Source organism: Trichosurus vulpecula, chromosome 6 (assembly GCF_011100635.1).
Source record: "Trichosurus vulpecula isolate mTriVul1 chromosome 6, mTriVul1.pri, whole genome shotgun sequence".
Lineage (NCBI taxonomy): Eukaryota > Metazoa > Chordata > Mammalia > Diprotodontia > Phalangeridae > Trichosurus > Trichosurus vulpecula.
The window spans coordinates 63,970,506-64,040,446 of record NC_050578.1 but is presented as its reverse complement, the minus strand read 5'-3'; the positions used below and the strand labels follow the sequence as shown (position 1 = coordinate 64,040,446).

The following is a 69,941-nucleotide window of genomic DNA, read 5'->3' as shown; positions in this document are numbered from 1 at the left end:
TTTCACTCTTCATTATCTTGTGCATATCTATTAATGTTTTTCTAAGATCATCGAGCTCATAATTTTTTATGGCGCTGTAGTATTCCATCACAATATTATACTACTACTTGTTCAGCTATTCCCCAAATGACAGGTATCCCCCATGATTTCCAGTTCTTTGTCACCAGAAAGAGAGCTGCTATAAATATTTTGGAACATAGAGGTTCCTTTTCTTTTTCTCTAATTATCTTTGGAAATAAACTTAGTAGTGGTATTGCTGGGTCAAAAGGCTATAGGCAGTTTAACAACTCTTTGGGCATAATTCCAGATTGCTCTTCAAAATGGCTCCATTATTCTTAAGGTGTCTTTGTGCATTGTCCCTACATCTCATTTCTTCCATGGTAAGTTACATAACAGGAGTTATGGCAGGAGATCTTAATCCAGATTAAAAAAGAATTTGCTAACTGTATTTCCACATAATTGGGAGTTTTTTGGAATCATGTGTTTTGTTTTATATACTTAAAAGCATCATTCTGAGGCTGTCAAAGAGGTCTAATACACAATAAAGGTTCAGAACCGCTGGACTTGGGGAACTCCTATTTCTTGAACTGGATGTATGAATTTCAGTGTCCAGTCCTGTGCTATCTTCTTCTCTTCCTGTTTTGAGACAGTCCTCTGGCTTACTGGAGAATGTAGGGTTCCAACATTGACCCTTGCTTTCTACAGCTGGCTCACAGTGCCATACTCCCCTGATGTATGGGGAAGAGCTGTCAATAGATGAAGTCCTTGTTCTGGTACCCAGTTTATACCTAAGGAAAGGCGCATAGGCCAGCCAGAGACTGGTGGAAAAACAACCCCATGATGAGTTCAGGCACTAAGAATTATATGTAAAACAATAGGAGTCCAATAAATGAAAAGCTTATTGCAAGCAATGTGGAAGATGAGGGGGAGGGAAGAGAGGACAAGGGAACCCAATATACAATTCAGGCATACACTCTAACATAGAGAATAATTTACATAAGGTCAACTGTATTGAGGAGTACAGAGACACAGGTCAATTCAGCAGAAAGAGGGAGCTCCAAAGTGCCCTTCCGAGGGTGGGGTTCTTATACTCTCATTCTAGATAATCCCCTTTTAGCTGACTGAGTTTCATATCAAGAGTTAAGACAAAATATTGGAGGAGGGGTGTTATCAGGGGAAAAAACAAACTGGCAGTAGAGAAAATGTCATTTGGGGGACTCAGCTATACTAACCTTTGAAAAATATTATCAGTATTTTCCATGAGGATATTATATAACTTTACAGCCTCCCTTAAAGGGAAACTGACATGGTGGTCTCAAGAATACCAGACCTAATCTTATAACATTTCCCCATTGCCTGGGTGGTACATCTCCCACTTGAAGCAGCACTTTCCACTGAGTCTAGAGGATTAGGAAGTCATCCCTTCTCCCTTCTGATTATTCCTCTACCTCCTGTCATCCTCCAGGGCTCTGCTCCAGGTTATTCAAATTAGCCCAGAGCTGCTTTTAGATGGGTTAATGGAATGACACCACCTCCTGCTAGTGTGAGAACTCAGATGCCAAGAACAGGAAGAAATTTTAGTCCCAACTATCTATAAAATGATGGTCTTCAACTCTATAGGGCTCTTCAAACTATATGATTCCACTAAATACTGGAGCTTCCTGAGAAACCCAAAGTCCATGCTTTTTTTTAAATTTAGAAATGAAGACTAAAGAGATTTTCCCCTTCCCCAGAAAGGAAAAATTCTAAAAAGTTCTCAGTTCTAGTTGTTATTTCTCTGACAGAGATATCAATACATTCACATTAGCCCTGACAGTAAAGCAAGGAACATAGAAACATTTCTCCATCAACCTGGTTTGGTAGAAAAGAGTCCTAGAATTGGTGCTAGATGACCTGGCTTCAAATCTTGCCTTGGCTGCTAAACATTTGAGGGCAAGCCACTTCACCATTCTGGGCCTCAGTTTCTTCATCTGTAGAATGAGAGCTTAGACAGCATGGTCCCTAAGATCCCTTCAGTGCTATATCTTTGATCCTATGACAAAGAAGTCAGCGATTTTGCTGAGAAACTTTTTACTAAGATTTCAGATCACAAACTGAGGAGAAACTGAGAGACAGCTGGAACCCTGCTTTCTCTCCTCTCACAAGCCGCACAAGATGAGCTTCAATTGCCCAATCCTTCTCACTAAACCTGTTACTACAGAATTCTCATGTTAAATTTGGCTGCTTTTACTTTGCACATCTTTTTTGATGTATTCCATAAAATATGTCACAAATATTTAGACATTGTTTCGCAGCAGTCCTAAAGACCTGGGGTTTTTATTGACTTCATGGTTAAGATGAGGGACCAAAATGTCACCCAAAAGACAAAAAGTGAATGGAGTCTTGCACTACATTAGTAAGAATTGGTTTTGTCTTTTTATCTCCAGCACATAGTAATCCAGTGTCTCGCACATAGTAGACGCTTAATAAATTGGATTGGGAGGTGAGAGTTCTGTTGCACTGGATAGCCCACACCTGGACTTTATATTCAGTTCTATGCACCACATCTTAGGAGGACCATGTAAAAGCTGGAGCACATCAGAGGAGTGTAATGACAATAGTCTTAGCACTTGAAGGTATCATATGAGACTCCATTGAAAGAAATGAGAATATTTAGCCTGGAGGAAAGAATATGGAGGACACTATATAATAGCTATGCTTATTAGTCATGTGGAAGGGAGCTTGAAACCACAAGGAAGAATAAGGAAGTTATACAGAGGCAGATTATGGATTGATATGCCAAGAATTTCCAAATGATATTCCTTGTCTAAAATGGGATGAGCTACCTCTCAAGGTAGAGTTCCTCATTATGGGAAGCGTTAAAACAGAAACCAGATGACAAAATCTCATAGAAGAATTAAAACATTGGGAAGGGGCCTTTTGGGAAGTGGTTTGGACTATATAATCTCCAATATAGGATATAGGGGATGAAATTAAATTAAGTTCCTGCCCTCAAGAAGAGTACGTTCTATCAGATCAGGCATCTCTCACAACATACTATACAGGCCACGACTTTCTATTTCCAATTCTTTAACAAATTCATTGTGTGACAAGGAACAAAACCCCTATACATCTGTGAACCTCATCTTCCACCATCTGCAAAATAAGCAGGCTAGTCTACATGATTTCTGTGGACTTATAGGATCATAGATTTGAATCTAGAAGGGACTTCAGAAGTTATCAAGTGAAATTCTCACATTTACAGATGAGGAAACTGAGTCACAGAGCCATTGAGTGACTTGCCTAATGTCACAGAACTCATAAGTTCTGAGGTAGAATTTGAATTCAAGCCTTCATCATTCCCAGTTCAGTACTCTGTCCCCCATATCACACTCTTTGTTGTGGTTATAAATCCAATGAGTTCCATTTTACTTATACCTACAGACAGCCCTTAATGGATAAATCTGAACTACACATAAGATCACATAAATTACTTCCCACAAACATAACTTTCCTTCAAACCCCATCTCAGGTTACAGCAGTATCTGCCTCCTGTGTCCCTCTGAAAAAAATTAAAGATAATTTTCACCACAATTTAACCTTCCTCAATTTGATAGTTATGGAGACTATCATGTGGAGGAACTGGAAAAAAATTTAACATGGAAGAGAAAAGACTCTGGCCAGTGGGTGGGGGGAGGGAGGGGAGAAGGGTCATGATAGCTTCACTCAAGAACTTGTGGAAGAAAGGTTAATTGTGTTCTATTTGACCCCATAGAGTTGAAATCAGAAGGCTTGATATAAGCAAAAACTGTATTAATAAATGACAGCTAACTAAAGGTGGAATGGATTGCCTCACAAATTACTGGCTCTCCTTTCTTAAAAGTCTTCAAGCAGCACTGAATGGCCATTTGTAGGACGCATTGTAGAGGCGATTCTTTTCTTTTATGAGTTGGACTAGTTGACCAGTGAGGTCTTTTCCAATACTAAATTTTAGGATTCTGCAAGCCCCGCCCCCTCTAAGCTATGCTGATTTATAAGCAAATGTCTTTGTTGAATTTTCTTCTTAAGTGGAACCAACTCAATCACTTCATGTCCCTGAGTCTGTTTCTAGGTGGCATATTGTTTATTGAGTACTCTCTGAGCCTCAGTTGTTATATCTGTAAAATGGAGATAATAATAGCACCCACTTCACAGGGTTGTTGGGAGGATCAAATTTTTATTTACACACACACACACATCATATATATGTGTGTGTACACACTCACATATATATGTATAGCTACATACAAATATATACATATATGTTAATATGTGTGTGTGTGTGTGTGTGGCTTTGCAAACCTCAAATATCTATGCTATAAGTAGCTATGATCAATATCAATTATCTGCAGAAAGAAAGATACTATTACACTATTCACTTCCCAGGGATATGATGAGGAATGTATTGCTTTAACTTCAAAGTGCTACAGAGATGTGAATTATTAGAGAAACTTTGTACTCATCAGCAATGCTTCGAGGCCAACTCCTTCCATAACCTCTGTGAACAGCCTCTTCTGGCTTTATGCTCAGTTAGTGGCATAAGCCATGGGAAGGCTTGTGAGGCATAGCTGGGAAGGTTTCAGCTTGTTTTGGAGCCAGGTTTGCATGAGAAAGAAAGACTTTGAGGTGTGCCAGGGCTTAAGCATACCTTTATCATTTGGATCTTACTCTTGGCAACCATTCCTCAAAACTGGATTAACAGATACTTTACTCTGTTGGGGCAGAGCTACATTTATTCTCTCTTTAAATTTTGCCACCCTAATGAAGAGAGCCTTGTTTTGGAGTTATGGGGGCAGGGAGAATAGCAGAGATCACAGAGCTAGAACTAAAAGGGACCTCAGAGAACTTTTAGTTCAACACCTCATTTTGCAGAGGAAGAAACTGAGGACCAAGGAGGTCAAGAGACTTGTCCAAGGTCATACAGGTACTAAATGTTGGAAGTGAGATTTGGACCCAAGTCCCTTGACTTCAGAGCTGGTGCTCTTCTATAGTGTCATGCCTTGACATCAGCAATGAGTTGTAGCAGGTCCCTGACTAGACTACTTCCCACTACTCATTTGAGGAATTAGACAATAAGGGCACCTGGGGGTGAGGGGGAGGAATTGATTTTTTTGGGTGCCTCTCAGTCTCTCATTCTGTGCCTTCCATTAAGAATGCTCTATTCCCATAGCTCATGAGGAGAAAGGACGGGAGGGGAAAACATTTGGAGTGGTCAGAAGTGGAGAAGTCAACACCACCTTCTCCCTAATACTTGGAGCCACAACTTAGTGACTCGGAGTGACTTTGCAATTGTACAGAGCTCATCATTTCAGCAACATCATCATCCAGGATGACTTAGCAAAATTGTATCAAGATGACCCCATTTTCATTGGACCCAAACAGTAGGACTCTTTCTCGCCATCTTACCTTTGAGGATATTACTTGTTGTATGGATATGCTAAGGTTAGGATGGTAGATACAAAAGGGTGGAGGAGAAGAGAATGGTAGGCTCATTTTGACTTGATATAAGGAAAAACAATTACTGGAGGTCTTTAAGTGGAGACTGGATAGCCACTTGTCAGGTATGTTGTAGAAAAAATGAGATGATCCAAATGACTCATCTGAGTCCATTCCAACTTGGAGATTCTTTGATTCCATGAGCAAGACTAACTTGTCTGTCATTTACTTGAATGAAGTCAATGTGGTAAAGTGGAAAGAGGACTGGCTTGGGAATTAGAGGACCTGGACTCACATTCGATTTCTGATGCCAACTTCCCAAGTGATTTGGTGCAAGATAGATAACCTCCGTGAACCTCAATTTACACATCTGTAAAATGAAGGGGTATAACTAGCTGGCCTTTGAAGTCCCTTCCAAATCTATGTCCCTATAATCTGCTACTCAATGTGTGGCACAATGATGTCCATGTGATAGACCCAACTATTTCCTATATTCAAATATAAGGAATTTAATTTGCCTTAACTGTGATTTTAGAGGATTCCATAACCCAACATGCAACCATGGAGAATTTATAGTTGTTATTTGTGACTTGTCACAATCACCTGTCACCTGTGGCTTCAAGAAACTGTAGGATGCACAACAATCATGCCCTGGTAAAACTGTCTTGGCAGATGGGTTTAAATAGATTGAGGATAGCCAACAGACCTCAAACCCAGTGGTGAGGTAGGGGATGTCTACCCCAAGCAAGGATGTCCACCCCCAGCAGAATGAGTGGATGAGAACAATTTGTTCCAACAGCCATGAAGGTGGCTGAAGCAGGTACTCTGAAGTGCTTAGAAATTGTTCAGACATTGAAGATGCAAAGGTCATCCACTACATCCCAAGCCATCACCAATCACCTTGACTTTTGTCTTGCCACTGGATTTAGATGACTCTAGAAAAGAGACTGAGGCTCATGACTTTACCTCACTAAAATCTAATTCACAAGTCAAGACATTGCCTTGTGATATCAGTCCTCTTTGAAAACAAAGGATCAACAACAACAATGATAGCATACTTGGCAACTACAATAGATGTTGCTTTTTTCTCAGTGCTGGGTCTAAAAGAGGGATCAGACATAGCTGGCTTATTCCCAGTGGGCAAGAGTAGAAACAAAAGAAATTGCCACAGTGACAACTTGAGACTCAATATTAAGAACATATTTTTAATAATTAAAATGATCCAAAATCAAGTTAGAGGTAGAAGGCCTCATCTAAGATCCTAAAGCAAAGGTTAAATGGCCACTTGTCAAATATGGAGGAGAGATTTTTTTTCGGGTGTGGCCTCAGGTTCCTTCCAACTTTGGGATTCTGTGACTCAGTGAAAAGAGTGAAAAGGAGGAGAAACTCAGGATAACAGCATAAGGGCATGGGAGGATCAGGTGAAGGGTTTTCTGGCTTTGTTTTTGTTTTTAAAGATGGGTGAGACAAGGGCATGGTTATTGGCAGTAGAGAGGGAGCTGATAGATAACAACACATTGACGATGAGAGCAAGAGAGTCAATGATCAAAGAGGAAGCTCCCAGAAGAGATGAGAGAAGATGGGGTCAAGGGCATAAGCAGAGAGATTAGCTTTGACAAGGGGAAAGGTCACTTCATCCTCAAAGACTGGAGCAAAGGAAGAGATGTGTGTGTGTGCATGTGGGTGTGAAAGGGAGAAGGATTTTGAGGTGTAGTGTAGGCAGGATTGTGGTAGTAATAACTATGGGGAAAATATATATGAAATACTTTTAGCTCTCTGAAAAAAATATGTTCATGATAAACTTTTAGGTTTTATCTGCATTATTAACATTTTCTTCATGCTTTCTTAAGTATATAAAATCAATGCAACAATTAATCAAGCCAGGATTGAAATTTGCCCTAATGAGTGGATCAAACAAATTACAGAAACAATCAATGACCTCATACAAGAGAATGGCAGTAATAAGACAACATACAAAAACTTATGGGATACAGTGAAAGTAGTTCTTAGGGAAAGTTTTATATCTCTAAATGTTTGCATGAAAAAGAGAAAGAGATCAATGAATTCCACATGCAACTAAAAAAGCTGGCAACAGAACAAATCAAAAATCCCCAATAAAATACCAAACTAGAAATACCGAAAATCATATGAGAGATTAATAAAATTGAAATTTTAAAAACTATTAAACTAACAAATAAAACTAAGAGCCAGTTTTATGAAAAAAAAACAATAAAATAGACAAACCTTTGATTGATTTGATTAAAAAAAGAAAGAAAACCAAATTACTAGCAGCAAAAACAAAAAGAGTAAATTCACCACCAATGAAGAGGAAAGTAAAACAAAAATTAGGAACTATTTTGTCCAAATGTGTGCCCATAAATTTGGCAATCTTAGTGAAATTGATGAATATTTACCAAAATATAAATTGCCCAGATTAACAGAAGAGGAAATAACATACTTAACCCCATTTCAGAAGAAGCATTTGAACAAGCCATTAATGAACTTCCTGGGAAAAATTCTCCAGGGCCAGATGGATTTAAAAGTGACTTCTATCAAACACTTAGAGAACAATTAATTCCAATATCATATAGACTATTTGGGAAAATAGGGGAAGGAGTCCTACCAAATTCTTTTTATGATACAAATATGATACAGATACCTAAACCAGGAAGAGTCAAAACAAAGAAAATTATAGACCAATTTCTCTAATGAATATAGATGCAAAAATTTTAGATAAAATATTAGAAAAAATATTAGAGCAACTTATAACGAGAATAATACACTGTGACTGGAAAGGATTTATACTAAGAATGCAGGGCTGGTTCAATATTAGGAAAACTATCAGCATAATTGACCATATCAACAAGAAAATGAACAAATCATATGATTATCTCAATAGATGCAGAAAAAAACTTTTGACAAAATACAACACCCATTCTTATTAAAAACACTAGAGAGAATAGGAATAAATGAAGTATTCCTTAAAATGATAAGCAGCATCTACCTAAAACCATCACCAAGTATTATATGTAATGAGGATAAGCTAGAACTATTTCTAATAAGATCCAGAGTGAAAGAAGGACGTCTATTATCACCATTGCTATTCAATATGGTACTAGAAATGTTAGCTTTAGCAATAAGAGAAGAAAAATAAATTGAAAGAATTAGAATAGGCAAAGGAGAAACAAAGCTATCACTCTGCAGATGATATGATGTTATACTTACAGAATCCTAGATAATCAAGTAAAAAACTACTTGAAATAATAAACAACTTTAGCAAAGTTGAAGGATATAAAATAAACCCACATAAATCATTGGTATTTCTATATATTACTAACGAATCCCAACAGCAAGAGATAGAAAGAGAAATTCCCTTTAAAGTTACTTTAGACATTATAAAATATTTGAGAGTCTACCTGCCAAAGCAAATTCAAGAACTAAATGAACACAATTAAAAATACTTATCACACAAATAAAGTCAGATCTAAATAATTGGAAAAACATCAGTAGCTCATGGGACAAGTGAACTAATATAGTAAAAATGACAATTCTACCTAAATTAATTTACTTATTCAGTGCCATACCAAACAACCAAAAATTATTTTATAGAGCCAGAAAAAATAATAACAAAATTCATCTGGAAGAACTAAATGTCCAGAATATCAAGGGAATTAATGAAAAGAAAAGCAAGGAAAGGTGGCCTAGCCATACCAGATCATAAATTGTATTATAAAGCAGCAATCATCAAAACTACTTGGTACTGTCTAAGAAGCAGAGTGGTGGATCAGTGGAATAAGTTAGGTACACAAGACACAGTAGTCAATGACTATAGCAATCTACTGTTTGAAAACCCAAGACTCCATCTTCTGGGATAAGAACTCACTATCTGATAAAAACTGATGGGAAAACTAGAAAATAGTATGGCAGAAACCAGGCATAGACCAACATCTGACACCAAAAACCAAAAAAAGGTCTAATTGTGTACAAGATTTAGACACAAAGACTGATACTGGGAGAGCAAGGAATAGTTTACCTGTCAGATTTATGGAGAATGGAAGAATTTATGACCAAACAAGAGATAGAGAACATTGTGGAATGCAAAATGGATACTTTTGATTACATTAAATTGAAAAGTTTTTGGACAAACAAAGCCAATGCAACCAAGATTAGGAGGGAAGCAGAAAACTGGGAAAGAATGTTTACAAGCATTGTCTCTGATAAGGTCTCATTTCTAAAATAGATAAAGAACTGAGTCAAATTTATAAGAATATAAGTCTTTCCCTAATCGATAAATGACCAAAGGATATGAATAGACAGTTTTCAGATGAAGAAATTAAAGCTTTCTATAATCGTATGAAAAATGTTCTAAATCACTATTGATTAGAGAAATGCAAATCAAAATAACTCTTAGGTACCACATCACACCTATCAGATTGGTTATTATGAAAAACAAATGATAAATGTTGGAGAAGATGTGGGAAAATTGAAACACTAATGTATTGTTGGTGGAGTGGTGAACTGATCCAACCATTCTGAAGAGCAATTTGAAATTATGCCCAGTGGACTATAAAACTGTGCATACCCTTTGACCCAGCAATACCACTTCGAGGTCTGTATCCCAAAGAGATCATTCAAATGGGAAAAGGACCCAAATGTACAAAAATATTTATAGCAGCTCGTTTTTTGGTGGCAAAGAATTGGAAATTGAAGGGATGCCCATCAGTTGGGGAATGGCTGAGCAAGTTGTGGCATATGAATGTAATGGAATGCTATTGTTCTATAAAAAAAAAGATGAGCAAGTGGACTTCAGAAAAACCTGGAAAGACTTATATGAACTGATGCTGAGTGAAATGAGTAGAACCAGGAGAACATTGTACACAGTAAGAGCCACACTGTGTGATGACTTACTTACCTTGATAGACTTAGCTCTTCCCAATAATAAAGAATCTAAGACAACTCCAAAAGACTTATGATGGAAAATGCTATCCACAGCCAGAAAAAGACCTTTGGAGTCTGAATGCAGATCCAAGCATATGATTTGCTCTCCTTTTCTTTTGTTGTTTTGTTTTATTTCTTCTTTCTCATAGTTTGTCCCATTGATTCTAACTCTTCTTTACAACATGACTAATGTGAAAATAGGTTCAATATGAATATATAGAGAGAGTCTATATCAAATTACATGCTGTCTTAGAGTGGGGGGAAGGAAGAGATGGGGAGAAAATTTGGAATTGAAAATCTTATGGAAGCGAAAATTGAAAACTCAAAATAAATAATTTTTTTTAAAAAAAGAAATCTCTTTGCCAATTCCAATGTGTGAATTCCCACATTGAAAACTTATCAGGTCATTAAAGGAAGTCTTTTCTGGCTCCATTATACCCCTGGATGTAGGGATGAAGAAGGTGTCTGTAATGGATGCCCTGAATGTTCTCAGTTAAATAGAAATCAAGACCTTATTCAGAGAGAAAAAGACATACAGGGAATGACAGCAGAGAGAGAGACAGATCAGCAGAGACAGCAAAATAGATATAAGGGGGGAGGGAGGGAGGGAGAGACAGAGAGACAGAGACAGACAGAGATAGAGAGAGACAGAGAGACAGGGTAAAGGGTATTTGTGGTACAGTGCAAAAGCTGGAGTGAGGAAAGATATAGGGGAACGCTGGGAACAGGTACAACTGCCAGCGTGATTAGTAAGTCAGGGCAGAATAAAATGATTGCCATGTAGCAGCAGAGAGGGCCCAGGTAAAATTGGATAATGTGAATTTGTAGTGTACTCAAGTTAGGCAAAGTAGAAAGTCTGTGATGCAGTTTCCCCTGGGCTGAGGTTTGACAGAATGTGAGTGGTGAACACAAGAGCAAAGAATTCAAGGCAAAGTATAATATATAATAGAACCAATCTATAAGTCTGATCCTGGAAGGCAGAGGTGATAGGTAGATTGAGAAAATGTCCCTTTCAATTCTTTCAACTCAACGTTTGGCTGATTCTTGTGGTGCAGGAGTTCTTAATTTTTTGTGTCATGGAGCACTCTAGCAGTCTGGGAAAGCCTATGGACCCATTTTCAGAACAGTATTTTTTATGTGTGTGTGTTTAAGACACTATACTTGTACTTTTATTAGTGCAGGCTAATATAGAATTTTATCTAACATAGCAGTGCAACATATAATTATATATTAACCATGTTACCAAAAAACAAGAAAAAAGAAAGTGGAAAAAAATATGTTTCATACTACACTCAGAATTCATTGGTTCTCTTTTTGGAAATGAAGGATTCCCCTGGAATTGTCATAAATCATTATATTGATCAGAGTAGCCAAGTTCATCATTGTCATAATATTGCTCTTACTGTATCCAATGTTCTCCTAGGTCTGCTCACTTCTCTTTGCATCAGTTCAAATAAGGCTTCCCAGGTTTTTGTGAAATCATCTCCTACAACTTCGACCCTTAGGGCTATCCCTAGACCCCTAAGGGAGAAAATGTAGCCAATATAGATCTGGAAGAGTGAGTCCAAAGTGCATTGCTACACAATATCTTTGTTGAAATAGTAAGGCTTCCTGAAGAGACAGGAGAAAAGTTAGATAAGAAAACAAAGAGAATACCACCTTTGTCATTTCTTACAGCACAATAGTCTTTCATTGCAATCACAAACTACTTGTTCAGTAATTCCCCATTTGATAAGCATCCCTTCAATTTCCAATTTTTTGCCACCACAAAATGAGCTGCTGTAAATATTTTGTTCATATGGATGCCTTTCTTCTAGTCTTTTGGGGGTATAGATCTAGTAGTAGTATTGTTGGGTCAAAAGGTATACAATTTTATAGCTTTGAGGGCATAGTTCCAAATTGTTCTGAAGAATGGTTGAATCAGTTCACAATTCCACCAACAGTACATCAGTATCCCTATTTTCCCACATCTCTTCCAGCATTTGCCATTTTTCTTTTTTGTCCTGTTAGCCAATCTGATAGGTATGAGGTGGTACCTCAGAGTTAGTATTTTTAAATGCACAAAATTCTTAGGAATACAAAGGAAACAAATTATATCGAAATACAAGTATCAAAATATTTTAAGGAGGAAAACCAAGTTCATTTTCAGGAGGCAGCATATTAAACTACCACCAACACCACATGTGCTAGCCAAGTAAAACAACCACTACACCCTTGAGTAGTATTTCTTCTCAGACCCAAATAGAATCCAGCCCAGGACCTTGGACTCTTAGAAATAGCCCGGTTCCCTCAGACATCACCCGGAGAAGCAACTTCTGTGGAGACCCAGCCCAGCAGGTGCAACTACAGATGGCATTAATATGGCTACTTAAGACCCAGGAAAGAAATTTCTTGTCATTGGTCTTTGACACTGTCAAACGGTACATCAGAAACCCATATGGAAATGGCATTAAAGAAGAGACATAAATCTGCTTTGAACCGTTAGGACCATGAAACCTTTCCATCTCACTTGCCTCCAAAAGGTGAGTTATCTCCCTCTTCAGAATGTTAGCTCCCAGAAAGCACAGACTGTCTTACTTTTCTGTTTTGTGTCACTAGTACCTAGCACAGTGCCTCTGCACATAGTAAGCACTTTAATAAATACTTTATTCATTCATCCATTCTCCAGGTTATGACCCCCTGTTCAGTAGATAAATGACTCTGCAGAAAGGCTAAGCATTGTCATTGTACAATTCATCTCTCTCCATTTTTGTATTTAACCTAAAGTCTCCCATGGGCTAGCTAGCTTTGCCAGTCAACAGTAAATATCTTTGCTTTTTGTGGTAATATTGCCTATGATGATATCTCAGCAACTTTTACTTGCTGAGGTTAATTTGAATTTTTAGAGGTCTAAGTTACATAAAATCACTCTCATTCCTTGTGTTTACTTGGCATTCTGTGATTGCCTGTAACAGTCTTTGAACTTGAATTGTCTTTATTCTTAAAACAGTGTTTTTCACACATAAAGTAGGCCAGCTAGTTTTCCCTTACCAAATACATCTAGTTCGGCTCATGCATCAGTATTATTTTGTTTAATAATATTTTTCTTAACTACATGTAAAAACAATTTTAACATTCATTGTTTAAAAGTTTGAGTTCCAAATTCTCCCTCCTTCCCTTGCATAACATATTTTCATATTTGTCACATTGTGAAAGAAAACACAAACCCCCCAAAACATGAAAAAAGTGAAAAATGGTATGCTTTGATCTGTATTCAAACTCCATCAGTTCTTTCTCTGGAGAGGGATAACATTTTTCATCATGAGTCCTTCAGAATTATCTTGAATCATCGTATTGCTGAGAATAGCTAAGTAATTCACAGTTGTTCATCATACAATCTTGCTGTTATTGTATACAATGTTCTCCTGGTTCTGCTCACTGCACTTTACGTAAGTTCATGTAAGTCTTTCCAGTTTTTTCTGAAAGTATCCCACTCATCATTTTAAAAAATTTTATTTTCCATAACATAACATTTCTACAACATAGTAGAATAGGAAAAAAGATGATTAAGATGATTATGCATGAAAACTGCAAATCTGTTATGTACAATTTGCCATTCCTTTTAATTTTATAATAAAATTATCATGTCACACAGTTATAACTATAAATGTGAATGGGATGAACTCACCCATTAAATGGAAGTGGATAGCAGAATGGATTAAGAACCAGAATCCTACAATATGTTGTTTACAAGAAACACACTTGAAGCAGAGAGATACACACAGGTAAAGGTAAGGGGGTAGAGCAGAATTTATTATTTTTCAGCTGAAGTAAAGAAAGCAAGGGTAGCAATCTTGATCTCAGAATAAGCGAAAGCAAAAATAGATCTAATTAAAAGAGATAAGGAAGTTAACTAAATCTTGCTGAAAGCTACCATAGATAATGAAGTTATATCAGTACTAAACATTTATGCATCAAATGGTATAGCATCTAAATTTTTGAAGAAATTGAATGAGTTACAGGAGGAAATAGATAATAAAACTATATTAGTGGTGGACCTCAACTTTCCCCTCTCAGAACTAGATAAATCTAACCAAAAAAATAAACAAGAAAGAAGTTAAGTAGGTGAATAGAATTCTGGAAAGGTTATATATGATATAACTCTGGAGGAAATTGAATGGGAATAGAAAGAAATATACCTTTTTCTCAGCAGTACATGGCACCTACAAAAAAAACTGACCATGTATTAGGATGTAAAGACTTCACAACCAAACAAAGAACAGTAGAAAAAGTAAGAACATCCTTTCCAGATCATAATGCAATAAAAATTATATTCAATAATGGACAATGAAAAGAGGTTAAAATTAACTGGAAATTAAATAATCTAATCCTAAAAAATAAGTGGGTCAAAGAACAAATCATAGAAACAATTAATAATTTCATTAGAGAAAATGACAACAATGAGACAACATGCCAAAATTTTTGGGATGTAATCAAAGCAGTACTTGGGAAAAATTTATATTGTTTACATCAATAAAATAGAGAAAAGCAGATCAATGAAATGGGAATGTAACTTAAAAAAAACTAGGAAAAGAAGAAATTAAAAATTCCCACTTAAACACCAAATTGAAAATCCTGAAAACCAAAGTAAAGATTAATAAAAAGTAAGAAAACCATTGAACCAATAAATAAAACTAGAAGCAGGTTTTATGAAAAAAAAAATAAGATAGGCAAACCATTGATTAATTTGATTTTAGAAAAGGAAAGAAATCCAAATTACTAGTATAAAAAACAAAAGGGGTGAATTTACCACCAAAGAAGAGGAAATTAAGACAATTGTTAGAGAACTATTTTGCCCAATTATTTGCCAATTAATTTGACAATCTAAATGAAATGGATGAATATCTACAAAAATGTAAATTACCCATATTAACAGAAGAAGAAATAAAATACTTAAATAATCCAATCTTAGAAAAAGAAATTGATCAGGCCATCAATGAACTTCTTAAGAAAAACTTCCCAGGACCAGATGGATTCACAAGTGAATTCTGCCAACCATGTAAAGAACAATTAATCCAATACTATATAATCTATTTGGAAAAATAAATGAAGAAGTAGTCCGACCAAATTCCTTTTATGACACAAATATGGTGCTGTTGCCTAAACCAGGAAGAGACAAAACAGAAAGAAAATTATAGACCAATTTCGTTAATGAATATTGATGCAAAAAATTTAAATAAAATGCTAGCAAAGAGAGCATAACAATATATCACAAGGATCACACATTATGACCAGGTGGGATTCATACCAGGAATGCAAGGCAGGCTCAATATTAGGAGAACTATTGGTATAATTGACCATATCAATAACAAAACCAACAGAAATCATATGATTATCTCAATAGATGTAGAAAAAGCCTTCAACAAAATACAGTTCCCATTTCTATAAAAACACTAGGAAGGATAGGAATAAATGTGGCTTACCTTAAAATGATAAGCACTATTTATCTAAAACCAACAGCAAGCATTGTCTGTAATGGTGATAATCTAGAAAACTTCCAAAGACAGTCAGGGGTTAAGCAAGCATGCCCGTTGTCACCTCTATTATTTAATATTGCACTATTAGCTATAGCAATAAGAGAAGAAAAAGAAATTAAAATAATTAGAATAGGCAACGAGGGAAAAAACTATCACTCTTTGCAGATGATATGATGGTATACTTGGAAAATCCAAGAGAATCAACTAAAAAACTACATGAAATCATCAACAACTTTAGCAAAGTTGCAGGTACAAAATAAACCCACCTGAATCATCAGTATTTCTTCATATGACCAACAGTGTCCAATAGGAAGGGAGAGAAAGAAAAATTCCATTTAAAATAGCTATAGACAATATAAAATACTTGAGAGTCTACCTGCCAAGACAAACCCAGGAACTATATGAACACAACTATAAAACACTTTTCACATAAATGAAATCAGATTTAAACAATTGGAAAAATATTAATAGGCCAGACCAATACAATAAAAATGACAATTCTACCTAAATTAATCTATTTAGTCAGTGCCATACCAAACTATCAAAAATTATTTTGTAGAGCTAGAAAAAATAATAACAAAATTAATCTTGAAGAACAAAAGCTCAAGGATATCAAGGTAATAAATGAAAAAAAATGTGAGAGGAGGTGGTCTAGCCATACGAGATCTCAAACTGTATTACAAAGTGGCAATTATCAAAACAATCTGGTACTTTCTAAGAAATAGAGTCATGGATCTGTAGAATAGATTAGGTACAAATTACATTATAATAAATGATCATAGTAATCTAGTATTTGACAAACCCAAAGATCCAGGCTTTTGGAACAAAAACTCATTATTTGACAAATATTGCTGAGAAAACTGGAAAACAATATAGCAGAAACTAGCTGTAGATCAACATCTCACACTGTTCACCAAGATAAGGTCAAAATGGGTACATAATTCCCACAAAAAAGATGTTACCACAAGCAAATTAAGAGAATATGGAATAGTTTATCTATCAAGTTTATGGATAAGGGAAGAATTTAGGACCAAAAAAGATATAGAGCATTACAAAATGTAAAATAGATAATTTTGATTATATAAAATTAAAAAGGTTTTGTCCAAACAAAATCAATGTAACAAAAAAAGAAGAAAACTGGGGGAAATTTGCAGCAAGTATCTCTGATAAAGGCCTCATTTCTCAGATATACAGAGAATTGAGTAAAATTTGTAAAATACAAGTCATTCCGCAATTGATAAACAGTCAAAAGTATTGAACAGGCAGTTTTCAGGTGAAGAAATTAAAGCTATCTATAGTCATATTAAAATGCTCTGAATTACTATTGATTAGAGAAATGCACATTAAAACAATTCTGAGGTATCACCGCATGCCTATCAGATAAGCTAATGTAACAGAAAAGAAAAATGTTGAATGTGGGAGGGGATGTGGAAAAACTGGGACACTAACACGCTATTAGTGGAGTTGTAAACTGATCCAGCCATTCTGGATAGCAATTTGGAACTATGTCCAAAGGGCTATAAAACTGTGCATACCCTTTGATCCAGAAATACCACTGCTCCTTTTGTGGTGTCTAAGAATTGGAAATCAAAGGGATACCCATCAATTGGGGAATGGCTAAACAAGCTGTGGTGTATGATTATAACGGAATATTACTGTGGTATAAGAAATGATAAACAGGATGATTTCAGAAAAACCTGGAAAGACTTATATGAACTGACACCGAGTGAAGTGAGCAGAACCAGGAGAACATTGTACACAGTAACAGCAATGTCGTGCAATGATCAACTACGATAGACTTAGCTCTTCTCAGAAACAGAATGATGCAAGACAATTCCAAAAGACTCACCATGGAAAATGCTATGCACATCTAGATAAAGAACTGATGGAGTCTGAATGCAGATCAAAGCATACTATTTTCACTTTATTTTCGTTTTCTTTTTCTTCATGGTTTTTCCCTTTTATTCTGATTCTTCCTTCACGACACAACAAATGTAGAAATATGTTTACCATAATTGTACATGTATAACCTGTATCAGATTGCTGGCTGTCTTGGTGAGGTGGGAGGAAAGGGAAAGAGGGAGAAAATATTTAAGACTCAAAATCTTATAGAAGTGAATTTTGAAAATTATTTCTACATGTAATTAGGAAAAAAATAAAATACTATTAAGTGGGGGAAAATAATTCTGAGTCTTGTTCTTTCTTGAATGATGTCAGATTCATAATATGCCTCAACTGTAACCATCAGTGTTAGCATCAATATACTATTCCAGGTGCTTCTCAATATTTCCCTTTAGAAATGCATTAGGAGGAGAATACAAGAGGCACCTGGAAGTATATGTTTCTAATGTTGTGTGATATCTTGAGAATCTTACAAAGAGGGCTCTGGGGAGCAGTGCTTCCTAACCTATTAAGTTCTATGCCAAATGAATTTTGTGTTAATTTCTAATTTTACAACCTGCATCTTTGGACTTCTGACTCCTTGTTAAGTACTCTTCTCCCTCTACATAATATAGTTATGCAAGTTTATAATTAAAGATCTCTACAATTTAATCTAAAAATAATAAAATGAATCCAAATGAAATTCATAGGAATATATTATCACTCTCTTGTTAATAAAGAATTAAGAACCCCATGTGCCTGGAGTAATGACTAATCTCTTAAAATATTTCTCAATCCCCTTCCTGGCCACTTCTCATGGAAAATGTTCTCATAATGTAAGCCATAGCCCTTCATATTTTCGTTAGTGTTTGAATCAATGTCAATTTCAATCCAATATTTTTCTGTTAATTTAAAATAGTGGTCAGGGTCAAAGAAGCTTTTGCAGCTCACTAAACTTGGAGCAAACAATTCCTCCTGTCTGACATTGGAATAATTAATGCTAGTAGAGTCTTTCAGAGAAAGCCCACTTCCCTGCTGACCTATCTCTCTGGGCCATCCCAGAAGTCAGTTGTAAAAAGCTAAAAATACAGGAGTTTATTAAGATATGGACCTTTATTGACATGATCACATGTTGGTTGGCTCCCCCACCTGAAAAATCTCACTTTCACTGCATGTGCTAAGTTGCTGGCATGCTCAGGAGAACTCAGAAAGACCTTAGCTTAAAAAGGCCAGGGTCTCCCACTGCATCCTGGGCCATCTCTGGTCATTCTAATTTAATATCTGGCCACTGGACTTAGATGGCTCCTGAGAAGAAAGTGAGGTTGGTGACTTTGCACAACCTTCCCTCACTCAAATCCAATTCAATTGCAAGTCACGTCATCATCTTTCCAATGTCATGGTCCTCTTTGAGAATGAAGGACAAACCAAACAATATTCCCGCATAATGTCAGCTCCTTCAGGACAGAACTTGAGGCAAAACAGTAGACAAAGAACTCTATATTGATATATTTATAATAAGAGAATCATCTTAAATGCGTTTCGCTCAAGAACGATCTAAATGTCCCTTTCCTGCTCCACCCAAGATATCCTGTTACCCCCAGAGTTCAGTGGTCTTTCTCTTCTCATGCAGATTTTGGCCACAGGGATCAGATGACCATGCAATCAAAGCAACCCTGACTGCTAAATTCCCAGTAATTTTGGGACATGAAACAGCTAAAATTTAAGAAAGTATTGGAGAAGGAGTCAGTACAGGAAAACCAGGTGAGGGAAGGGTTTGTAACCTGGGGTCTGTGAATTTGTTTTTAAATAGGTTGATAACTATATTTCAATATAATTGGTTTCCTTTGTAATCCTAAACAAATTTTTACTGTACACATTTTAAAACGTTATTGTGAAAAGGAGTTCATGAGCCTCATTCACCAGACTGCCAAAAGTGTCCAGAAAACACACCCAAAAAAGATTAAGAATCCCCCAAGGTATGAGAATATTGAGCAGTACACAAATCTTAAAGCAGAAGAGAATGGACATAGATCACGCTTTCTCTTGCAACAAGGATCTTCTTTATAAAATTACATTTATTAATGTTGTTTGTTTCTATATTATAGTCATTCTAGACTACCTCAGCCTCCTTGTGCTAGTATACCCCTGCTTGTATATACTCTCTCAACTCACATTCACCTGCAGTTTGAGCTCCCCATAAAGCATCTCCCTGTAGACAGAGCCTATATTTTGTACTTCTTTTTATTGCCCCCAACATACACACATCCTACAATCACCCGGGATGAGTGCCTGGCTCAGGGTCATGAAATATTTATTGATTTGGCTATTTTAAAAACTTATTTCTAGGCAATGTTTTCCATCATGCTCTATTGTGTTCTAGGAGACAAGGTCACCCTGCTCTGTCTCCCATAGTGTGGAAAGTACTCTTCCTGCATAAACCCTAATGGTGACTTTCGTGAGAAGACTAAGGAAGTGTTTGATGTTTTTACTGAGATTTCATATTCGTTGCCCCATGCTAACATTAGAGTTGAATTCATTTACTGCTGCCTTTGATGTTGAATGGTATTATGGGTAAGGGAGTATTGTTTGATGGCACCAGCAGATTTACTTGCCTAGAGACTTTTAGCACTTCTGGAGCACTGGTATTATTACCAAGTACATATTACATTTTTTCTTCTTTTTCTAATTAAAGGGGCCATCCCTTGATTCACTTCTTAAAGAGGCCTATTCACTGAATGGGTGTTAACTCACTCTAAGTGAGTACCTGAAAAGTCCTTAACCTAAAAGAGCCAGGGTCTCCCAATGCATCCTGGGCTATCTCCAGCCATCCTGATAAATATCTGGTAGCTGGATCCAGATGACTCTGGAGGAAAAAGTGAGGCTGGTGACCTTGCACAGCACTCCCTCACTCAAATCAAAGTCAACTGCCAAGTCATGTCATCATTTCCCTGATGCCATGATCCTCTTCAAAAATGAAGGACAAAACACAACAAGTGATAGAGGAAACTTCAGCTGCTAAAATCGATGCTGCTGCTCCCTGGAGAAGGTCTGTTTGATTGGCTATGGATTCTCCATTGGCTATGGGGCAGCAAAGAAGACTGCCAACATGAGGATATGAATGGCTTAGTTCTCATGAAAGATGCTTTTCTTGGCATAGTAGATTTGTACAGAGGTTAAAAGTCTCAAAACAGAAGCTACATTCAGGTGCTGTCTGCACCATAGCAGACATCTGGATGAACAATGAAATATATATTCAGTCATCCAGAGGCCTCCACAAATATAAAGATAAAGAGATAAAAATATTCAGACAACCTGAAATTCTTTTATTATTTAATATTTTTTAGTTTTCAGCATTGATTTCCACAAGATTTTGAGTTACAAATTTTCTCCCCATGTCTACCCTCCCTCCCACTCCAAGATAGCACATATTCTGATTGCCCCATTCCCCTGTCAGCTCTCCCTTCTGTCACCCCACTTTCCCCCATCCCCTTTCCCCTTACTTTCTTGTAGAGCAAGATAGATTTCTATGCCCCATTCCCTATATATCTTATTTCCCACTTGGATGCAAAAACAACTTTTTGGGGGGGCATCTGCTTTTAAAACTTTGAGTTCCAAATTCTCTCCCCTCTTCCCTTCCCACCAACCCTCCCTAAGAAGGCAAGCAATAGGCCACACATTTGTCCTTATGCAAAACACTTCCATAACAGTCATGTTGTGAAAGACTAACTATATTTCCCTCCATCCTATTCTTTCCCCTTTATTCAGTTTTCTCCCTTGACCCTGTCCCTTTTCAAAAGTGTTTGCTTTTAATTACTTCTTCCCCCATCTCCCCTCCCTTCTATTGTCCCCCTTTTTATCCCCTTTCCCCTACTTTCATGTGGGGTAAGATAACCAATTGAGTGTGTATGTTATTCCCTCCTCCAGTCAAATCTGATGAGAGCAAGATTCACTCATTCCCCCTCACCTGCCCCCTCTTACCTTTCATTAGAATGCTTTTTCTTGCCACTTTTATGTGAGATAATTTACCCCATTGTATCTCTCCCTTTCTCCCTCTCTCAATATATTCCTTGCCCATCCCTTAATTTTATTTTATTTTTTAGATATCATCGCTTCATATCCAATTCACCCTGTGCCCTTTGTCTATATATATATATATATATGTATTATGTATGTATATATATGTATGTATGTATGTATATTCCCTTCAACGACCCTAATGCTGAGAAGGGTCTCATGAATTACAAACATCATCTTTCCACATAGGAATGTAAGCAAAACAGTTCCACTTTAGTAAGTCCCTTATGATTTTGCTTTCTTGTTTACCTTTTCATGCTTCTTTAGATTCTTGTATATGAAATTTTCTATTCAGCTCTGGTCTTTTCATTGAGAATGCTTGAAAATCCTCTATTTTATTAAAAATCCATATTTTGCCTTGGAGCATTCTACTCAGTTTTGCTAGGTAGGTGATTCTTGGTTTTAATCCTAGCTCCTTTGACCTCTGGAATATCATATTCCAAGCCCTTCAATCCCTTAAGATAGAAACTGCTAGACCTTGTGTTATCCTGATTGTGTTTCCACAATACTCAAATTGTTTCTTTCTGGCTGCTTGAAGTATTTTCTCCTTGACCTGGGAGCTCCGGAATTTGGTGACAATATTACTAGGAGTTTTCTTTTGGGGATCTTTTTCAAGAGGCAATAGGTGGATTCTTTCTATTTCTGTTTTATTCTCTGGCTCTAGAATATCAGGGCAGTTTTCCCTGATAGTTTCTTGAAAGATGATGTCTAGGCTCTTTTTTGATCATGGCTTTCAGGTAGTCCGTTAATTTTTAAATTATCTCTCCTGGATCTATTTTCCAGGTCAGTGGTTTTTCCAATGAGATCATTCACAGTGTCTTCCATTTTTTTATTCCTTTGGTTCTATTTTATAATTTCTTGATTTCTCGTAAAGTCGCTAGCTTCCACTTGCTCCAATCTAATTTTTAAGGTGGTATTTTCTTCAGTGGTCTTTTGGACCTCCTTTTCCATTTGGCTAATTCTGCCTTTCAAGGCATTTTTCTCATTGGCTTTTTGGAGCTCTTTTGCCGTTTGAGTTAGTCTATTTTTGAGGTGTTATTTCCTTCAGTATTTTTTGGGTCTCCTTTAGCAAGTCATTGACTTGTTTTTCATGATTTTCTTGCATCACTCTCTTTTCTCTTCCAAATTTTTCCTCTACTTCTCTTACTTGCTTTTCCAAATCTTTTTTGAGCTCTTCCATGGCCTGAGACCAATTTATATTTTTCTTGGAGGCTTTTGATGTAGGCTCTTTGACTTTGTTGATGTCTTTTGGCTGTATGTTTTGGTCTTCTGTGTCACCAAAAAAAGATTCTAAAGTCTGAGCCTGAATCTGAGTTTGTTTTCGCTGCCTATTCATGTTCTCAGCCAACTACCTGACCCTTGAGCTTTTTCTCAGGGTATGACTGCTTGTAGAGAGTACTTTGTCCAAAGCTTTAGGGGCTCTGCTGCTGTTTTCAGAACTACTTCTACACGGCAAGCTCTGCCACACCAGTGCTCCTTCTCCCCCAAGAACCGCCAACCAGGACTGCGACCCAGATCCAAGCAGGGCAAAGCAAACTCTGTACTTCTGCTCTTATTCTCCACTTAATTCCTCCCACCGGGTGGACCTGGGGCTGGAAGCTACCGCAACTAGAGCTTTGGAAGCAGCCGCAGGAGCGCCAGCAGTGCTGCATCACCTCTGCTGGTCCCGGCCTGGGGCCCACCAATCTGACCCGATTCAGCAGTTTTTCCACTAATGTCCTCTGTTGTCTTTGGCATTGGTGGGTTGAGAAGTCTGGTAACTGCCTCAGCTCAATGATTCAGGGCCCTCCAGCCTGCTCTGCCCAATTCCTAGTCTGGTTGGTCCTGGCACGGCCCATGCTGGGCTGCGCTTCAGTCCTAGCACCATGTGATAGACCCTTCCCAGCGACCATCCAGGCTGTCCTGGGCTGGAGCCCTGCTTCCTTCTGTTATTTTGTGGTTTCTTCAGCTTTAGAATTTGTTCTGAGCCATTTTTATAGGTATTTAAAGGGACCTGGGGGAGAGCTTAAGCAAGTCTCTGCTTTCCAGCCACCATCTGACAATCTGAAATTCTTATTCTTCATTCAGATAGTTTCTGAATCAGGAACACTAATATTTTATATGGGCCATTTGGATGAATTCCTACATGTCACAAAAGAAAAGCATGCATGGATGAGTGAATAAATGCATAGAATTCACTCTTTGAGCACTTATGTGCAAAGCATGGAGGAAAAAGTAGAAAAGATCATGCCCTGTCTCCAGGAACTCACATTCTAAAGGGGAAATAACATCTATATGAAGTTTCTGCTGTGTTAGAAATATGGAATTGAATGTAAATAGAATATACAATATGATCTCAACTAAGTTGTGTTTTGTATTAATTAGGAGCCAATGTAGATAATTTTTATCAAGTAAAACATTCCTCCTCCAAGTTGTTCTCCAAGACTTTATTTGATATGGAGTTGGCTGTGAATTCTCATGGGCTGTACCAGCACAGCCCAACATCTATCAGGATTTTCTGTGCTGGAAACATTTCCAGTATGGTCCTAGCAACACATTGATTATTGTCTCCACATATTTCTGGACTTTTTTCAATATATTGACAAGCTGTGCTAACTTTTTAAGAGAACTAGAAAACATATGCAATGTGTAACATCCGTGGACCTCCCATCTCCATGAAGGAGTAGGTTGGAGGTGTCTTTTCATATGTCTTATTTTGAATCCTGCTTGATCTTCATAATTTTGTTGCATTGCTTTTGATTTTTTTTGTCATGTAATTGTTCTTTCTCTTTTATGTTGTTTTAGTCACTATGCATGTTGTTTTCTTGGTTCTTCTTAGTCACTCTGCATGAGTTCATGTAGATTTTTCCATGTTTCTCTGTTTTCATCATAAAATACATCATATTTTATAGCACAGTGATATTCCATCATATTTATGTGCATAATTTGTTTAGCTATTCCCAAATTGATGGGCAGCTATTTTATTTCCAATTCTTAGCTATCACAAAAAGTGCTGCTATAAATATTTTGGAATATATATGAACTTTTTTCTTATTTATGGATTTCTTGGCTATAATAAACCCAGTAATGGGGTCTCTGACTCAAAGATATAGAAATTTTAGTCATATTATTGGCATAATTCTAAATTGTTTTCCTAAATGTCTGTACCATTTCACAGCTCCACCAACAAATTATTAATGTGCCTATCCTTCCACAACCCCTTCAACAGTGACTGTTGTGATTTTTTTCAGCAATTTTTGCCAAGTTGCAGGGTATGAGGTAAAATTTCAGGTTTGTTTTGACTCTAATTTCCCTTATCACTGATTTGGAGCATTCTTTCATGTGGTTGTGAATATTTTGTATTTTTTCCTTTTGAGTACTGCACTGTTTATTCATATCCTTTGACCATTTACATATTGGGAATGGCTACTGGTCATATTATATTTACTAATTGTTTGTGAATCCAGATACCAAATCTTTATCAGAGAAAATTTGATATGACGATTTTGATAGTGCCACAGGTAAGCCTCCCTCTGGGTGCTGGAATGTTCTTTGGTGTGCTCCTGGACCAATCCATCCACAATATTTGTAGACTTCTCTCTCTAGAGAGAGTTAGATTTCTCCATCAAAATTCAATCTGGTGCATTGTCTAGATCTTTTGGGACTTTTGTAGAGGGAAACTCAGCTGTACTACTTCCTACTACTCTGCCATCTTCCATCTGTGTCCAACTTTGGGCATTTTCACTAACTGTATCCCATGCATGGAATGTTCTCTGTCAACCACCTCTTGCCTCCCTTGGCTTCCTTCAAATCCCTGCTAAAATTCTGCCTTGTATAGGAAGGCTTTTCTGATCTGGCTTAACTCCCTCTGTTGATCAATTCCAAATTTATCCTGAAATAACTTATGCATACAAAGTTATTTGCACACTATCTCTGATGATTGTAAACTCCTAAATAGCAGGTCTGTCTTTTATGATTTTTGTATCCCCAGCACTTAACACAGTGCCTGGTAATCACCTCTATCTCTTGTTTGGCTAAGAGTTCATCTCTTGCCCATAGCTGTGAGAAGTATACGATCTCCTCCTCTTCTTTTTTTCTTATACTATGATCTTTAATATTATGGTTGCTTATGCCCAAAGTAATAAGGCAATACCATATCTATGAAGCTTATTAGTGAAGTGGGACAGTGATGTGCATAATGGTAGATAATATGTAATCCATTGAACAGAAATCTTGACCTCAGTCAAGGAGAACCACCAAAGGTAGTGTATTTCATAGGGATCTCAGGTAGCACTAATTCCTATGTCCAGTGATTAAATTAATATAGGACAATGACAGCAGAAAATGGCTCCCTACATAAAATTTGGTTTTAGTACCTGCACATGCTAAACAGCACAATAAGGTTCAAGCTTTTTATTTTTTTAAATCCAGCTGATGGGCTGTAAAGCAGCAGGTGCTTCCTGGATCATTGGAATTGACTTCAACAGAGACAAATTTGAATGCATCAGCCCTAAGGACTACACAAAACCCATCAGTGAAGTACTGACAATTCTGTGGGGTACACCTTTGAGGCCATTAGGTACCCTGAAACCTCGGTAAGTAATCAGTAGGCAGTGTGGAGATCTGGGGAGTCACAAGCAAACATTGAATCTCAGTTCAAATATGTAGAGTTCACCTCTCAAAGCTGGCTGTGTATATACCAGTTTCAATCAATCAGCAACATTTTAGTAAATTCTTACTATGTGCCAGGCACTGGGTTAGGTTCTAATGATCCAAACACAAAAGGAAAATTGCTCTGGCCCTCAAAGAGCTTATATTCTGGTAGGAGAAAATATTACATGAGAATGGGAGAAAGGCACCTAGGATAGTTGTCAAGATGATAGTAAATGGAGCCATAGATTGTTACACCATTTCCAGTGGCAATGATTATATTGGTATGATTACTGTTCTCAAAGCAAGACCAAGAGGCATAAAGCTGGGATGGGAGTGGTTTCTGGATTCTTAGGGGGACGGCAAATGGCAGATGCCCATACCAGATGGGCATTGGTGTCCTGGTGGATATCTAGATGTAATAATGTGAAACATGGTCTGAGGCTGGCTGAATACAGGGATTGTATATACATTGATGAGTCTATAATATAGATAAATACAATGTCATATACATGTTTGACAGTGTCGTCTCCACTACCAAAAATTCTCAGTGGCTCCAGGAACAAATACAAAATCTTCTGTTTGGTGTTCAGTTCTTTCAGAATCACCCTCCTGCATAAACACTTAGATTCAACTTTCTAGTCTTCTTATACCTTCCTGAGTACCACATACTCTTCAGTCCAGTGACAATGCCCCCCTGGCTTTTCCAGGAACAAGACATTCCGTCTCTTGTCTCTAGGAGTTGCCTCCGGTTGCCCCCATGCCTGGAATGCTCTTCCTTTTCAACACTTCCTCCTGAATTTCTTGGGCAGGGACTGATTGTCTTTAACCTTCCTTTGTCTCCCTAGCTCTGTGGCTCCTACCTAGGAGGTGCTTAATAAATGTTTATTAATGTATATACATGTGCATGTGTGTGTTTAGAGACATTTGTAAATTCACAATCCTTTAGAAATAAAGAATAAAACACTTGATTTTCATAGGGTCTGTGCAGAGACAAGGCCACCAAGGACTTGGTTTGGACTGAACTACCCCATACAAGAACCGTTTCCTGATGCGTCCCAGCTGCTGATGCCTTCCCCTCATTCCCATACTCAAATTACCTTGAAGTTTCTTTGTAGCTTTTTCAATATTCATGTTTATAAATATTGTCCCTTCTTCTCCATCCCCCTGAGAATTTAGAATCCTTGACTCAGGGACTGTTTCACTTTTATTTGCCATTCTCAGTGCTGGGCAAACAGTAAGCCCTGTTTCAAGAAGCTTGTTGATTCATTAATTTGGGGAACTGTGCTCAATGGTGCCAGTAGAGCAAGGTGCAGACTCCTTCCTGTTCCATTGGATATTATAAGAAGCATAATTTCTCCTTCATTTACACATCATATTGATGCCCTGGCTTCCTGCCATATGAGCTATAGGACCAGGGTGGTCCTTCATCATCTAAAATGCTCACCTATGATCCCATGCTGGTGTTCACTGGATGCACCTGGAAAGGATGTACCTTTAGAGGTATGTGGATGAGTAGTTAGGAAGTTTCATTCATTCATTTAGATAAATAGACAGACAAAGAGACAGACAGACAGATAGATAGATAGATAGATAGATAGATAGATAGATAGATAGATGAATGGATGGATGGATGGATGGATGGATGGATGGATGGATGGATGGATGGACAGAGAAATAGACAGACCATTTATTGAGTGCTTGCTATGTGCCAAGGACTATACTAAATGCTGGGAATGCAAAAATACAAGCAAAAAATAGCTTTAAATGGTTTACATTCTAAAGGGAGATGACAACACATAAAATGAGGCTCGAGGTGAAGGTAAAGGAGTGAGGGCAAGGAGGAAGTAACAGAGAGTCAGGAGAGGAGTCGGGAGAAAAATGAACATTGGTGGTCTGGGCTTTCCATGAAACTGTGATTATTAACTGACTCAGTGACTGCCTTGCTCTACAATGTTTCCCATTCACTTCAATGGAAAATGTATTTATGGAGGTCCTATGGAGTATGTGCCAGGCAGGAACCATGGGAGATATAAAAGACAATGATTCAGCCAGAGGTATAGTTCAAGTTTAATGCTGGGAAACTGTGATCCTCAGCAGGAATGCACCAATCAAAAGGAGGAATCTAGGTGGCAGAGGTGTGTGAAGGTGAGTGAGGCTATTGGCATACAGGTGAGAGAAGATGGACATTCCATCTTTACCAAGTGAGAGAAAGGCTATGATCTTACAACAACTTAAGGAGCTTGTCAATGAAAAAAAGGAGGGGGAATTATCGAATGAAGTTCAGAATAAAAATGAAGGGAGGGATTTGAAGAGAATACCAAAGAGGAAAACAATAGTAAACTAGATGTTACACATGCTGCTCAATACTGGCACCTCTAACTTGTTTTCAAAAGGCTTATTTCACTTTGAGTTAGAGCCTACCAACTCCAAAAAATAAAGTACCAGAAAACTCACAGAAGTCATATGCAAAAAGCTTTCTTTATTCCATTGGAGGAGAAAAAACTAGACACTTGTGGCAGGGTCTGGTCTAGGACCAAGGAGACCCAAGGCAGTGAGGCAAATCCTTGATACACATAGTTGTGGCAAAGAATCAAGAAGTGAGGTTTAACCACAGCGAGTTTGTCTAAAGACAAGGAGTCTATTCTTGGCAGAGCAGATGTAGTTCCCACAGGTGCTTGGCCATGCTTAGGGACTGCCTATGGCTCATTTGAGCCAATTCTGTGATGCAGCTGCAGTAGAATTCATCCAGAGGGGTGAACACAAAAGATTGCTGCTGTGCCAAGCTCAGGGCACAGCTTGCTTGCTGGGCCTTAGCCCTGGAATAATAAGAAAAAGAGAGGAGTCATCCTGATCTTCCCCCACTTTTGGCCAAGGGAAGGGGGGTTCTGTAGACCTGCATTCAGTCAATGTCACTAGTTTCTGTTTCTCATTAATGCTTCCAGTTGCTATATCTTTTCCCACTGTTCTCCTGCAGCAGCCCCAAGCTCCCAGCAGACAATGGTCATTTCATCAGTGGTGTTAACTCTACAGTCCCTGTTTCTTAGTGATTGTTCTCAATCTGTTCTCTACCATCTGAAATTTGACAAGTCGGTTGTCCTCCAGCCACCGGTTCTAGTCTCCTTTCCTAGGAGACCAGTTCTCTGACAGTGATATATATAAGGACAAGTCTTAGTATGTTGTTTAACAGCTCAAAAAACCTCACCCCTCCATTATTTTTAAACTTTCATTTAGGGGCAGCTAGATGGCATAGTGGATAGAATGCCCATCTGGAGTCAGGAAGACCTGAATTCAAATCCAGCCTTAGACAAATCTTCATTTATTCACAGTTCCTACAATGCCAAGCTTCATATACAAGGGATCCGGTGATGGTGAGGAATATGAGACTTCTTTATATTTATATTCCCTGGGGGAATCTCTGTTTTCAACTCCATATAGGCTTACAGTGAGGGCAGCTAGATGGTGCAGTGGACAGAGTGCCAGTAAAGCTCATCTTCCTAAGTTTAAATCTGGCTTCACACGAATAGGGGTAAGTGACTTGCTTAGGGCCACATACCTGGGAAGTGTCAGAGGCCAGATTTGAATTCAAGTCATCCAACCCTAGTCTCTCTCCTGAGCTCCAATCCTAAATCACCAACTAATGGTCTATTGAACATTTCCAACTCAGTATCCCACAAGCATATCAATCTCAATATGCCCAAAACAGAATTCACTATCCTTCTCCCTAAACCTGACCCATCTTCTAAACTTCTTTATTATTGTCAAGGGCATCGCCACCTTTCCATATTCCTTAAGGGTGTCATCCTTGGAGTCATCATTTGAGAAGGGACAGGACAAAAAGAGAGAGAGGAGGGTGAACAGAAGAAAATGAGATGGAAGAAAATACAGAATTAGTATTCATAACTGTGAATGCTAAAGGCATGTGGTCCTCCATAAAACAAAAACTGATAGTAAAATGGATTAAAAACCACTACCCAAAAATATGTTGTTTACAAGAGATACAATTGAAACAGAAAGACATTCAGAGTTAAAGTAAAGGCTCAAACAGAATCTAACATACTTCAACTTAAGTAAAAAAGGCAGGGATAGCAATCATGATCTCAGACAAAGCAAAAGCAAAGATAGACCTAATTAAAAGAGATTATTAGGGAAATTACATTTTGTGCTGAAAGGTACATAGACAATGAAGCAATATGAAAACTGTTTATAGCAAGTTTCTCTGATAAATGTTTAATTTTTCAAATATATAGGGAACTGAGTCAAATTAATTAAAATAAGAGCCATTCCCCAATTAACAAATGGTTAAAGGAAAGGAACAAGCAGTTTTTAGGAGATCAGAGCTATTTACAGCCATATTTAAAAATGCTCCAAATCACTATTGATTAACAAAAGAAAAATTAAAACAACTCTGAGGGACCATTTCACACCTATCAGAAATGACAGGGGCAGCTAGGTTGTGCAATGAGTAGAGCACCAGCCCTGGAGTCAGGAGGACCTGAGTTCAAATCTGGCCTCAGACACTTGACACACTTACTAGCTGTGTCATCTTGGGCAAGTCGCTTAACCCCAATTGCCCTGCCTTCCCCCCTCAAAAAAATGATATATTCTGGAAGGGATGGGGAAAAATAAGCATACTAATAAACTTCTGGTAGAGTTGTGAACTGGTCTAACTGTTGTGGAAAACAATCTGGAACTATACCCAAAGGACTACAAAACTGTGCATATCCTTTGACTTAGTAATACTACTACTAGGTCTGTATCCTAAAGAAATCAAAGGCAAAGGAAAAGGACCTATATGTCCAAAAATATTTATAGTACTTCTTTTTGTGGTGGCAAAGAATTGGAAATCAAGGGCATGCCCATCAATTGGGGAATGGTTAAATGAGTTGTGTCGTATGATTGTGATGGAGTGCTATTGTGCTATAAGAAATGACAAGGGGCTGATTTCAGAAAAACATAGCAAGACCTCCATGAACTGATGCAAAGTGAAGTCATAAGAACCAGGAGATCATTGTGTATAGTAATACCAATGTAGTCATCTTGATCAACTGTGAAAGACTTTAATTTAAATATTTTTAATTAACCTAAATCTGCCTTATATCCTTCCTACTTCCCCATACCTGACTGTTAAAAAAAAGTTTAAAAATATTTTTTACAAATACGTATGGTGAAGGAAAACAATTTCCCATTCTGTCTATTTCATTCACATACGTGTGTGTGTGTGCCTTTTTTTTACAAATATGTATAGTCAAGGAAAACAAATTCCCACTCTGAACATGTAATTTATATATGTGTGTGTGTATGTATATATGTATGTATGTATGTATGTATATGTGTGTGTGTGTACATCAGTCATCAGCACTCTGACACATCATCTCTCTTTCAGGAGGTAGGATAGCATGTTTCATCCTGAGCCCTCTAGAATTATGTTGATCATATTTTTTAAGTCTTTTAAAGTTATTTTTTTTTACAATATTGTTGTTGAATAAATTGTTCTCTTGGTTCTACTCACTTTTCTCTGCAGCTGTTCATCCAAGTCTTTGCCCAAAATTTCCCTGAAACCATCCCCTTTATCATTTCTTACAGCATGATGATATTTCATAATATTTATATACTGTAACATCCAGCCATTCCTCCAATTACTTGGCACTCCTTTAGAGTTCAGTTCTTTGTCACCATAGAGGTGCAGGACAGGGTTCATATTTTTTTAAATGAGTCATTTCCTTCTCTTTGACCTCTTTGGGTATGGTTCTGGCACTAGTTTCATTGGCTCAAGGGTAATGACACATTAGTAATTTTTTCCAGTCTCTTCAGTGTATGGAGAGGGATACGGAGGTTGAGCTTCATCTTTCTAGTCTAACTAGAGACTAGCAATTTTGGCAATAGATGCTGCCATTTTGAATATCGACCTCCCACATGCATTTAATGACCTCGTACAGGAGATCTGAATCACTTTTGTTGAATGAGAGAAGAGAAAATATATTTTCATGTTTCTGAAAAACCTGCCAATGTGTCCTAGCTCCTCCTCTTTGTCAAGAGTTTCAGCAGCTGTGTCATGCACTGTATTTTCCTGGGAAGTAAAGGATCATGGGATCATAGACTTAGATATGAAAGGACCTTAGGGCTCCTCTATTCCTACCCCCTCACTTTACAGGTGTGGAAAATGAGACCCAGTTTTAGATCCAAAATATATGACTCTTTATGGACCTAAGTGGAAATAGCCTTGAGCCGAAGTGACCCCCAAATCTTTTCTATGACTCCTGAAGCCTCCTAATGCATATGGAAGTTGATTGCCAGGTCCATCATTTATTAATGAATTACTTCATTTACTATATATGTGCATACTAGATTTAAAAGCATATACTAATTTTAAGCAGGATCTTGTTTAAAACTTAAATCTAAACTAAATTACCCTTGATTGGAAGATATGGAAACAAGCTATTGACAAGAACTTATATTTTCTATTTCAGCATTCAGAAAGTCCTGACATTTTAAGTTCTTACGTGACAGGGAATATGTGTAGATGCATCCCAGACTCTGTCTCTCTGAGATTTCACTTTCATATAATAATGAGAGAGGTTGTATGGCTCTTTCTTGTAAATTGAGCACAAAACAGAAATAAATTTCTTTAGTACGGATTAATCCATTTGCCAAAATAAGGGGTTAATGATGTCACTGACATAATTCACTTTACCTGGGGAAGTAGCCAGTGCTAATGTTGTTTTAAAATCTATATAATGTGGGTTATAGGGAGCTAGGACGTCAGATAAAGTTGCAGCTCTCATGACTTTTGACTGAAGAGAAAATCTGAAGTGAAATGATATCTTTAGTTCAAATGTAATAACAGCTTAAAGTACCTCCCTTCTAGGATTCCAATCATCTATCCCCAGCAAGCTGAGCAAGGCAGTGATCAGTATCAGATGATGCTACTAGACACTATCTTTTATATGAAGTATTGATGATGAAGCTCTTACAATGACTTTGCAAGTTAATATATATGTATATGCACATACATACGTTCATGTATACACATACATACCCATCTATTTATCTATCTATTTAATCCACAGAAAGTCTATGCCTGTCCTCTTTCTTTTCATGTTTCAAAGGAGATGGATATTTTTAATATATATTTAAAAGAATAAATTGAATTTGTTTAGCAAAATAACTTATTTCATCACATTACCTGCTTCCATTCTGAAATATGTGTGTGTGTCTTTTAATTGAAGGAAAGCACATCATACATCTCAATTCAATTAATACAACAAGCTTTTATCTAGCACATTTTCTAAGCCAGGCATTATACTGAGCAGTGGGGATATAAAAGCAGAAGTGAAATAATTCCTACCCTTGAGGAGCTGACATTCCAATACATCACATATTTTCATAATACGCTCCAAGATATACTGTCAAATAACTTGACAGAAATGAAAAAGGAGAAGGAAATGAAAGAATGAAAAGTACTTATACATGGATTGCCATAGTTCAGCAGATAAAGATGAGAAAGATTTTAAGAAAAAGATGAGATAGATTAACCAGATCTTCTCAGAGGAGCTCTGAACCTGAGAGTCCATGAATTTTTTAAAAATATTTTTAAAGAGGGGCGGAGCCAAAATGGCGGCTGGAAAGCAGGGACTTGCCTGAGCTCCCCGCCAAGTCCCTCCAAAAACCTATAAAAAATGGCTCTGAACAAATTCTAGCACTGCAGAACCCACAAAATAGCAGAGGCAAGCAGGGATCCAGCCCAGGATAGCCTGGATGGTCTCTGGGTAAGGTCTATTGCCCACGGAGCTGGGAGCAGGAGAGGAGTGGAGCAGAGCCCAGCATGGGCAGCATGGACCAACCAGACCGGGAGCCCGGTGGAGTGGGCCCTAGCGCCCTGAATCAGTGAGCTGTGGCAGTTACCAGACTTCTCAACCCACAAACACCAAAGACAACAGAGAAGGTTAGTGGGAAAAGCTGTTGGGGAGAGAGTGGAGTTCGCAGTTCAGCCACCACCCCGGGGGCAGCGGAGGTGGGGCAGCTAAAGAACTACGGCTGCAGTTGTTTCCAGGCCCAGGCCCACCTGGTGGGAGGAATTAAGTGGCCGATCAGAGCAGGAGTGCAGAGCCTGCTGAAGATCTGAGTCCAGTCCGGGTTGAGGGTTCTTGGAGAAGAAGGAGTGCTGGTGTGGCAGAGCTGGCTGTAATAGCTCTGAAATCAACAGCGCATCCCCTCAAGCTTGGAACAAAGTACTCTTTACTCTACAAGCAGTCATACCCCAACAAAAAACTCAAGGGTCAAGTAAGTTGGCTGGGAACATGGCCAGGCAGTGAAAATGGACTCAGATTCAAACTCAGACTTTAGAATCTTCCTTTGGTGACAAAGAAGATCAAAACATGCAGCCAGAAGAAGTCAACAAAGTCAAAGAGCCTACATCAAAAGCCTCCAAGAAAAACGTGAACTGGTCTTAGGCCATGGAAGAGCTCAAAAAGGATTTGGAAAAGCAACTTAGAGAAGTAGAGAAAAAATTGGGAAGAGAAATGAGAAAGATGCAAGAAACCCGTGAAAACAAGTCAATGACTTGCTAAAGGAGACCCAAAAAATACTGAAAAAAATACTGAAGAAAACAACACCTTAAAAAATAGACTAACTCAAATGGCAAAAGAGCTCCAAAAAGCCAATGAGGAGAAGAATGCCTTGAAAGGCAGAATTAGCCAAATGGAAAAGGAGGTCCAAAAGACCACTGAAGAAAATACTACCTTAAAAATTAGATTGGAGAAAGTGGAAGCTAGTGACTTGATGAGAAATCAAGATATTATAAAACAGAACCAAAGGAATGAAAAAATGGAAGACAATGTAAAATATCTCATTGGAAAAACCACTGACCTGGAAAATAGATCCAGGAAAGATAATTTAAAATTATTGGACTACCTGAAAGCCATGATCAAAAAAAGAACCTAGATATCATCTTTCAAGAAATTATCAAGGAGAACTGCCCTGATATTCTAGAAGCAGAGGGTAAAATAGAAATTGAAAGAATCCACAGATCGCCTCCTCAAATAGATCCCAAAAAGAAAACTCCTAGGAACATTGTCGCCAAATTCCAGAGCTCCCAGATCAAGGAGAAAATACTGCAAGCAGCCAGGGAGAAACAGTTTGAGTATTGTGGAAACACAATCAGAATAACACAAGATCTAGCAGCTTCTACAATAAGAGATCGAAGGGCTTGGAATACGATATTCTGGAGGTCAGTGGATCTAGAATTAAAACCAAGAATCACCTACCCAGCAAAACTGAGTATCATGCTCCAAGGCAAAATATGGAGTTTCAATAAAATAGAGGACTTTCAAGCTTTCTCAGTGAAAAGACCAGAGCTGAATAGAAAATTTGACTTTCAAACACAAGGTTCTAGAGAAGCATGAAAAAGTAATCAAGAAAAAGAACAAGAAAAAGAAATCGCAAGGGACTTACCAAAGTTGAACTGTTTTGTTTACATACCTACATGGAAAGATGATGCGTATGATTCATGAGACCTCAGTATTAGGGTAGCTGAAGGGAATGTGCATATATATATATATATATATATATATATATATATATGTGTGTGTGTGTGTGTGTGTGTGTGTGTGTGTGTGTGTGTGTGTATGTATATATGTATGTATGTAAATATATATACATATATATATATATAGACAGGGCACAGGGAGAGTTGAATACGAAGGAATGATATCTAAAAAAATATCAAATTAAGGGATGAGAGAGGAATATATTGAGAGAGGGAGAAAGGGAGAGACAGAATGGGAAAAATTATCTCGCATAAAAGTGGCAAGAAAAAGCAGTTCTTTTGGAAGGGAAGAGGAGGCAGGTCAGGGGGAATGAGTGAATCTTGCTCTCATCAGATTGACCTGAGGAGGGAATACCATTGTATTATGAAGGCAGAATTTATGATTTCAAAGAGAATCATATATATGCCTGAAAGGTTCAGAACTGCAGGATATAAAGAATTCTCTAGGTAGAAGGCAGAAGAATTAAAGCATGTATTTAAACTCCACAGTAACAGATCCACGAACCAGCATCCCCATTTTGATATTTTGATCAAAAGCTTCCAGGCCCAATAAGTACACCTCACAAGAGTAACCAGGAGGCCACAGAGAAGCATGATGGTATAAAGCAAAATCATATACATGCTTCCCCTCTATGGTAAGAAGATTACCCACTGGCTTCAAGTTCTTGCTCAGCACTCCTCGGTCCACACAAGGGTCAGCTCTGCTACCGGCAGCTCCTGCTTCAGCTTTAGCTGTAGGCATCTCTGGCTCCAACGGAAGGAAAAAAAAGCGCTCTTCAAGCTGTCTTCTCTCCTCTTATAGAGTTTTTGACATCATCAAGCGCCACCTAAATGACCAGGGCCGATTGGTTCTTGAGTTGGCCTCTCCTCCTAGGACCCTGGGAGGTTCACATCCATGTAGACTAGGTTAACCCCTCCCCTCAGCCAGCCCCATGAATCATCACACAGGAAGTTCTCTGCTCCCAGGCATGGGTCTCTGGGCTTCCTGCCCCGGAAGAGAAGCAGCAGGCCCAGCACCCAGCAAGGCTCAATGAGGTAAACTGAGTCACTCAAAGAAAACAAAGGCCATTTTGCCTACCGACACAACCATACACACTCAATGGGGTATCTTACCCCACAGGAAAGAAGGAGAAAGAAGATAAAAAGGGGAGATGACAGAAGGGAGGGCAGATGGGGGAGGAGGTAATCAAAAGCAAATACTTTTGAAAAGGGACAGGGTCAAGGGAGAAAATTGAATAAAGGGGGATAGGTTAGGAAGGAGCAAAATATAGTTAGTCTTACACGACATGAGTATTGTGGAAGGGTTTTACATAATGATACGCATGTGGCATATGTTGAATTGCTTGACTTCTTAGGGAGGGTGGGTGGGAAGGGAAGAGGGGAGAGAATTTGGAACAGATGTTCAAAAACAACAACAAAAAAGTTTTTGCATGCAACTGGGAAATAAGATACACAGGCAATGGGGCGTAGAAATTTATCTTGAAAGGAAGGGAAAAGGGGATGGGAGGGGAGTGGGGTGACAGAAGGGAGGGCTGACTGGGGAACAGGGCAACCAGAATATATGCCATCTTGGAGTGGGTGGGAGGGTAGAAATGGGGAGAAAATTTGTAATTCAAACTCTTGTGAAAATCAATGCTGATAACTAAATATATTAAAGAAATTGAAGAAAAAAGAAAAAAAAGAAAAAAAGAAAAGTAACATTCAAAATAATGAGCATACAAACAAAATGTGCCAACATTATGAATAATTATGTATTTAATCAAAATGAGACAGTCACCAGAAGGAAAAAATAATTAATTTGCCTCAACAATGGCCCCAGTAATGAACCTGAGACAAGGTTCATCAATGTGGATAACAAAATGCAGGAAGAAATTAAAGTGTGAGAAAGAACAAGAGAAAATGGTAACAAAATTCAACAATAAAGGTGTCTAACCCCCCCCCCAAAAAAAGAACTGCTTTTGCTGCATCCCATAAGTTTTGGTGTGTTGTCTCATTATTGTCATTCTCTTGGATGAAGTTATTGACTGTTTCTATGATTTGTTGCTTGACCCACTCATTCTTTAGGATTAAAAAAATATATTTTTGTAATTATTTCAATATAATTGTTTTCCTTTGTTAACCTATGTCTTTTATTTTATTCATTTACAAACATTATTGTGAGGAGTCCAAGGCTTCATCAGGCTTCCAAATGAATCCATGACCAACACACAAGCAAAAAAAGTTAAGAACCTTCATGCTTATGGTGTGAAGTTATTGTGAAGTAATTTTTTACTTTCAAATATCTTTTTCAATTATATGTAAAAACAATTTTTAACATTCATTTTTAAAATTTTGAGTTCCAAATTCTCTCTCTCCCTTCCTTCCCTCCCTCGTCATTTTGTATAGGTTATACACGTGCAGTCATGCAAAATATTTCCATTTTAATCATGTTGGGAAAGAAAACACAGACAAAAATAAAGAAAAATAAAGATAACTTCAAAAGTTTGCTTGCCATTACTATGTACAATGTTCTTCTAGTTCTGCTTGCTTCACTTTGCATCAGTGTATATAAGTCTTTCCAGATTTTTCTGAAAGCATCCTGCTCATAGTTTCTTATGTCACAATAGTATTCCGTCACAATTATATATCACAACTTGTTCAGCCATCCCACAATAGATGGGCATCCCTCAATTTCTAATTCTTCACCACCACAAAAAATAGCTGCTATAAATATTTTTGTACATATAGGTCCTTTTCTTTTTCTTCTGATCTCTTTGGGATTCAGACCTAGCAGTGGTATTTCTGGGTCAAAGGGTGAAGTAATATTTTCAAGTTCTGTTAACACAAGAAAAGTCTTAGAGGGCTTAGAAATGTGCCAGTTCAACCTTGTTTCATGAGGTCTTCAAAACAATACCACTTTTCACAAGAAGATATTTCTATCTTATGAGGATCATAAAACAAAAGACAACAAAACATCTACAGACTGCTGTCCAGCTTCTGTTTAAATTTAAAGCAAGTTAGCCTAACCTAATGTCCAAGAAGGCTGTACTGATGAATTTTATCTCCCTATGTAAATATACTGTGACCCTTTAAAAACAAGGGGTTCTTTTACCATTGCTGGGAAATGGTTCCCTCTGTAGAATATAGGAAGAGACTGAAGGTGGCAGCAGCATCCTACTAGAGGGGCCATCTCTGAAAGAGCTAAGTTGTTTTCATTATGAGGGTCTGTGAGAAAGCATTAGGAACTCCTCCCAACAGTTGTTTCTTGTAGGATATGCCTCAAGGTCTTCTTCCAACTGCCTCCTTTACCTCCCCTTTTCCCTCCCCTTCCCTCCTTTTATTTCTTCTTTTATTTCCTTTCCTTCCTTCTCCATTCTCTCTTTCTTTTCCTTCTCTTCCCTTTTATTTCTTTTCTTTTCCCAGTGGATTTTAGGAACTTAAAAAGATGAGCATGAGTGTCGGCAACCCTGATCAGAGTATCAAGCAAAACTAACCTTTCCAAGTATACAATGTGGAAAAGAACTAAACTCTTACTCAGCACACTACACATAGCTCCAGAAGATTTGTAGAACTGGGAGAAGAAAGCCCTAGACAATGTTCCAAGCCTTCCATCTTGTTCAGAAAACCCCATATCACACAGAAGTTTACAAATAGCTTATGTCCATTCCCACCACTGCCTCAATATGGACATCATTTTTGTTTTGGAAATTCCTTGATATCTCTTAGAGATTTATCTTAGGTAGTAAGTTATCTCCTTCCCATTTTTAATGAACTTGTTAAAAAAAACACCTTTTCCAAATGATTTAGTTCAGTAGTTCCCAAGCTCTGGGGATTGTGACCTATCGTTGTCAGCTTGATTTTTGCCATCCCTTGAAAGTGATCTCCTAAGCTCACTTTTAAAATGAAAGTAAATTTAATTTAATCAAGGGAAGCAATAGAAAGTGAATTTCATCATCAGCATTCCAAGAAGCAACAGCTAGAACTGAACATGAAACACCTTACTGGTTTAAGATTGGAAAAGGAGTATAACAAAGCTATATCTATTGTCATTTATTTAACTTCCACACAGAGTACATCATGCCAAATGCCGAGGTGGATGAATCAAAAGCTGGAATTAAGGTTACTGGGAGAAATATCAACAATATCAGATGTGCAGACAATACCACGCTGATGGCAGAATGTGAAGGAGAAGTAAGAAGCCTCTTGAGGAGGGATAAAGAGGAGAGTGTAAAAGCTGACTTGAAGCTTAACATCAATAAAACTAACAACTTACAGGTGGTCCCATCACTTCCCTGCAAAGAGAGGGAGAAGAGATGGAAGCAGTGTCAGATGTTATAAAAGATCACTGAAGATGGCCACTGTAGCCATGAAGTTAAAAGACACTTGCTCCTTGGAAGGAAAGCTATAGTATATCTGGACAGCACACTAAAAAGCAGATCCTTGTCCACAAAGGTCCATATGATCAAAGCTATGTTCTTCTAGCTGAGAGAGTTGGACTATAGGGAAAGAAAAGTGCCGCAGAAATGACACTTTCAAATTGTGGTGCTAGAGAAGACTTTTGAGAGTCCCTTTACATAGTATCAACAATACTGTAAGGGGAAATATTTCTGATCAGATCGTTGCAGGGACCAATCTTGACTTCAGAAGATTGTCAGTGAAGTATAGCTTCCTCCTCCAGCAGGGAGGTGTTAGTCTGTAGGTAGACAATAGTCAGTGCATTGGATTATTTTTTTTCTTAATTATTGTTAGAATGAAAGGCTATGGGGGCAGGGATGGATAAGGTGAATGAGCAACAGGAAATGACAGTAATAAATAAAAGCACTAATAAAGTATGCATTTTCAAAAATATATTTTGTCTTTTATGTCACACTCTTTTCTGGAGGTAAAATCGTTCCATCTCCCTCCCTTACAACAACAACAAAAAAAACTAAGCAAAAATCTACATTTGACAATATATGCATTCTGATGCATTAGTCCTATGATTCTCAGCTGCTAAGATGAAGGGATGTTTCATGATCTCTCAGATAATCCGTAGCTTTTTATTTTCGGTTAATCAGAGACTGGCTTCCTTTTGTTGGTCTTTTCACTTTGTATAGATTTTTAAAGCTCTACTTAGTTTCCTTCGCATCCATTCTGATCAATTTTTCCATGTTTCTCTGAATTCTTCATATTTGTCATTTATAATAGAAAAACAACATTGCATTATGTCCACACACAGCCTTATTTTGACCATTCCTCAATCTGTGGGTGATCATTTTATTTCCAGATTTTTTTGGCTAACACACAAAATAGCAGTGTTACAAATACTGTAGCAAATATGGAAACTTTGATTTTGATTTTGACTTCCTTGGGATATACACTGAGAAGCAGGATCACTGGATTAAATGGTATGTATAGTCACTTTTCTTGCATAATTCCAACCTAAAATCCCGAATGATTGAACCATCTCACAGCTCCACCATCACCTCTCTTCCTCTTACCATTCCGATGTTGAATTTCCTGGGTTTTATCATCTTTGTCAATTTGCAGGATTTGGTGCAACCTCAGAGTATAATTTTAACATATTTTAATTTTCATTGATTGAGCATGTTTTCAAGTGGTAATTTGTAATTTACAAGGGGGACTCATTCAACAATGACATTACATTTGGACGTGAACTGGGGAACCAATACGAAGCAGAAAATGTCTAAGTCTACTTTCCTCAGAGACTGAGATAGCTTAGGAGAGAGTGTGTCTCTCTAGTGTCAAATAAAGAAAATTTTCTTATGTGTTCCTGCTGAATCTTCAAAGCAAATATCTCTATTATTCCTTAAGAAAAGAAAGACAGTTCATCTCTTTTGACCTTAAAAGAACAAATAAATTCTATATAATCCAAGGCAACTGGTCTGGAAATTAGTATGTACAGAGATGATTTAGGGGTCATGAGTCTTCCAAAGCAAAACACTTGAATATAATAATGCAGGAAATAATATAAGAAAATGTCCAAAACCTTAAACACAGATAGCAAAAAATAGATTGAGAGAATGCACAGGTCATTGTGAGGGTAGGGTAAGAAGGAATCCACTCCAAATTTGTCCTGTCTAGCAAGAACTAGACCATTTTTGCATTCTCTGTGGAGTAATCTTAGTACAGCTGGGAGAATCAGAGATTTCTGAGGTTGTTGTGAAAGGTTTCATTTCCCTGATGTAGTGAATAAGAACTTGGGAGTTAGAAGGTACAGATTTAAATCTTGCCTCATTGTTTGATGGAGACTTCAGAGTTCATCTAGTCCAGTCCCATCATTTTATAGATGAAGAAACTGACATGAAAGAGGTCAAGCAACTTATTCAGAGTCACACAGGTATGTACAGGTGAGTAATTATCATTTGAATCCAGTTCATCCGTTTCACATCAATATGCAGATGGCGTCCCATGTGCTACACACTGCGTGTCTCAACATTTTTATCAGTGAATCAGATAAAGCACAGGTGGTATGATTATTACATTTGCAGATGACACAAAGGTTGGAGAAATAGATAAAATATTGGATCTAAAAGGATGTTGACAGGCTGAATCTTATAAGGCATAATTGTAAAATCTTGCACTTGGATACATGGGAAAATGAACTTTACAAGTATAATACATGGGAGGCATGGTTAGACAGCAAATGTCCTGAAAACATGAGTTCATATGAGTCAGCAGTGTGGTGTAGCCATCAAAAAGGAGATGGAATCTTAGGTTTTATTAAAAAATCTTGTTGAATCATCCAACTCTTCATGACCCCTTGGGCCAAAACACACCAATATTGCCCGGGAGTTTTTCTTGGCAAAGATACTTAAGTAGTTGCCCGTTTCCTTCTTCAGTGGATTTAGGCAAAGAGAAAGGTGCGTATGAGGTGTTCAAGAAAGACTAGCATTTCTGGTGTGAGGGTTTGCCAGGCGCTTTTCAGGGCTGCTCATCTACTTTGGTGTCTACCTGGTACTCAGCTCTCACCTGTGGCTCTAAGAAGCTGTAGCATATGCAGCAGTCACATTCTGGTAAACTGTTTCAGTATACAGGCTAAATTAGGTTGATAGGCCTAACTAACTGATGGGCCTCACAAGCATCAGTGAGTTAGAGGGATGCTTACTCCAAGCAGGTGAAGACTTCTGCTGGCAGAACGGGTGAATGAGAACAATTTGTTTCAACAGCCATAAAGACAGCTAAAGTTGGCACTGTGGAGTGCTTAGAGCTTGGTCAGAAATTGAAGATGCCAAGGTCATCCACTGCATCCCAAGCCATCTCCAATTATCTTGACTTTTGTCTTGCCACTGGAGAGTGAGGCTAAGGAATTTGTGCAACTCTGTCTCACTTAAATCCAATTTGTGCATGAGTCAAACATTACCCTGCAATGTCATTGGTCCTCTTCAAAAATGAAGGGCAACAGTGCAAACAGAGGTTAAGTGACTTGCCTGGGTTCACATAGCTGGTAAACATCTGAGGCCAGATTGAACTCAGGTTTTCCTGACTCCAGGCACAACGTTCTATCCACCGAACCATATAGCTGCCTCTAAGAGTAACATCACTTAGAACAATTGGGAAGTGATAGTCTCACAGCACTCTGCCCTTATCAGACTTCATCTGGAGTATCCCACTCAAAGGTGAGTACCACAGTTTTTAAAGGACATCTATAAGCTGGATAGTATCCAGAAAAGGGTCACCAGGATAGTGAAGGGCCTTGAGTCCATGTTGTGTGAAATTTGACTGAAGGAAATGGACAGAATCAGCCTGGAGAAGAGAAGAATCAGGATGGCCATGGTAGCTAGTACTTGAAGGGGTAGCATGTAAAGAAATACATAGACTTGTTCTGTTTGAACCCAGAGGACAGGACCAGGAGCAATGAATAAATGTTGTCAAAGGGGGCAATTTACGGAAATTAAGGAAATGCCCATCAGTTGGGGAATGGCTGAATGAGTTCTGGTATATGAATGTGATGAAATGCTATTGCTCAATAAGAAATGATAAGCAGGCAGATTTCAGAAAAACCTGGAAAGAGTTGTATGAATTGATACTGAGTAATGAAAACTGTACACAGTATCAGCAACATTGTGTGATGACCAACTATGAATGACTTAGCTCAGGGGTGGGGAACCTGCAGCCTCAAGGCCACATGTGGCCTTTTACGTCCTGGGGTACAGCCTTTTGACTGAGTCCAAGTTTTACAGAACAAATCCTTTTAAGAGGATTTATTCTGTGAAGTTTGGATTCAGTCAAAGGGCCGCACTTGAGGACCTAGAGGGCCACATATGGCCTCAAGTCCAAAGGTTCCCCACCCCTGACTTAGCTCTTCTCAGCAACACAATGATCCAAGACAGGTACAAAAGATTCATGATAGAAAATGCTATCCATACCCAGATAAAGAACTGATGAACTCTGAATACAGATTGAAGCATACTTTTTTCACTATATTTTTGTGTGGTTTTTTCTTTTGATCTGTTTCTTCTTTCACAACTGGAATTAACGTGGAAATATGTTTTACATAATTGCACATATACAACCAATATCCAATTGCCTACCATTTAGGAAGAGGGGAGGGGAGTGAGAAAAATTTGGAACTCAAAATCTTGTGAAAAGGAATACTAAAAATTGTTGACATGTAATTTGAAAAAAAAAACTCTTTTTTTTAAAAGGGCCAATTTAGACTTGATTTCAGCAAATACTTCATGATGATTAGAAATGTTTGAGAGTGGAATAGACTATTTTGAAAAGTGGTGGTTATTCCAACTTAGAGGTTGTCAGACAGAAGCTGGGGGATTTCATTCATGCACGGGCTAAACTGGATAATCACCAAAGTCCCTTCTAATTGTCAAGTTCTGTGATTTGGTGATTGAATTTGTTGCCTGCTCATCAGTTTGGTCCATATAACTTTAAACAGAGGGAATTAGCATGGTGCAGTGGACAATGGCCAAGTTTGGAATCAGAAGACCTGGGTTAAAATCCTGGTTTTGTTACTTCCTACTCCTGGGACTTCAGACATGCCATCTCATCTCTTTTGGCCTCTGCTTACTTTGAGATAAAGGGAAAGTCCCTTATGCTTTTAAATCTACCATCCTGTGAATTTTATACTGTTCATGTTTCTATGAAGCAGTGATTTAAAAAGCGGTTTTATGATGTACATGCATGAGCTTCTGGTGTGTTTCAATAGCGGTTTTGTCATCTCATGGTCTGTGCTGCCCAGCTTCCAGGGAAAAGTTTCTATAGGTATGGGTGGAGAGGACCTGGTTATTAAAAGGGTACATGCAATGTGTCAAAATATCCAAATGAGCATTATGTAAGATCTTCATGTTATCTTTGTGAGAAAGGCACTGCATCAGAATAGAGCCACACTAGAGCAATCAATGAGCATTCCAGCTGGATGATTTGGTGGGGGGAGGGGTGTCCATATCTTTCCTCCCCATTTCCAACCATGTTCACTCCCCTCAAATTATAGATGTCTATCTTCAGGCCTTCTCTATTTTGATCTCTCTGTAATTATGATCTGGGTTCTTATCTTCCTGGCATTTGGGCATGTTAAAGACAAGAGGAAAGAAACTAATAGAGAGGCAGAGTCAGAGAGAGGCAGAGACAAACAGAGAGAGACAGAGATAAAGAGAAAGAGATAAGAGAAAGAGAAGAGGGAGAGAAGAGAGGGAAAGAGAAGATAGGAGAGAGAGAGACAGAGAGAGAGAGAGAGAGAGAGAGAGAGGCAAAGAGAGGGGGAGGGAGACAGAGAGAAATAAAGACAGAGAAAGGGAGACAGAGAGAGAAACTGGAGACTTTTATGCTTCTTAACCCTCTTCAGGAAAAGAAAGTAGCCTAATCTGTGTGAGCTAAGGCTTTAGGAAAAGCTAGCACAGCATTTATGACAGGGCCATTGGAAATATTGCTCAGTTCACAGGCACAAAACCTACATAATTATATAAAGAGATCACAGAAAAGTCAAAATGGGATCACTGCTCTGGATGCCACCTGAGGATGGTCCTCAAAGATCAGAGTTAGTGTGTCTTTAGTAAGTTAGTGTCTTTAGTAAAAGGAGTGGATTTTTTTTGGAGAGGCAGCAGAAATGGAATCAAGAATTGAATACTGCTTTTTTCCCTGTGCCCCAACACTATGCCTACACTTCTGTCACAGGAACTGGGTTCAAATCCTGCCTCTAATGATTGTCGCCTTGTGATCTTGGGGTGGTCCCTTGGCCTCTATGAAATGCAGCAGAAGAGGAGTCTGAATTAGATGTTCTCTTAGATCACTTCTAACACTTTAGTCCTGGTAATCACCTGGCTGAAGTGGCACAAATTAAAATGATCACAAATTATATTATCTCCTAATCTCAGAGGTGAGAAAGGCATTGATTTGCACCTTAAAGATCAAGGATTTCCCATGGAAACTCCCTAAATTGTTGAAGATTGCAACCTGTTACATACCTGGAAGGAAAGTTCTTTTTAACAGCATTTGATTTTATTACTAGGAGCAGCACCTAGTCTCCTATCTCCTCCTTCTGGAAGAGTTATGCCTGTAAATGTTTAACCACTAGTGAGGGGGAGGCAGGTGAAATGTACACAGAAAATACTTTTAAGTTTAATTAGCATTACAAACAAAGTCAATGTAGCAAGATTAGAAGGGAAGCAGAAAGCTGAGAAGCAATTTTTAAAGCCAGTGCCTCTGATAAAGGCCTCATTTCTAAAATATATAGAGAACTGAGTCAAATTTATAACAATATAAGTCATTCCCCAACTGATAAATGGTCAAAGGATATGAACAGGCAGTTTTCAGATGGAGAAATTAAAGCTATATGTAGTCATATGAAAAAATGCCCTAAATCACTATTGATTAGAGAAATGCAAATCAAAACAACTCTGAGGTACCATGTCACACCTATCAGATTGACTAACATGACAAGACAGGAAAATTATAAATGCTGGAGAAGATGTGGGAAAATTGGAACACTAATGAATTGTTGGTAGAGTTGTGAAGTGATCCAACAATTCTGGAGAGCAATTTGGAACCACATCCAGAAGGTTACAAAACTGTGCATACCCTTTGACCCAGCAATACCACTACTGTGCCTGTATCCCAAAGAGATCATAAAAATGGGAAAAGGACCCACACACAAAAATATTTATAGCAGCTCTTTTTTGTGGTGGCAAGGAGTTGGAAATTGAGGGGATGCCCATCAATTGGGGAATGGCTGAACAAGTTGTGGTATATGAATGCAATGGAATATTATTGTTCTATAAGAAATAATGAGCAAGTGAATTTCAGAAAAACTTTGAAAGACATATATGAACTGATGCTGAGTGAAGTGAGCAGAAACAAGAAAACATTGTACACAGTAGCAGCCACATTGTGTGATGACTAACTTTGATAGACTTAGCTTTTTTCAGCAATGCAATGATCTAAAACAACTCCAAAAGACTCAAGTTGGAAAATGCTATCTACATCCAGAAAAAGAACTGTGGAGTCTGAATGCAGATCAAGGCATACTATTTTCTCATTTTTTTCTTTCACATATTTTTTCCCTTTTGTTCCAATTCTTCTTTTACAAAATGACTAATGTGGAAACATGTTTAATATGAATTTATAAGTATAGACTATATCAGATTGTATATTGTCTTGGGGAGGGGAGGAGAGGAAAGGGGAAAAATTTAGAACTTAAAATCTTATAAAAGTGAATGCTAAAAACTAAAAATTAATTAGTTTTTTTAAAGAAAAAGATTTTATTAGCATTATTAACATTTTCTCTATCACTTTCTTAAGTCTAGAGACTAGAATATCAACAAAACAAAACAAATAAATCAAGCCCTGATTTGCAGTGTTTTCAATTTCCAAGGAAATATTAACAATTGTAGGAACTGGCTCCAGCCCACCTCTGCTTCCAGGGCTAATTAATGAGTTCATCAGATTTTCACACTGTCAAGACTGCTAATGTTTATGTAGCACTTTAAAGTTTGCAAAGCATTTTACATACATTAATTCATTTGATCCTCAGATCAACTTTGTGAGCTAGGTACTGTTACCATCCCCCATTTTACCGATGAAGAAAGTGAGGCTGATTCATTTATTTGCCTGGGTCACATGGCTAGTGAATGGCTGAGATGGGATTTGAACTCAGGTCTTCCTTATTCCAAGTCCGGGATCAAACATCTGCTTAGCTGTTTTAAGATGGTTAGGGTCACCCCTCTGGTGACCCTTAGAATAAAAGAACATACAAACTTCTTGTTTGTGTGGGTTTTTATACTCAATACCTGTTGGTGGAAGAGATCTATCCTCTTTTCTTATTCCCAACCCACTTCAACAACCAACTCTTACTGCTACTGACTAGAGTTGATGTTAATGAGCCCTGCCTCCAGTATACAACCAAAGTGACAGCATGTTGTCTCCCCACTGTCCCCAACCTTAAATCAGAGTATGCAAAATTCCACAACTCATATCTAGGCCCAACAAAGTATTTTCTAAAACAATGAGGGGGGGGGGAAATGAGATGGCCTTCACTGTTCCTCTCAGTCTCATGTGGGTGACAGCCAGGTTTGTACTGACAAAAGAGAATCCATCACTAAGCAGTAGGGAGCCTGAGCCAAGCTAAATGGTATAACTTTGAAACATTGCCCTCAAGTGTCTCCCTGACTTCTCAGTGGTTGTCTAGAATTGTCTCAAACCATGAGAAAGATTTCATTCCACACTGAGTTAACATTTAAAATGCAAATACTCCTGAGGAGATGGCTCACTGAAATTTACTTTGTTTTATAAATGGCTGTTAGCAGATCTTTTCCTAGAAGCCAGTTTTTGGTGGGATTGTAGCAGGAAATCAGTAAACTCTGAATGGGGAGAAACAGAGAGCATATGACAGAAGGCGATGAAGGCAAATTTAACCTATTTAATGTATTTGTTGTTGCTTAGGGCTGGTCCTGCCTCTCATAATTTCTACTTCATTAATATCCCTGTATGAGGAAGGAACAATAGTTTTTGTAGTGTAACAATTAGCTTAGGGGATGTTAATTCTAAGGCTCTATCATTTTCTTTGCCCTTGAATTCTAGTGTGAAGTGAGATACTATTTAAGCCACTCCACCCCTCTGCTTCTTCCCATACATAAACCCCTTCTTTTCTTTCAGGGAAACTAGTCAGTCATTAAACAGTCAGGACTGTTTCCAAGTTAGTTAGGTCTATCATTTGTTTTTGAACATAGCAATTAAGGCAATCCAGGTGTTGCAATAGAAAGAGGAGTTGGACTTGATATCCACAAACCCTGCATTCACAGCTAACCTCAGACCCTCATGCAATCCTGGAGAGCTGACTTCGCCTCTGTGTCCTTCTACTTTATTATCTATAAAATGGGAATAAAAATAGCACCTCCCTTCCAGGGTTGTTGTAAGAATCAACTGAGATGATATTTGTAAAGTGCTTTGAAAATTTTAATGTCCTATAAATGCTAACTCATTATCTAAAAAGCAAACCAAAATAAACATAGCTCTTGTGTCAGAAAGTTTCCTGCTCACATGTACGGCCATGGTATTCTTCATAGGGTGGGGCTCATCCTCCAGATTTCTGGAGTTTGGGGAAATGAGCAGGAGGGATTTAAAGAAGACATTCCCATTAAAAGATCTCACAAATAAATTTAAAACACATGTAATTTTCCCCCTTACATGCTAATCTTGTCAAATCATAAGCTTCAACATCTGTGCCTGAGATCCAGAAAACAAGTGGATTTTTTTCTAGTCCTTGAAAATTTAACTCTTATGCAACTATTGCGGCTTACTGATTAACTTTTACAAATTGAACCCAGGGTTATGTTAAAGTTTCAAAACTCTTTAGGCCAGAGGGCGTGAGTCAGTTAACTTAATTTTTCAAGTGAGGATATGACTTTTCTCCCTCCCTTATCTCCTTTCTCCCTCTTGCCCCATTTAGAAAGCGAGAAAAACAAGTATTCAATTAAAACATGTATAGTCAAGCAAAATAAATTTCTGTTCTGGCCAGCTCCAAAAAAAGTGTCTTAATCTGTACTTTGAGTCCATTGCCTCCTTATCAAGAGGTTGGTGGCATGTTTCATCATGAGTCCTATGGAATCATGGTTAATCATTGAGTGGATCAGAATTCCTGAGACTTTCAAAGTTGATTTTCTTTACAATATTTATGTTATTATGTAAATTGTTCTTCTGGTTCTGCTCACTTCATTTCCTATCGGTTCATTCCAGTCTTTTCAGGTTTCTCTGAAACCATGTCCTCCATCATTTCTTTTTTTTTTTTTTTTGCTTTTTTAAAAAATTATTTTTAGTTTTCAACACGCACTTCCATAAGATTTTGAGTTCCAAATTTTCTCCCCATCTTTCCCTTCCCCCCCACCCCAAGAAAGCATACAAATTGATATAGGCTCAACATTTATATTCATATTAAACCTATTTTCACATTAGTCACATTGTAAAGAAGAATCAGAACCAATGGGAGAAACCACGAGAAAGAAAAAAAAAGAGAGAGCAAATAATATGATTCAATCTGCATTCAGACTCCATAGTTTTTTTTCTTAATGTGGACAGCATTTTACATCATGTGGCTTTTGAAGTTGTCTTAGGTGCTTGCAATGCTGAAAAGAGATAAGTCTATCAAAGTTAGTCATCGCACAATATGGCTATTACTATGCACAATGTTCTCCTGCTTCTGCTCACTTCATTCAGCATCAGTTCATATAAGTCTTTCCAGGTTTTTATGCAGTTCATCTGTTCATCATTTTTTATAGCACAATACAGGGTGTTCCTAAAGTCTGGACACATAGGCAAAAATGCATATTTTCAAGAAATGAAATGAATTAAATTTTTGACCACATTTTGTTTAATTGGAATATTACCAAATAACATCTTCAATACGATTTCTACCACTTTAATGCAAAGGTTGATGTGCTTTGCAAGATTCACATAAACTCGATGGAATAATTCCACATTGCCATCAATTTTCCTATCTGTCCAGACTTTAGGAACACCCTGTAGTATTTCATTAGATTCATATACCACAACTTGTCAGTCATTCCCCAACTGATGGGCATCCCCCAATTTCCAATTCTTTGCCACCACAAAAAGAGCTACTATAAATATTTTTGTACATATGGGTCCTTTTCCCATTTGTTATGATCTCTTTGGAATACAGATATAGAAGTGGTATTACTGGGTCAAAGGGTATGTACAATTTTATAGCCCTCTGAGCATAATTTCAAAGTGCTCTTCAGGATGGTTGGATCAGTTCACAACTTTACCAACAATGCATTAGTGTTCCAATTTTCCTACTTCTTCTCCAGCATTTATCATTTTCCTATTTTGTCATGTTAGCCAATCTGATAGGTGTGATGTGGTACCTCAGAGTTGTTTCAATTTGCATTTCTCTAATCAATAGTGATTTAGAGCATTTTTTTCATATGACTGTAGATAGCTTTAATTTCTTCATCTGAAAACTGCCTGTTTACATCTTTTAATAATTTATCTATTAGGGAACAACATGTTGTTATAAATTTCACTCCGTTCTCTATATATTTGAGAAATGAGGCCTTTATCAGAGATACTAGTTCTAAAAAATTCTTTCCCAGTTTTCTGCTTCCCTCCTAATCTTGGTTGCATTGACTTTGTGCAAAACCCTTTCAATTTAATGTAATCAAAAGTATCCATTTTGCGTTTTATAATGTTCTGTATCTCCTATTTGTTCATAAATTCTTCCATTCTCCATACATGTGACAGGTAAATTATTCCTGCTCTCCCAGTTTGCTTATAGTGTCAGCCTTTATATCTAAATCATGGACCCATTTTGACTTTATTTTGGTATGTTGTATAAGATGTTGGTCTATGCCTAGTTTCTGTCATACTATTTTCCAGTTTTCCTACCAGTTTTTGTCAAATAGTGAGTTCTTATCCCAGAAGCTTTGGTCTTTGGGTTTATCAAACAGTAGATTACTGCAGTCATTGACCACCATGTCTTGTGTGCCTAACCTGTCTCACTGATCCATCACTCTATTTCTTAGCCAGTACAAAGTGGTTTGATGATTGCTGCTTTATAATACAATTTAAGATCTGGTATGGCTAGGCCACCTTTCCTAGCATTTCTTTTCATTAATTCCCTTGACATTCTGGACCTTTTGTTCATCCAGACAAATTTCATTATTTTTTCTACCTCTATAAAATGATTTTTGGTTGTTTGATTGGTATGGCACTAAATAAGCAAATTAATTTAGGTAGAATTGTAATTTTTACTATATTAGCTCAGCCTACCCATGAGCAACTGATGTTTTTCCAATTATTTAGATTTGACTTTATTTGTGTGATAAGTATTTTTAATTGTGTTCATATAGTTCTTGAATTTGCTTTGGCAGGTAAACTCCCAAATATTTTATAATGTCTAAAGTAACTTTAAAGGGAATTTCTCTTTCTCTCTCTTGCTGTTGGGCTTTGTTAGTAATATATAGAAATGCTGATGATTTATGTGGGTTTATTTTATATCCTGCAACTTTGCTAAAGCTGTTTATTACTTCAAGTAGTTTTTTTACTTGATTCTGTAGGATTCTATAAGTATATTATCATCTCATCTGCAAAGGGTGATAGTTTTGTTTCTTCTTTGCCTATGCAAATTCCTTCAATTTCTTTTTCTTCTGTTACTGCTAAAGCTAATGTTTTTAGTACCAAATTGAATAATCCTTCACCATTTCTTATGGCATGACAGTATTCCATCACATTCATATACAATAACTTCTTTATTCACTTCCCAATTGATGGGCACCTCCCCACTCAGTTTCCAATTCTTTACCCCCATGAAAAGAACTGCTATAAATTGTTGTGATATGGTCCTTTTCCTCTCTCTTTTATTTGGAGATATAGATCTAGTGTTTTGGTTGGATCAAAGAGTATGAACAGTTTGGGAACTTTTTGGATATAGTTCCAAATTGTTTTCCAGAATGGTTAGATCATCTCCAGCAAAGTCCATTATTGTAACTGTTTTCCCACAGCCCTACCAGCATTTGTCATTTTCCTTTGTTATCAACTTTGTCAATCTGATGGGTATGAGGTAGAAATTCACAGTTGTTTTCATTTGCATTTCTCTAATTGTTAGCAATTTAGAGCCTTTTTAAAAATATGGCTTGTTGATAGCTTGGATTTTTTCTTTTGAAAACTGCCTGTTTGTATACTTTGACCATTTATCAGTTGGTGAATAGCTTTCATTCTGATAAATTTGAATCAATTCCCATAGAACTAGAATCTAAGACATGAGACCTTTATCAGAGAACTGTACTGCAAATATTTTTTCAACATATCTGTTTCTCTTCTAATCTTAATTGAATTGGTTTTGTTTATAATTTTTTTAATTTTATGTAACTAAATTGTTCATTTTACATTTTGTGACACTTTCTGTTTCTTATTCAGGTATAATCTCTTCCCCCTCCATAGATCTCACAGGTAATGTCTTCCATGCTTCTATAACTTGTTTATGATGTAATCTTTTATATCTAATTTATCATGTACCCATTTGGGACTTCTCATGGTATACAGTATGAGATTTTGGCCTACATCTAGTTTCTGCCAGATTGTTTTCCAATTTTTGTTGACTAGTGAGTTCTTGCCCCAGTAACTGAGATCTTTGGATTTATCAAATACTAAGCTGTTGTGCTTCTTTGCTGTATATGATGCATCTAACCTCTTCCACTGATCAGTCTCTTTATTTCGTAACTAGTACCAAATTGTATTCATGAGTACTGCTTTGTACTATAGTTTGATATGCATCCTCATTAGGTCCCTTTCTTTTACACTGTTTTTTTTTCATTAATTCTCTTGAAATTCTATACCTTTGTTCATCTAGATGAATTTTGTTATTATTTTAACCCCTAAAATAATCCTTTGGTTGTTTGATTAGTATAGTTTGAATAAGCAAATTAATTTAGACACTATTGTCATTGGGTCGACTTGGTCGACCCATGAGCAATTAATATTTCTCTGATAACCTTAATTTGTCCTCATTTGTGTAAAGAGCATTATGTAATTGTGTTCATATAGTTCCTTAGTCAGTCAGTCAACATAATTATTAAGTGCCTACTATATGTCAGGCATTATGCTAAGGGGGCTCCTTGAGGACAGGAACAGTCTTTTGACTCTTTGTATCCCCAGTGCTTAGCCAAGAACCTGGCACACAGTAGGAACTTAGTAAATGTTGATTGATTGACCCACATGCCCTCCTTAAAAAGTGATTCTGGGAAGAACATTCCACTCAGCCCTCTACTCAGAGTGGCTAAAGGGGCAGAGGGTACTGATGAGGGGTGAATTCCAGGAAGAAAATGATCATGCAAGATGAAGAGATTGTTAGGGTATGACGGAGAAGGCCAGGAGTACAGCTGGATGGGAAATGAAGAAAAACCTGACCTGGTAGCTATGATGTAAAAAAGTTAAGAACCCCTGATCAAGATGAACTCTGGAAAGTAAGCAAACTTGCTCTGGAAATTGTGAAACTTTTTCATGGTTGTCCTTCACCACCTGGATCAAGGCATTCTTTCCACTTAAAAACTGAACATTCAGCTATTTCTGTACTATCATGCCTGACTGATGGGCTATCCATACCATCTCCACATGGGAAACAAGAATAGGGAAAAGATAATAATGGTGTAGCTTAAACTAGAACCATAGAGTCATGGAGCAGAAAAGATTCTAGGATTATAGATTTGGGGCTGGAAGAAATCATAGAGGTCATCAATCCAAGCCCCTCTCCCCACCCTCTTTTTTTACAAATGAGAAACCTGAGGGCCTCAGAGGTTAAAAGACTTGCCTAAGGTCACATAGATAATAAGTATCTGAGGAGGGATTCAAAGCCAGGTATTCCTCAGTCCAGCACTTCATCCAATGCACCTCACTCTCTCTAAAAATATTTACAAGACATCTTGTCCAACTTCTGTATTTTACAAATAAGAGAAATGAATCCCACAGAGGTGAAGTGACTTTCCCCAGGTCTCCTAAGTGTTGGATCTGAGACTTAATCCAGGTTTTCTAATTCTAATATCATTGTTATTTTCCCAGTGCAACAACACCCAATGGCCAAAGGAGTAGGAAACCCTTTTCTACCAAGGAACCTCAGCTCTAGACTGATGCAGAGTGGATTCAGTCCTGGGGGTTGGAGAGGAAACAGGCTTTTCCCATTCTCTCTGACTCTTTAAATCTTCATCTAAGGGTTCCAGAGAAAATCACTTAAAACTATGCATGGGCACAGATGGGTGGCCACAGTAGATAGAGCACCAGACCTGGAGTCAGAAAGATTCATCTTCCTGGGTTCAAATCCAGCCTCAGACACTTAGTAGCTGTGTGACCCTGGGCAAGGCACTTAACCCTCTTTGCCTGAGTTTCCTCATCTGTAAAATGAGCTGGAGAAAGAAATAGCAAACCACTCTAATATCTTTGCCAAGAAAATCCCAAATGGGGTCACAAAGACACAAATTTGACTGAAATAACTGAACAGCTCATGTCTAAGGACACCCTAAAAGGGATTAGGAGGGTGAGGTCTAGAAAGCTACACAATGAATGAAGTAGATTGGGCATAGGTTACAAAAGGAACGCAGAAGCCATAAAAGACTCACAAAAGACTTTGTCACAGTGACAAAGATATAAAACAGTAACCCATAACTTCCATTATCAAATGAGCTAATATTTGTAAAAAGTACAGTACCTGGCACATAGCAAATGCTACACAAACATTCATTCCTTCCCTCCTCCTTTCCCATCATACTCTTCCAGGAGGTTGATACTTAAAATACAAAAACATAAAGCATTTTGTAAAGCTTCTGAAAAATCCTTTCAATTTCACTTTGATTCTACATTATCTGAGTAACTCTCCCAAGGTTTAGATCTGAAAAACCAGGGCCTAACTAGAACTTAAGGTCCTGGCAGTTAGCACTGTCCCCTCCAAGAAGCATTGTGGTAGCCTGGGGGAGCTGCCAGTCACTCCAACCTCTCAATGACTCTAGGTCTCTCCAGTCCACGACATAGCTGCCAATGTAGAAAATGAGACAGTATTGTTGTCTGGCCACCTATACTCAGGGAAAGAAATACAAAGCAGGAGAGGTAGCCAGGGCTTCAAGCATCAGCGTAGGTGCTCATTGCCATGTGGGGGGGCCGTTGTCACTGCTTCAGGGTTTGGGAACAGGAAGAACTCTTGTGTAACTATAAAGACTGATGGAATTTCACTGTGCCAGTCTGTTTTGTAGGAATCTAGACCTGCATCTAATCAGCATTTTAATAGGGTATTTTGGAGAGAGCAGTCCAACCCAGAGAGTGAATGGGCATTCATGCCTCCAGGTGAGAGGTATTAAGTGGTTGCTATCCTACCTGGCTTATGGCTAAATCATTGAAAAGTCTATGTTGTATTAGGTAAAGACCAAGACATATCCTTTGTCATTCCAGTAGGTTTTATTCTTTAAAAAAAATCATATATAGGTGGAGAGGCATATAATTTTTCATGCCTCACCTCTTTAATGCCCCTTTTTAAAATATAACTGATCTTTCATGTGGCCACATGTGCAGAGGACTGCTAAGGCACATTCAGACCTTGCTTACGAGCCAGCTGCCCTCAAAAGAACAAGTATGATCTGGCATATACAGCATAAGAAGTGGCTTAGGAGACTATACAAACATTGATAATGGGATATCTAAGTCCAGACACCCATCAGAATGCCAAATTGTCTCAGCTCTTAAGTACCTGAGACTTGCTTTCTGGAATCAGGTTTTTATATGATTGAGATAATGTAAAGGAAACTTGGAATCTAAGGAAGCTTGGAATTCTTCAGATGGAATTATTTTCTCAAGGGCCTAAAAACTCACAGTGTACAGTGTCAGGAATATTGGGAAGAAATTATTTTCTCAGGTAGCAATTGACAGAAATTTGAGCACATAACAAATAGGGAGAGAATTTCAAAAATTCTACTTCTATAAAGTGTAAGACATCTTATAGAAATGTCTCTTTTGAAAGAGGAGAGGTATTAAATTAAGAGTAGCAGGTACGTGAACTTTGCGGAAATTTCTGATTCAATATGTGAATGTATGAAAATAATGTAATCATTCAAAAGTCATTTTATCTTAGAAAAGATAAAATGCCTCTAGCCCTTGTTTGATTAAGAACATATCTCCTTATCCATAGCTTTGAGAGAAATATAATTTGCTTCTCTTCTAATTTTTTATAGTATGATCTTTAGTATTTAAGTTGTATAGCCATTTAGAATGTATTGTGGAATGTGGTGTGAGTATTGATCTAAACCTCATTTCTGCCAGACTGCTTTCCAGGTTTCCCAGCAGTTTTTATCAAATAGGGAGTTTTTCCCTGGGTGATTTATGTTGTTCATTTTGTCAAATACTGGGTAATTGACTCCTATTTTTTGTGATTCTCCTTTGTCTAGTCTATTCCATTGATCTATCTATATTCTTTAACCAATACCAGGTGGTTTAGATGACTGCTGCTTTATAATACAGTTGGATATTTGTCAGTACTATTCCCCCACACTATACCTACTTCTTTACATTATATCCTTTGATATTCCACATATTTTGTTTTTCCAAATGAATTTTGTTATTATTTTATCAAGTTCTGTAAAGTATCTTATACAGTGGATTGAACTCCAGAAAGACTTTACGAGCAGGGGAAAGGCCAAGGAAAGAAGTACACTATTAGTGTTAGACCAACACCTTACGCTTTATACCAAAATAAGAATCCAATGGATACATAACCTAGATATCAAATATTATATCATAAACAAATTAAATAGAAGGGAAGGCAAAAAACTTTTAGAACTATAGATAAGGGGAGAAGTTTTGATAAATCATAGCATAAAGATGATCAGAGAAGATAAAATAGTCATTTTTGTTATGTATTTGTTAGAATGAGAAGGAAAACAATAAGTAAAGAAAACATTTTTCACAAAATTTCTCAGATATCCAAGATATTAGACACTGATAAATATATATATGTATGTATGCATATATTTATATATAAGAAAAAGAGTCATTTCCCAATTGATAAAGAGTCAAAGGAAGTGAAGAGGTAATTCTCAAAAGAAGAAACAAAAGCAACTAGCATTCATATAAAAAAATGCTCCAAATCACCAATAATAAAAGACATTCCAATTTAAAACTCTGAGGTTCTACCTTACACTCATTGGATGGGTAAAGATGAGGGAGGGGACGTAGTATGCTTGGGAAAACAGACCCTGTTGCCAGAGTTGTGAATTGTTCCCTTTGGAAACTAACCCTTAACATCACTACATATCTTCTATATACCCTTTGACTCATCTAATATGACCACATTCCACTTCTACTTTCTTTACCTACATGTGTGTTTCTCTATGTCTTGTGATATTAATCCTTTCTAAACCTTTGAAGGAGACTGATGTCTTGTTTTTGAGGAACAGGGATAGAGGAAAGGATCTATGTCTTCTCTTGTAGGCAGAACTATATTTTGGAGAACCCCATGAATAGTAATGGCATCTTGAAACTTATAGGGAATCTCACCAATTGAGGGATGACTTAAACAAAATATGGTACATGAAAGTAGTAGAATACTATTGAACTTTAAGAAGCAACAAATTTGAAGATTTCAGAGAAGCATGAGAAGGCATATGAATTGATATAATGTGAGGTAAGCAGAAACAGGAAAATAATATTCAAGATAAGAAATGCAAAAAACAAACAAAAAAATGAAACAACACTACATAATTATGATGGCAAATTTGGCCCCAAACAAATATCGAAAAATGCAGCATTCTCCCTTCATTAGAGAGGTAGGAGATTGCAATTTTTGTAAAATTTGCAATATTGCATATTTTACCAGACATAATCAGTATAGTGAAATGCTTTTTCAAAAATCTTTGTTACAAAGAACAACTAAAAGAGCAGAAGCGGGGGGTCTACTAAGCAATAAATGTGATATAAAACTAAAAGATATTAATAATAAGATAAAATTTTTAAAAAGAAACAGCCAAGTCATGGGCTTGCTAGTAGAAAAAAAAAAGAAAGGTACCACAGATTCCAACAAGGGACAACCTGTGGCATTACAGAATACAATTCATTCAGTAATTTTTATCAAATTATTTGATACCCTATCTTCCTCATTATTACATCACTGTGAGACCAGGAGGAAATGCAAAGTACCTAGAAGTGACTGTGAACGACTAGTCAAATTCATCTGGAAATTGAAACTGTTAATGAAAGAGTGGCTCTGGTTTAGACTAGAACTCATAGACAGGACTTAGTGCTTTAGATAGGAGATCATAGAATCATAGGATTAGAAAGGGAAGGAACCTTACAAACTATCTAGTTCAGGAACCACCTAGGTTCAGTGAACTTCATTTTAAAGTATGTTGATAAATACATTTCAGTATAATTGGTTTCCTTCATAATCCTAAATATTTTGTTTTATTCATTTTTTAGAAATATATATTCTTGTCCAGACTGCCAAGTGAGTCCATGGCACATACAACAAAGGTCAAAAACCGTTTATCTATTCCAACCCATCATTTTCTGGTTGAGTGTTCTAGCCAGTAGAAAATATAAGACATATAGTTCTTCATCTGAGAACTTATTCTAATTCAGCTCAGAAGTCTTGACAAAATGAATACTTTAACATTAACTTCCCTTATGCTCCCTGATGTATATTTATTTATCTGCAAAGTATATGTGTTTTAGAAAGTATATCAATATTTTAGGAACACTATCCCAATGACCCTTAGCTACACACATCTCTCAGTGAGTGGAACAATTTTTTTTTTTTTTGTGAGACACTCAAGACAGGAGAAGCAGAGTGAGGTACAGGAAAGAGAACTTGTCTCAGAATTGGAAAATCTCAGCTCACATTTTGGCCCTGCTGCTTGCTAGCTGGGTCACCATGAAAAATCATAGAACCCCCCTTGAACTTTGCTTTCTTTATTTCTGGAATAATTGTACTTAATGTTACTATGTCATAAGGCTAGGTATGGTTTTTATAAAATTTAAAACATAATGTAAAGACTAGCTATTATGATTTGGAAATCTCTGCTCTATTTGGTAGGACAAGTAGTATTTCTTTATTCTTTTTTGTAACAGGAAATACCCAAAACTAGACTGCAGGTGAGCCATGGTACAGATGAGATGAACCATGGGACAGAAAGTGAGCAAATGGGAAAATGAATCTATTTGGTTCTCTCCAGAACAAGTCAGCTCATTCTGACTTCAACTAAAGTAAATCTGGAAAGTCAGAGGAATAGTCAAGGACTAAGGTGTATTCCTATAGGATGAATTCCTATAGGGATTCCTTAAAATTAAAGTCCATGGAATGGCTAATACTTAAACACATACATTGAAAGATTCTTATTGTGGGAAAAGTTTAACTCAAACCAAATGCGCCAATCTAACAAATATTTTTAAACACCTTTAACACTGGTACTGAATGCCACCCATCCATTCCCTTAGACACTTGGACACTTTGGTGGATTGTGATCTCATTCATAGTAATATTCTCTCTAACAGACCAAGTCAAAATGCTTATCAAACCTTACTCAGCAAAACTGAGTATTATGCTCCAAGGCAAAATATGGATTTTCAATAAAATAGAGGACTTTCAAGCTTTCTCAGTGAAAAGACCAGAGCTGAACAGAAAATGTGACTCACAACCAAAGAGGCATGCAGGACCAAATGCAAAATCCCCTTATAACCTAGCTCCCTCCTCCCTTTCCAGTCTTCTTGTACCTTACTCCATGACATGTATTTTTTGATCCAATGACAGTGGCCTCCTTCTTCCAGGAACAAGACCCTCTCTTAGTTGTGGGCATTTTCTCTGGCTGTTCCCTTGGTTCCCATCTCATCTCCACTTCCTGGCTTCCCTTTTTGCTAGTTCTTTGTTTTGGAAGAAGACCAATGACATCATGGGGTGATGTCTTTTTTTTTAGGTAGCATTTATCTAATTTATTTAATATATTTGGTTTTCAGCATTGATTTTCACAAGAGTGTGAATCACAAATTTTCTCCCCATTTCTACCCTCCCACCCACTCCAAGATGGTGTATATTCTGGTTGCCCCGTTCCCCAGTCAGCCCTCCCATCTGTCACCCCACTCCCCTCCCATCCCCCTTTCTCTTCTTCTCTTGTAGGGCAAGATAAATTTCTACACCCCCTTGCATGTGTATCTTATTTCCTAGTTGCATGCAAAAACTTTTTTCAGTTGTTTTTGAACATCTGTTTTTCAAACTTTGAGTTCCAAATTCTCTCCCCTCTTCCCTCCCCACCCTCCCCAAGAAGGCAAGCAATTCAACATAGGCCACATGCGTATCATTATTTAAAACCCTTCCACAATACTCATGTTGTGAAAGATTAACTATGTTTTGCTTCTTCCTAACCTATTCTCCTTTATTGAATTTTCTCCTTTGACCCTGTCCCTTTTTGAAAGTGTTTGTTTTTGATTATCTCCTCCTCTGTTTGCCTTCCCTTCTATTGTCCCCCCTTTTTTATCTTTTTCCTCCTTCTTTCCTGTGGGGTAAGATACCCAATTGAGTGTATATGGTATTCCCTCCACAGGTCAAATCTGATGAGAGCAAGATTTACTCATTCTTCCCCACCTGCCCCCTCTTCCTTTCCTAGAGAACTGCTTTTTCTTGCCACTTTTATGTGAGATAATTTACCCCATTCTATCTCTCCCTTTCTCCCTCTCTCAATATATTTCTCTCTTATCCCTTAATTTGATTTTATTTTTTTAGATATCAGCCCTTCATACTCACCCTGTGCCCTCTGTCTATATATATACATATATATATATATATATATATATATATATATATATATATATATATATATACACACACACACCTACATATATACATACATAGACACACACATATGTATATATATGCATTCACATATATATGCATATTCCTTTCAGCTACTATGATACTGAGGTCTCATGAATCATACATATCATCTTTCCATGGAGGAATGTAAACAAAACAGTTCAACTTCAGTAAGTCCCTTATGATTTCTCTTTCTTGTTTACTTTTTCATGCTTCTCTTGATTCTTGTGTTTGAAAGTCACATTTTCTGTTCAGCTCTGGTCTTTTCACTGAGAAAGCTTGAAAGTCCTCTATTTTATTGAAAATCCATATTTTGCCTTGGAGCATAATACTCAGTTTTGCTGAGTAGGTGATTCTTGATTTTAATTCTAGCTCCTTTGACCTTCGGAATATCATATTCCAAGCCCTTTGATCCCTTAATGTGGAAGCTGCTAGATCCTGTGTTATCCTGATTGTTTTTCCACAACACTCAAATTGTTTCTTTCTGGCTGCTTGCAGTACTTTCTCATTGACCTGGGAGCTCTGGAATTTGGCGACAATGTTCCTAGGGGTTTACTTTTTGGGATCTTTTTGAAGAGGCGATGTGTGGATTCTTTCAATTCTGCTTCTAGAATATCAGGGCAGTTCTCCTTGATAATTTATTGAAAGATGATATCTAGGCTCTTGTTTTGATCATGGCTTTCAGAGAGTCCAATAATTTTTAAATTATCTCTCCTGGATCTATTTTCCAGGTCAGTGGTTTTTCCAATGAGATATTTCACATTGTCTTCCACTTCTTCATTCCTTTGGTTCTGTTTTATAATATCTTGATTTCTCATCAAGTCACTAGCTTCCACTTGCTCCAATCTAATTTTTAAGGTAGTATTTTCTTCAGTGATCTTTTGGACCTCCTTTTCCATTTGGTTAATTCTGCCTTTCAAGGCATTCTTCTCCTCATTGGCTTTTTGGAGCTCTTTTGCCATTTGAGTTAGTCTATTTTTTAAGGTGTTGTTTTCTTCAATATTTTTTTTCAGTATTTTTTGGGTCTCCTTTAGCAGATCATTGACTTGTTTTTCATGGTTTTCTTGCATCTTTCTCATTTCTCTTCCCAATTTTTCCTCTACTTCTCTTACTTGCTTTTCCAACTCTTTTTTGAGCTCTTCCATGGCCTGAGACCAGTTAATGTTTTTCTTGGAGGCTTTTGATGTAAGTTCTTTGACTTTGTTGACTTCTTCTGTCTGTATGTTTTGGTCTTCTTCGTCACCAAAGAAAGATTCCAAAGTCTGAGACTGAATCTGAGTCTGTTTTCGCTGCCTGGCAATGTTCCCAGCCAACTTACTTGACCCTTGAGTTTTTCAGCGGGGTATGACTGCTTGTAGAGCAAAGAGTACTTTGTTCCAAGCTTGAGGGGTTGTGCTGTTGATTTCAGAGCTATTTCTATACAGCCAGCTCTGCCACACCAGCACTCCTCCTTTCCCAAGAACCGCCAACCTGGACCTGACTCAAATCTTAAGCAGGCTCTTCACTCATGCTCTTATCCTCCACTTAATTCCTCCCACCTGGTGGGCCTGGTGCCAGAAGTAACTGCAGCTGTAGTTCTGTAGCTGCACCACCCCTGCTGCCCCTGGGGCAGTGGCTGAACCACGAACTCTGTCCCCCACAGCTTTTCCCATTAACCTTCTCTGTTGTCTTTGGTGTTTGTGGGTTGAGGAGTCTGGTAACTTCCCCAGCTCACTGATTCGGGGCTCTAAGGCCTGTTCTGCCTGGCTCTTGGTGTGGTCGGTCTTGCCACCACCCACGCTGAGCTCTGCTCCCCTCCACTCCTTGCACAATAGACCTCACCCAGCGACCATCCAGGCTGTCGTAGGCTGGAGCCCTGCTTCCCTCTTCTGTTTTGTGGGTTCTGAAGTTCTAGAATTTGTCCAGAGCCATTTTTATAGGTTTTTTGAGGGACCTGGCAGGGAGCTCACACAAGTCCCTGCTTTCCAGCTGCCATCTTGGCTCTGCCCCCATGGGGTGATGTCTTGGCTCATGGGTGAATTGGATTTAAGTGAGGCAGAATTGCAAAAATTCATCAGCCTTACTCTCTTCCAAAGTCACTGAAGTTCAGTGGCAAGACAAAAGTCAAAACTGGGTGAAAGCCCAGACTGCAGTGGATGACCTTGCTGTTTTAGATGTCTGATCAAGCTGAGGCTTGTTGGTTGTCCTCAACCTGGTTTAGCCTGTCTGCTGAGATGGTTTATTGGAGTGTGGCTACTACACATGCTACAGCTTCTTGGACCCACAGGTGAGTGCTGGGTAGACACCAGCTCTGCAAAGGGCTCAGCAAGCCCTCACACCAAAAGTTTTAGTCCTCCTTCAATACCCCATATATCCCTTTAAATCCCAATTAAAATCCCATATTTTGCAGAAAGCGTTTCCCAACCCCTCTTAATTCTAATGCTTTCCCTCTCCTAATTATTTCTTATTTATTCTGTGTGAAGGGAATTGTGGTTTTTATATTAATGGATATGACATGTGTAATGAATATACTAATAGATTAGATTTTTCAGAATTGCCTCTCTTGGACTTACAATGCAGCTTAAAATGCTCAATCAAACTTTGGCAAGGCTCACAATCACTGCCTATGTACCTGAAGTGAAATGAATCAAAGACCGGAGAACCTGTTCCCATCACAGAACGCTGGTCCTGTGACCCACCAAGTAATGACCTCCAAGGACTCAAGCAACAGTGCTCCCTCAGTACTCCAGAATTGTTGTCCGTTTGTGGTTTGTCATGGAAAGATTGTTTGTAATCCTCCTTCACCTCTCCCTTCCCATTTGTGATTTATGTGTATAATCTCTATTTTCACTTCAGCAACATGGAATTCTGATCAGAAAAATTCCCAATTTGCAAATTTATTCCTCATGATGAAATTAATTAATTAAATAGCTACCTGATTACTGGTGCTTTGTCTCTGGCCTGCTATTTCATCATTCTCAAGTTAGAGACTGGCTCAGGAAAATCCTGTCAACATCTGTATATACCTTGTTTGTACTTATTTGTTTACTTATCGTCTCCCCCATTAGATTGTCAACTTTCTGAGGTTAGGAACTGTCTTTTGATGTTTTTTTTTGTATTCCCAGCATTTAGCATCATGCCTGGCACATAGTGGGCACTTAATGTTTATGAATTGACTGATTAAGAACACAAGCCATCCATCCTTCCCATTCTGACTCCTGTTTATGGCCTCACCAGGAGACCTACTTCGTTCATGTCCTAGGAACCTTCCTCTATAAATCAAGAGCATAGGATCAGCCCATCCATTCACACAGAGAAAAAGATCCTCACAAACAACCTTCCAAGTGCTTTGCATAATCTTTTGGGAGCACAGCAAAGAGATTTACAAGATACTGGAGCATGGAAGGGCCCAGGTTCCAAAGGCCCCAACTCCAAAGCTTGCCTCTCCAGGAAGTGTCATGGGAAAATCTGTTCTCAACTTTTCTCTGGCCCTAAATAGCAGGATCAAGTTTGTTTAATTTACAATTCAATCTTTCAAGTATGACTGATTTCATCCTATAGAGGAAAATCTTCAGCACTTTAGTAGATAAGTGTTGATTGGTTGTGGATGGGGTGGGGCTGAGAAAACTCCACACCTGGTGAAGAACCTCATTAAGAGCCTTTTCAGACTTCTGCAGGCTGGTCATCAGATGACAGACACTAAGCCTTTGCTCCAGCTTGCTAAGGCCCACTTGAACTTGTGATTTTCTGGAACAGGCTCCAGAGCCCAGGAGTCACTCCAATCCATGATGAGGTATAGGGTATGGAAGATTAATCTTTACTATTAAGCTATTAATCTTTACTAAATGCGTTTTTCATGGGCTCTGAACTTGGTAGCCACTAACTTGCTTTTTTCAATATTTTGATAATTGTATTTTAAGATAATTGGTTTCCTTTCAATCTTACATATTTTATTTAATGTATTTAAAGACTATTGTGAGAAAGGGTCCATGTGGTTTTGTTGTTGTTCAGTCATTTCAGTCATGTCTGACTCTTCATCACCCCATCTGGAGTGGTTTGCCCTTCTCTAACTCACTTAACAGATGAAGAAACTGAGGCAAACAATGTTAAGTGACTTGTCCAGGGTCACATAGCAACTAGGTATCTAAGGCCAAATTTGAACTAAGGTCTTCGTGGCTCCAGGCCTGGCATTCTATCCACTGCACTACCCAGCAGCCCAAAAGGGTTCATAGGTTTCACTCAATTGTCAAAGGGATTCTCTCTCTCTCTCTTTCTCTCTCTCTCTCTCTCTCTCTCTCACTCTCTCTCTCTCTTCCTCTCATACACCCACATACACAAAATATGAAGAACTTCTGTTCTATATTATGTTGATTATTGCTGCCCAGTCCCTCTCCTCCCCACCACCATCCTATCCTCAAGAGAAGAGGTAACCAAACTTATCTGGCCTACTGCTCCTTTTCAAAAAAAATTACTTGGCAACCCCCCCTCAGAAATCTTTCTTTAACCCTTTAACATTTTTTTAAACTTGCATCATTTCAAAAACTATAGTTTTTTTTAAAAAGACACACCTTAAATTTAATAATTTATGGTAAATGTTTGGGGTTTTTCCTTCATTGAAATTTTGATGACTCAATATAGTGTTATATAACCATACAGTATTATATTATAAACAAGTCATTACATATACATATTCCTGCTAATGAATGCTGGACCTCCAGATAACATGGGCAGCACTCTCCTGCCAACCCTTGTTTATTAAGACAACTAACCAGTTATAACTTTCATTTCGTGTATTTATTTGAAAAATAATATAATCCATACAACTTCAACTCTGTTACACAACAGATGAAACATGTACAAACAGTTTTTCAAAATTTTCTTCTCTTCTTTCCTTATGCTTCCACTGCCCTTTTATTTTTACTCAATGCCCCCCAATTGTACCCAAAGCCTCTATTGACCCCCTAGATTATTCCAGCACCCCGAGGGGGAGATAGCACCCAGTTTGGGAACCTTTAACCTACGGTCCATTACGTTTGGGAGAAGGTGGCAGGCTGGACTATATTCTTTCTCCAGATCAAAAGGTTGGTAGAGCCTAAACAAGTATTACAAGGTATTCAGAGAAAGCTGTCTCTCTGCTGCATTTACTATGATTTTAATCTCTCTCCTATAAATGCGCCTTAAGCAGCTGGAGTGCAAGAAGATAAAAACTGGTTCAGCACATACCCTTACTAAATATTTGGCTAATTCATATTTTAGATTTGATTTTCAAGTACAGCAAATGGAGTGGCAGTGGAAGGAAGCATCCAGCTATGCCATTTTTGACCCTGTGGATGATAAATTAATTACCATGAAGGCATTTTGTTAATATGACATGGATGAACTCGCTCACCTATTTCCAGAGTTAGAGGGAAAGTAGGTAGTTGAATGGTTTGTCCTTCTAAAGTGAACCCCTTTGGTGACAGAGGGCTGTAGATGAGATAATATTGCATATAGTATCAGACTTAGTTGATAGCTTGGTTGTTTTTGCTGGACTTTTATTTTTTGATTTTTGTTTTCTTTCATTTTTGTTATAAGATTTTTCTCTGGTAATGGGGGTAGGGAGGAGTATATGTGGAAATGTAGATAATGTGAAAATAAGATATCAATACCATTTTTCCTAAAACATAATAAATCATGTGGAAGAAATATAATCCCCAAAGAATCAAGGCAAAAAAATCTGTTCCTTTTGGGAGTGTCATTTGGCAGGAGGTTGGGGGAAGGTGAATAAGAGAGCCAGAAGGAACAATGTGGTGACAGAGAATGGTATAATACAATAACAATATGTAATTCATATAGAATGGGGTCTTCAGGGGAGGGTATGGTGGTAGCAAGTTGATAAGTAATAACTTATGCCTCCCTATACTCAAATATTAACTTTTCTTCCCCCTATGTTTGAATTTAGTCAATTTTTTCAGGTGTACAATTTCTCATGAAAAGAATTATCCTAAACAACTTCTGAGGGAGTTGTGTTCATCTAGTCTTGTCATTTAAGAGATAATAAGTAAATTCTTAAACAAATTCATCATTAGGGCTAATAATCATCAAAAGGAATGAAATAGCCTGGCCTGGGGAGAAACAACAGTCTAAGAATAGAATGACTAGTATTTGTGTCTCCTCTCTAGTTTCATAGAATTTCTTCATCACCAAATGTCCAGGTAAAATTCACATGATTTTTATCAAAATAATGAAGAGCAAAATGAGCAAAACCAAGAGGATGTTGTATATAGTAACAAGAATATTGTTTTAACTTTGAGTGAGTAAGTCATTTTGGCTATTACAAATACCCAAATTAACTACAAAGGATGTGAAGGAAGATGCTATCTGCATCCAGAGAAAGAACTGATAAATAGAAGTATGTATAGAATGGTTTTTACATGTGTGTGTGTGTGTGTGTGTGTGTGTGTGTGTGTGCGTATCCATGCATATTTGGGTCTAATCATAGCCATTTCTGGGGTAGGGGAAGAAAAAAAGGAAAAAACTGAAAGTTAGAAGACAATTTTATTATATACTTAAAAGAAACAGCAAGTCATAGATTTGTAGTTTCATGTACAATCATCTTTTTTTCTATTCTACTATGTTATGGAATGCTTGTTTCATTTCTTAAAATCAAAATAAATTAATAAATAAATTTTTTAAAACTCACATTACAAAGGAATCACCCACCACTTGAGGGCTTATTTATTGAATAAGATGATTTCCGTGAAAAGGCAGGAGCTAGCATCCTCTACATAAATATTAATAGCAAGCATATTTGGCAAAAAAATATTATTAAAGACTATTTTAGGGAACTCTATCCAAAGTAAAAATCATTAACTGTGTTCAAAAAGCCTTGAACCAATGAAGAGTGAAATTTTCAGCACTTTTCCTTTCAGGTTCATCTCAATTGTTCACACAATATAGGGCCAACGGCTTATCATTCTATCAATCGACCAACCAACCAATCAACAAGTTTTTCTTATCAGTGTACCATGTATTCCCCTGTACTAGATTCTGGGGATCTAGTACAAGTACACAGAATTAAATAATCCCTCCATATAGGGAGGATACATTCTAATGGGAGAGGCAGCAAGAATATACATTAATATATATGGCAAACATAAAGTGAATATATATCAATACATACAGATCAGCTAGATGTTTTGGGAAACAGAGCACTAGCAATTGAGATCGGGAAAAACCTCATGAAGAAAATGGTGCTTGAACTGCATCTTAAAGGAAGAAAAGGAGCAGGAGGAGGAGGAGGAGGAGAAGGAGGAGAAGAAGAAGGAGAAGAAGAAGAAGAAGAAGAAGAAGAAGAAGAAGAAGAAGAAGAAGAAGAAGAAGAAGAAGAAAGAATGAGGAGGAGGAGATTCAATGAAGCAGAAGTGAAGAGGGAGTGCATTTCAAACATGTGGGATGGCTGGTGCAAAGGAGAGGAAATAGGAGCTGTAGAGTCACAGAGTATGGCAAAAGGAATAATGGATAATGAGGCTATAAAGCTAGGTTGAGACCAGACTGTGTAGGGTTAAATAGAGGAGTTCATATTTTATCCTACAGGCAAGAGGAAGTCACTTGAGTTGATAGAGTAGAGGAATCACATGTTTGGATGTGCTTTTAAGGAAAACTACTTTGGCTTACTTAAAAGACTATTTCATGAGGAACTCACTCAAGGTAAGTGCTCACAAGGTGGTCAGAAGAAGACACTCTCAAGGTCTCTCTGAAGAACTTTGGAATTGATTGTGAAAAATGGAAGACACTGGCACAGGACCACCCGGCCTGGCATACCCTCCTCAAAGAAGGTGTTCTATGAGCAAAGCAGAATTGAAGTAGCTCAAAAGAAACACAAGATGCACAAATTTAGTGGATCCACTCCAAATGTTCACATGGACTACCTGTGGTAGAACATTCCAAGCTCATATTGGTCTGATCAGCCATAGTCGGACACACACAGTTGGACTCTTAACATAGTGGTGTCATTTTGGTTCTCTTCGATAATAAAGGACAAAAACCAACCTACTAACTGTGGCAAGATATGTATATTACGGATTTGAGTGGGGAGAGACTTGTGGTAGAGAAACCAATTAGAAAATCATTGAAATAATTGAGTCAAAAGATGAGCAGAGCCTGA

At 37.7% G+C, this 69,941-nt stretch overlaps 1 long non-coding RNA gene and 1 pseudogene across 1 annotated transcript; both read left to right on the top strand.

The window, feature by feature from the left end:
* Positions 1-20,761: 20,761 nt before the first annotated feature.
* LOC118854625 lies at positions 20,762-29,639 on the top strand (annotated as a pseudogene).
* A 13,850-nt stretch (positions 29,640-43,489) lies between these two features.
* On the top strand, positions 43,490-64,719 carry LOC118852638. The gene is made up of 3 exons (XR_005010618.1): positions 43,490-43,637; positions 63,970-64,082; positions 64,376-64,719. It is a non-coding gene; the product is annotated as an uncharacterized LOC118852638 (long non-coding RNA).
* The last annotated feature ends 5,222 nt before the right edge of the window (positions 64,720-69,941 follow it).